Below are 72089 nucleotides of genomic sequence, written 5' to 3'. Positions count from 1 at the left end.
TGGGATGACCATCGACTCCCAGCGGCAACAACAGCAGCGCCAGCAGCAGTAGGCGTTACACGCAAGGATGCATCGGAGGAATCCCAGGCAGGAGAGGACTCGTCAGAATTGCCAGTGACATGGCCTGCAGGACTATTGGCATTCCTGGGGAAGGAGGAAATTGACACTGAGGGAGTTGGTGGGGTGGTTTGCGTGAGCTTGGTTACAAGAGGAAGGGATTTACTGGTCAGTGGACTGCTTCCGCTGTCACCCAAAGTTTTTGAACTTGTCACTGACTTATTATGAATGCGCTGCAGGTGACGTATAAGGGAGGATGTTCCGAGGTGGTTAACGTCCTTACCCCTACTTATTACAGCTTGACAAAGGGAACACACGGCTTGACACCTGTTGTCCGCATTTCTGGTGAAATACCTCCACACCGAAGAGCTGATTTTTTTGGTATTTTCACCTGGCATGTCAACGGCCATATTCCTCCCACGGACAACAGGTGTCTCCCCGGGTGCCTGACTTAAACAAACCACCTCACCATCAGAATCCTCCTGGTCAATTTCCTCCCCAGCGCCAGCAACACCCATATCCTCCTCATCCTGGTGTACTTCAACACTGACATCTTCAATCTGACTATCAGGAACTGGACTGCGGGTGCTCCTTCCAGCACTTGCAGGGGGCGTGCAAATGGTGGAAGGCGCATGCTCTTCACGTCCAGTGTTGGGAAGGTCAGGCATCGCAACCGACACAATTGGACTCTCCTTGTGGATTTGGGATTTCGAAGAATGCACAGTTCTTTGCTGTGCTGCTTTTGCCAGCTTGAGTCTTTTCATTTTTCTAGCGAGAGGCTGAGTGCTTCCATCCTCATGTGAAGCTGAACCACTAGCCATGAACATAGGCCAGGGCCTCAGCCGTTCCTTGCCACTCCGTGTGGTAAATGGCATATTGGCAAGTTTACGCTTCTCCTCCGACAATTTTATTTTAGGTTTTGGAGTCCTTTTTTTTCTGATATTTGGTGTTTTGGATTTGACATGCTCTGTACTATGACATTGGGCATCGGCCTTGGCAGACGACGTTGCTGGCATTTCATCGTCTCGGCCATGACTAGTGGCAGCAGCTTCAGCACGAGGTGGAAGTGGATCTTGATCTTTCCCTAATTTTGGAACCTCAACATTTTTGTTCTCCATATTTTAATAGGCACAACTAAAAGGCACCTCAGGTAAACAATGGAGATGGATACTAGTATACAATTATGGACTGCCTGCCGACTGCAGACACAGAGGTAGCCACAGCCGTGAACTACCGTACTGTACTGTGTCTGCAGCTAATATAGACTGGTTGATAAAGAGAAGATGTCTATGTAACTATGTATGTATAAAGAAGACTGAAAAAAATCCACGGTTAGGTGGTATACAATTATGGACGGACTGCCTGCCGAGTGCAGACACAGAGGTAGCCACAGCCGTGAACTACCGTACTGTACTGTGTCTGCAGCTAATATAGACTGGTTGATAAAGAGAAGATGTCTATGTAACTATGTATGTATAAAGAAGAATGAAAAAAAACCACGGTTAGGTGGTATACAATTATGGACGGACTGCCTGCCGAGTGCAGACACAGAGGTAGCCACAGCCGTGAACTACCGTACTGTACTGTGTCTGCAGCTAATATAGACTGGTTGATAAAGAGAAGATGTCTATGTAACTATGTATGTATAAAGAAGAATGGAAAAAATCCACGGTTAGGTGGTATTACAATTATGGACGGACTGCCTGCCGAGTGCAGAGACACAGAGGTAGCCACAGCCGTGAACTACCGTACTGTGTCTGCTGCGACTGGATGATAAATGATATAAAAAATATATATATATCACTACTGCAGCCGGACAGGTATATATTATATATTATATAATGACGGACCTGCTGGACACTGTCTGTCAGCAGAATGAGTTTTATTTTTATAGAATAAAAAAAAAAAAACACACAAGTGAAGTCACACGACGAGTGTTTAACTTTTTCAGGCAATCACAATATAAGTATACTACTAACTATACTGGTGGTCAGTGTGGTCAGGTCACTGGTCAGTCACACTGGCAGTGGCACTCCTGCAGCAAAAGTGTGCACTGTTTAATTTTAATATAATATGTACTCCTGGCTCCTGCTATAACCTATAACTGGCACTGCAGTAGTGCTCCCCAGTCTCCCCCACAATTATAAGCTGTGTGAGCTGAGCAGTCAGACAGATATATAATATATATAGATGATGCAGCACACTGGCCTGAGCCTGAGCAGTGCACACAGATATGGTATGTGACTGACTGAGTCACTGTGTGTATCGCTTTTTTCAGGCAGAGAACGGATATATTAAATAAACTGCACTGTGTGTCTGGTGGTCACTCACTATATAATATATTATGTACTCCTGGCTCCTGCTATAACCTATAACTGGCACTGCAGTAGTGCTCCCCAGTCTCCCCCACAATTATAAGCTGTGTGAGCTGAGCAGTCAGACAGATATATATAATATTATATATAGATAATAGATGATGCAGCACACTGGCCTGAGCCTGAGCAGTGCACACAGATATGGTATGTGACTGACTGAGTCACTGTGTGTATCGCTTTTTTCAGGCAGAGAACGGATATATTAAATAAACTGCACTGTGTGTCTGGTGGTCACTCACTATATAATATATTATGTACTCCTGGCTCCTGCTATAACCTATAACTGCAAATTCTGCTAAGTAACAGAATTTGCAATCCTTTGGTTCGCATGCTGGGGCCACCCATCACAGGGCATGGCCACCCAGCATGCCGCCTCCCTTCTTGACCACGCTGAAATTGCAGTCCCAGTGCAGTTCAGCGTGATCATAAAAAATGGGTTAGCCTCCTGTTGGTGCAGACTGTACGTGTGCGCAGGAAGCCGCCACCATTTTTGTGATCGCAACGGCTGCATGTGATGTCATGCAGCCGCTCTGACCACGCCTCCTGTTTCTCCGTTGAAGCCCTGCCCCCGCACCGCTCCATCTCCGACTTTGAAATGGAGTGTTGCTGACCCCCCCCCGCACCGATTGACAGTCACAGAAAATGCAGGCGCATGCGTATGCTCTTAGCAATTTTTGCAGTTGAATTGCTTATTGTGATTGCAATCCAACCTGAATCAGGCTCTATTACCTATCACAATGCACTGCAGGTAGTACAAAATGGGGTTAATATAGGAGAAAACCCCCCAGAGCTGTGCTCCTTAACTGTCCCTGGTGGCTAGTGGAGCGGCTGCCCAGTAATCAGTGTCCACGCCAGTGCGCACACGGCCCGCCCCCTACAGCCATGCTGGATCACGGTATAGTGTGGGCACAGAAGCCCCTTACCTCCCTTTCATCAGCGGCCTCGTGATCCCGGAGGGCGGTGTGTGTGTGACTGACCTTAGGAAGAAACCGGAGCCTCCGCTGCAGTGACCCAGCAACCAGGGCACGGGAGTATACTGCGCCGCTGGGAGTGACGGAGCTGCAGTAAAGATGTCTATTAGACCTAGCCTGCTGCAGCCCTTGTACATTCTTATAAAAAAAGTTCTTCTTTTCTTGTCAAAATTAATAGCTAAGTATAGGCTGCCTGAGGCAGCCCCCTGTTAAGTGTCCTGCTACTGAAGGCACCAACTACAAACTGAGCTCCCTGTTCATGGAAGCGAGGTTATAGAGCAGGGGGCGCTGAGCATCTTGGGAACAGTCAAAAGCTTTGAGCCTGTTGGTGCCTCAGATCAAGATCCTACTCTACACCACAATGTGAATCCTTGCGGAGTCCAGTGTACCCCACAGAAGAAATGAATGTGTCACACCCATTGGCAGCAACATTAGAATAGCTGCTGATGGGCACAATTGAGAAAGGAAGGGGGGAAAACATTTGAATCCAGCACATATATGTAATTTGAATATGTAATTTGTACCTTCCTACTTTAAAATGTAATGGATGAACCTCACCCTGTGAGAACTATCTTCATGATCAAGAGATCTCATATGCAAGATAAGTATGTGTTGGCAGAGGCGCTCACTGGGCAGAGATGCTGATCGCATCTCTGGCATGTGCAGGTGCACTGCGGCACCAGCACACACACACACACTTCAGACCTGATCTCCTGTTGTGTGAATATGCACAGCAGAGATCAGGTCTGAATACAGCTGTCAGTAAGGCAGGGATCTGCTGCTGCCAGTGAGGCAGGGATGTGCTGATGTCAGTGAAGCAGTGATCTGCTGCTGCCAGTGAGGCAGGGATCTGCTGCTGCCAGTGAGGCAGGGATGTGCTGCTATAAGTGAGGCAGGTATGTGCTGCTGTCAATGAGGCAGGGATGTGCTGCTGTCAGTGAAGCAGGGATGTGCTGCTGTCAGCGAGGCAGTGATCTGCTGCCCACTATCTCCCTATCACCCCTGCCTGAGTCACACACTTTCCCTGTCACCCCTGCCCCAGTTACCCACTATCTCCCAGTCACCGCTGCCTCAGTTAACCACTATACCTGCGACCCCTGCCTCAGTCACCCACTATACCAGTCACCCCTGCTTTAGTCACCCACTATCTCTGTCACCCCTGCCTCAGTCAACCACTATCTCCATATCACCCCTACCTCAGTCACCCACTATCCCTGTCACCTCTGCCTCAGTCACCCACTGTCACTCTATCACCCCTGCCTCAGTCACCCACTATCCCTGTCACCCCTGCCTCAGTCTCCTACTGTCCCTGTCACCCCTGCCACAGTCATCCACTATATCCCTATCACCCCTGCCTTAGTCACTGACTATCTCCCAGTCACCCCGGCCTCAGTCACCCACTATCTCCCAGTCATACATGCTTCAGTCACCCACTATCTCCCAGTCATCCCTGCCTCAGTCACCTACTGACACCAGTGCAGACATTTCTGCTGCGGCCTCTCCACTCTCCAGCGTGAACGTACTGACGACTGAGGAAATCCGCTTCCCAGTTGAGGACTCCGGGAATGAACACTGCCGATATTGCTGGCAGATGACGTTCTACCCAACTGAGGATTTTTGATACTTCCAGCTTTGCCATGCAATTTCGAGTGCCGCCTTGATGATTTGTGTACACTACCGTGGTGTCGTTGTCCGATTGTACTTGAACAGGCCTGTTCTGTACTAGAGGCAGGGCCAGTGTCAATGAATTGAACACTGCCCGCAATTCCAGAATGTTTATCGGGAGGAGAGATTCCTCCCTGGTCCACCGATGGTGAAGGGTCGTCATCACGGCCATGACCTTGGTGAATTTCCGAGGTGCCATGGCCAAACCAGAAGGCAGGACCTGAAATCCAAAAACTAACCAGGCACAACACTGCTTAGCTTCCAACATCAGATGAGATTGGACATATCCAGTGTGATGCGGCTGTAGATGATTTTTGCTGTTTCTAACTTCTACTTCTAACTACTGGTACATCAATGAATAAGTTTCAAAATATAATGCATCAAGAGAACGGTGTTGGTAGTATAAAACTACCTACAGCACCTGGTATTCCCAGGTGGTCTCACATCCAAGAACAAACCAGGCCTAAAATCAGGTGATATTGGGCATATACAGTGTGGTGTGGCTGTAGATGAGCTTAGTGGTTTCTGTTAGAGTTCTTCTACTTCTAACTACTCGTACATAAATGAGTAAGCAGCCGATTTATTAAACCTGGTGAAATGATAATTTGCATGGTGATAAAGTACCAGCCAATCAGCTCCTAATTGCCATGTCACAGGCTGGGTTTGAAAAATGACAGTTAGGAGCTGACTGGCTGGTACTTTATCACCTTGCACTTTATCAGTTCACCAGGCTTAATAGATCTGCCCCAATGTTTCAAAATGGAATGCATCAAGAGAACGGTGTTAGTATTAGAGATGAGCGGGTTCGGTTTCTCTGAATCCGAACCCGCCAGAACTTCATGGTTTTTTTCACGGGTCCGAGCAGACTCGGATCTTCCCGCCTTGCTCGGTTAACCCGAGCGCGCCCGAACGTCATCATGACGCTGTCGGATTCTCGCGAGGCTCGGATTCTATCGCGAGACTCGGATTCTATATAAGGAGCCGCGCGTCGCCGCCATTTTCACACGTGCATTGAGATTGATAGGGAGAGGACGTGGCTGGCGTCCTCTCCATTTAGATTATAAGAGACTGAGAGAGATTTACTGGAGCTGACTAGGAGGAGTACTGTTACTGTAGAAGTGTAGAGACTGAGTGGAGAGAGTTTACTAGTGAGGACAGTGCAGTTTACTTTATAATCCGTTCTCTGCCTGAAAAAAGCGATACACAGCACACAGTGACTCAGTCACATACCATATCTGTGTGCACTGCTCAGGCTCAGGCCAGTGTGCTGCATCATCTATTATCTATATATAATATTATATATATCTGTCTGACTGCTCAGCTCACACAGCTTATAATTGTGGGGGAGACTGGGGAGCACTACTGCAGTGCCAGTTATAGGTTATAGCAGGAGCCAGGAGTACATAATATATTATATAGTGAGTGACCACCAGACACACAGTGCAGTTTATTTAATATATCCGTTCTCTGCCTGAAAAAAGCGATACACACAGTGACTCAGTCAGTCACATACCATATCTGTGTGCACTGCTCAGGCTCAGGCCAGTGTGCTGCATCATCTATTATCTATATATAATATTATATATATCTGTCTGACTGCTCAGCTCACACAGCTTATAATTGTGGGGGAGACTGGGGAGCACTACTGCAGTGCCAGTTATAGGTTATAGCAGGAGCCAGGAGTACATAATATATTATATAGTGAGTGACCACCAGACACACAGTGCAGTTTATTTAATATATCCGTTCTCTGCCTGAAAAAAGAGATACACACAGTGACTCAGTCAGTCACATACCATATCTGTGTGCACTGCTCAGGCTCAGGCCAGTGTGCTGCATCATCTATTATCTATATATAATATTATATATATCTGTCTGACTGCTCAGCTCACACAGCTTATAATTGTGGGGGAGACTGGGGAGCACTACTGCAGTGCCAGCTTTGGGTAAAATCACTGGCCACAGTTTATTAATATACCACCTTACTAGGTTGCAGGGCATGGACAGAAAGTGGTGGGCAAGGTGGAATGTGTTACCCACTCATTCCATTTTTCCTGGGGCGTGCCCTGCCTACCCAGTAGGCACCGCGGCAACGCCCCCCTTGGGAACCAGCCCCTGTGGTGCATATCACGCTCGCCTGGCGTGCAGCCCACGGGCCCAACCGTCCACGGCTGGAGCCGGGCGTGCGTCCATTCACCGAGGGTGAATCTGCATACCTCAGCTGGCTCCCCCCTTCACCATGCCTTGCGCACCGCTTTTTCCCGCCACACAAGGTTCTCAGACATGCCTGAGCACCGAAGCCCCCACCCTGCAACCCGCCCTACCCCTCTGCCTTCTTGCACTTCCTGCCTCGGGTTATTTTACTTGTCAGTGCCAGTATCTGACAAATGCCCCCTGACCCCCCTGTACCTGCCCTATGTTTTATTTCTGATGTCTTTGTGCGGTACGCCCCTTTGCATTCCTGGCAGCGCTGCACCTCATTTTACGGCTGCACCCCCTATTTTTTTCTGGGCTCCCTCTCAGCCCGCTCCTCTCCAGGCTCCCTGCCAAGGCAACCTGGAGTCATGGTGCACCGTAAACCATTTTGCAGCATGCCCTTACTCTTTTCCCACGATCCTGGTCCCCCCTTATAACCGATTAGGTCCAGGGACTCTCCTAAGGTCGCCTCCCGTAGGTATAGCAATAACCTCCTTTTTCTGCCTGTACCGCTACCGCTAAAGCCCCTTGCAATCATGCCACAGGACCTTTGGTGCGGACCTGTCGCCTGCTATGTAAATATTGCACTCCGCCCGAATGCTGTAATCCTCTACCTAGCATCCCTTTCTAGCTGCTGATATTGCAGCCTCAGTCCCAAGCGATCGAGCACCATATTATGACCTGACAATTGTCCCTGGGCAGCTGGATGTGTCCAGCTACCAACATGGCTGCTGCAGTCACGTGTTGCTCGACTGTACTCTGCTGTTTTTTGGGAGGGGAGGGGTCAGGGCTTACCCTCCCCGTAGATTGGAACTGGTGCCTTTTCCAGAGTCGCATACTTTTTCCGTATCCTACTGTCCTCTTGAATGGACTTTGTCCTGATCGTGATACTGTGGCACCAACGCTAGCCTTCTAAGCAGTTTGCCTACCGGCGGGGTGATGCACGCTGCTTGTTTACCATCTGCACTCCCCTCACACTCCTGTAGCATAATTGGATATTCCTGTTGGCCATCCTGTGGGCCCATATTCCCATGGCCTCTGCTACTGAGAACACATCTACTATCGCCACATCCTTGGTTAGCTCATTGATTGGCATAATGTAGAAATTATACATTCAAAAAAGGGGTGGGTGGGATTCCCATTACTTGGCACCGCCGCGCTCTCTCCTGCGGGAGTCCAGTTTCCTTACCCGGGATGGGGGGGGGGGGGGGGAAGGGGACACACTCCGACTGCCCTGGTTCCCAACCTGCCAGTTCAAGTATTTGATTCACACTGAACTTGATGCTGCTGCGCAGGCGCCCTGCCGCCAGCCCCCTCCTCGCTTGCTGGCACTTGGCTCCCTTGTTCCTCTGTCTGGCTTCGCCATACAAGCTGGCCAGCCTGTGGCCCCTTATGCCGCCAGCCCGCCTGTTGACGGCCACCATCATGCCGCCTTCTCCCGGCCAGCTTCTTGGCCAGATAAACTGCTTTGGCCCCTGCTGGACACTCCCTGATTCCTGCATCTCTGCCAGCTGCCTGTGCTTCAAATGTCACCAAACTGCCAAACCTGACCAGGTGCCCTGGCTGTTTCTGAATGTGCCTTGCACTGTTCCTGACTAAGAAACCGCAGTGATAAATTTCATGCTGTCGCAGCTTATCTCCCTGCCCCCGCCCGGGCCTAACTCACGAGAAATAGCTAGAAGAGGCAAACGGTTCTATCCTCCTAACATCTGATGCTAACATCAATGGTTGCCCCCCATTGGATCCTGCTGCATTTCCATTGACTTCTGCTAACAAAACCAGTAGCACGCTAAATGCGAACCTCAATGGTTACGAACCCTCGGGAACCAGCTGCCTCTATGCATCTCCGCTGCCGGCAGACCGTGGCCCAACGCTTCAAAGCAGTTAGTTAGGAAAAACCTTCCTAGCCTCCTATTGTATGCCAACATCGATGCTTTGAACCCTTGGATGCTAAAACTGTCTTGGGCCCTCAGTTTTTCTGGTGCGATAGGCACGCTGAATACCTCCAGCATGACCTGTAGTTCGCGCAGCAATTGGCTGAGCTGACACAGAGGTAGCCACAGCCGTGAACTACCGCACTGTACTGTGTCTGCTGCTAATATATAGACTGGTTGATAAAGAGATAGTATACTCGTAACTAGTATGTATGTATAAAGAAAGAAAAAAAAACCACGGTTAGGTGGTATATACAATTATGGACGGGCTGCCGAGTGCCGACACAGAGGTAGCCACAGCCGTGAACTACCGCACTGTACTGTGTCTGCTGCTAATATAGACTGGTTGATAAAGAGATAGTATACTCGTAACTAGTATGTATGTATAAAGAAAGAAAAAAAAACCACGGTTAGGTGGTATATACAATTATGGACGGGCTGCCGAGTGCCGACACAGTGGTAGCCACAGCCGTGAACTACCGCACTGTACTGTGTCTGCTGCTAATATAGACTGGTTGATAAAGAGATAGTATACTCGTAACTAGTATGACTATAAAGAAAGAAAAAAAAACCACGGTTAGGTGGTATATACAATTATGGACGGGCTGCCGAGTGCCGACACAGAGGTAGCCACAGCCGTGAACTACCGCACTGTACTGTGTCTGCTGCTAATATAGACTGGTTGATAAAGAGATAGTATACTACTAATATTATATATACTGGTGGTCAGGTCACTGGTCACTAGTCACACTGGCAGTGGCACTCCTGCAGCAAAAGTGTGCACTGTTTAATTTTAATATAATATTATGTACTCCTGGCTCCTGCTATAACCTATAACTGGCACTGCAGTGCTCCCCAGTCTCCCCCACAATTATAAGCTGTGTGAGCTGAGCACAGTCAGATATATATATACATTGATGCAGCACACTGGGCTGAGCAGTGCACACAGATATGGTATGTGACTGAGTCACTGTGTGTATCGTTTTTTTCAGGCAGAGAACGGATATATTAAATAAAACAAACAACTGCACTGTCTGGTGGTCACTGTGGTCGTCAGTCACTAAACTCTGCACTCTCTTCTACAGTATCACAGCCTCAGGTCAATCTCTCTCTCTCTCTCTCAACCCTAATCTAAATGGAGAGGACGCCAGCCACGTCCTCTCCCTATCAATCTCAATGCACGTGTGAAAATGGCGGCGACGCGCGGCTCCTTATATAGAATCCGAGTCTCGCGATAGAATCCGAGCCTCGCGAGAATCTGACAGCGTCATGATGACGTTCGGGCGCGCTCGGGTTAACCGAGCAAGGCGGGAAGATCCGAGTCGCTCGGATCCGTGTAAAAAAAGCTGAAGTTCGGGCGGGTTCGGATTCCGAGGAACCGAACCCGCTCATCTCTAATTCAAGGTATGTGCAAAACATTGGACGTGCTGGAATTTGCCCATATTTAATGCACACACAATATTGCTGGCGTTGTCCGATGCCACAAATCCACAGGAGAGTCCAATTGGGGTAAGCCATTCCGCGATGATCTTCCTCAGTTGCCGTAAGAGGTTTTCAGCTGTGTGCGTATTCTGGAAACCGGTGATACAAAGCGTAGCCTGCCTAGGAAAGAGTTGGCGTTTGCGAGATGCTGCTACTGGTGCCGCCGCTGCTGTTCTTGCGGCGGGAGTCCATACATCTACCCAGTGGGCTGTCACAGTCATATAGTCCTGACCCTGCCCTGCTCCACTTGTCCACATGTCCGTGGTTAAATGGACATTGGGTACAACTGCATTTTTTAGGACACTGGTGAGTCTTTTTCTGACGTCCGTGTACATTCTCGGTATCGCCTGCCTAGAGAAGTGGAACCTAGATGGTATTTGGTAACGGGGGCACACTACCTCAAGAAATTGTCTAGTTCCCTGTGAACTAACGGCGGATACCGGACGCACGTCTAACACCAACATAGTTGTCAAGGCCTCAGTTATCCGCTTTGCAACAGGATGACTGCTGTGATATTTCATCTTCCTCGCAAAGGACTGTTGGACAGTCAATTGCTTGGTGGAAGTAGTAAAAGTGGGCTTACGACTTCCCCTCTGGGATGACCATCGACTCCCAGCAGCAACAACAGCAGCGCCAGCAGCAGTAGGCGTTACACGCAAGGATGCATCGGAGGAATCCCAGGCAGGAGAGGACTCGTCAGAATTGCCAGTGACATGGCCTGCAGGACTATTGGCATTCCTGGGGAAGGAGGAAATTGACACTGAGGGAGTTGGTGGGGTGGTTTGCGTGAGCTTGGTTACAAGAGGAAGGGATTTACTGGTCAGTGGACTGCTTCCGCTGTCGCCCAAAGTTTTTGAACTTGTCACTGACTTATTATGAATGCGCTGCAGGTGACGTATAAGGGAGGATGTTCCGAGGTGGTTAACGTCCTTACCCCTACTTATTACAGCTTGACAAAGGCAACACACGGCTTGACACCTGTTGTCCGCATTTCTGTTGAAATACTTCCACACCGAAGAGCTGATTTTTGGGGTATTTTCACCAGGCATGTCAATGGCCATATTCCTCCCACGGACAACAGGTGTCTCCCCGGGTGCCTGACTTAAACAAACCACCTCACCATCAGAATCCTCCTGGTCAATTTCCTCCCCAGCGCCAGCAACACCCATATCCTCCTCATCCTGGTGTACTTCAACACTGACATCTTCAATCTGACTATCAGGAACTGGACTGCGGGTGCTCCTTCCAGCACTTGCAGGGGGCGTGCAAATGGTGGAAGGCGCATGCTCTTCACGTCCAGTGTTGGGAAGGTCAGGCATCGCAACCGACACAATTGGACTCTCCTTGTGGATTTGGGATTTCAAAGAACGCACAGTTCTTTGCTGTGCTTTTGCCAGCTTGAGTCTTTTCATTTTTCTAGCGAGAGGCTGAGTGCTTCCATCCTCATGTGAAGCTGAACCACTAGCCATGAACATAGGCCAGGGCCTCAGCCGTTCCTTGCCACTCCGTGTGGTAAATGGCATATTGGCAAGTTTACGCTTCTCCTCCGACAATTTTATTTTAGATTTTTGAGTCCTTTTTTTACTGATATTTGGTGTTTTGGATTTTACATGCTCTGTACTATGACATTGGGCATCGGCCTTGGCAGACAACGTTGCTGGCATTTCATCGTCTCGGCCATGACTAGTGGCAGCAGCTTCAGCACGAGGTGGAAGTCGATCTTGATCTTTCCCTATTTTTGGAACCTCAACATTTTTGTTCTCCATATTTTAATAGGCACAACTAAAAGGCACCTCAGGTAAACAATGGAGATGGATGGATACTAGTATACTTATGGATGACGAGCGACTGCCGACACAGAGGTAGCTACAGCCGTGGACTACCGTACTGTGTCTGCTGCTAATATAGACTGGATGATAATGAGATAAAATTAAAATATATATATATATATCACACTAGTACTGCAGCCGGACAGGTATATATTATGTAATGACGGACCTTCTGGACACTGTCTGTCAGCACTGCAGACTCCTAAAGTAAGCTACTAGTATCAAGAAGATAGAAAAAAAAAAACCACGGGTAGGTGGTATACAATTATGGATGGACGAGCGACTGCCGACACAGAGGTAACTACAGCCGTGGACTACCGTACTGTGTCTGCTGCTAATATAGACTGGATGATAATGAGATAAAATTAAAATATATATATATATCACACTAGTACTGCAGCCGGACAGGTATATATTATGTAATGACGGGCCTGCTGGACACTGTCTGTCAGCACTGCAGACTCCTAAAGTAAGCTACTAGTATCAAGAAGATAGAAAAAAAAAAAACACGGGTAGGTGGTATACAATTATGGATGGACGAGCGACTGCCGACACAGAGGTAGCTACAGCCGTGGACTACCGTACTGTGTCTGCTGCTAATATAGACTGGATGATAATGAGATAAAATTAAAATATATATATATATCACACTAGTACTGCAGCCGGACAGGTATATATTATGTAATGACGGACCTGCTGGACACTGTCTGTCAGCACTGCAGACTCCTAAAGTAAGCTACTAGTATCAAGAAGATAGAAAAAAAAAAAAACACGGGTAGGTGGTATACAATTATGGATGGACGAGCGACTGCCGACACAGAGGTAGCTACTACAGCCGTGGACTACCGTACTGTGTCTGCTGCTAATATAGACTGGATGATAATGAGATAAAATTAAAATATATATATATATATATATATCACACTAGTACTGGCGCCGGACAGGTATATATTATGTAATGACGGACCTGCTGGACACTGTCTGTCAGCACTGCAGACTCCTAAAGTAAGCTACTAGTATCAAGAAGATAGAAGAAAAGAAAAAACACGGGTAGGTGGTATACAATTATGGATGGACGAGCGACTGCCGACACAGAGGTAGCTACAGCCGTGGACTACCGTACTGTGTCTGCTGCTAATATAGACTGGATGATAATGAGATAAAATTAAAATATATATATATTATATATCACACTAGTACTGCAGCCGGACAGGTATATATTATGTAATGACGGACCTGCTGGACACTGTCTGTCAGACTCAGCACTGCAGACTCCTAAAGTAAGCTACTAGTATCAAGAAGATAGAAAAAAAAAACCACGGGTAGGTGGTATACAATTATGGATGGACGAGCGACTGCCGACACAGAGGTAGCTACAGCCGTGGACTACCGTACTGTGTCTGCTGCTAATATAGACTGGATGATAGTGAGATAAAATTAAAATATATATATATATCACACTAGTACTGCAGCCGGACAGGTATATATTATGTAATGACGGACCTGCTGGACACTGTCTGCAGAATGCGTTTATAAAAACACCACACGACGAGTGTTTAACTTTTTCAGGCAGACAATCACAATATACTGGTGGTCAGCAGACAATCACAATACTGGTGGTCAGTGGTCACTGGTCAGTCACACTGGCAGTGGCACTCTGGCAGCAAAAGTGTGCACTGTACTTAAAATATGTACTCCTGCTATAACTGCTCCCCAGTCTCCCCCACAATTAAGCTGTGTGAGCAGTGAGCACTCAGCACAGTCAGATAATGATATACAGTATTACATATAATGCAGCACACTGGGCTGAGCACAGATATGGTATGTGACTGTGTCACACTGTGTATCGTTTTTTTTCAGGCAGAGAACGGATTAATTAAACTGGTGGTCACTGGTCACACTATCAGCAGCAAGTAGTACTCCTCCTAATAATATGCTCCCCAAAATTTGTGTCTCTCTCTAGTACTCTAGTCTAAACGGAGAGGACGCCAGCCACGTCCTCTCCCTATCAATCTCAATGCACGTGTGAAAATGGCGGCGACGCGCGGCTCCTTATATAGAATCCGAGTCTCGCGATAGAATACGAGCCTCGCGAGAATCCGACAGCGGGATGATGACGTTCGGGCGCGCTCGGGTTAACCGAGCAAGGCGGGAAGATCCGAGTCGCTCGGCCCCGTGTAAAAAAACCTGAAGTTCGGGCGGGTTCGGATTCCGAGGAACCGAACCCGCTCATCTCTACCCTCTATACAGTACACTGACCTCTATATACCTGCTAGTACATCCCTGATGCCTATATTTCCTAAGCTAAATCCCTGACGCCTCTATTCCCTACGCTACATCCCTGACGCCTCTATTCCCTATGCTACATCCCTGACGCCTCTATACCCTACGCTACATCCCTGATGCCTCTATTCCCTACGCTACATTCCTGATGCCTCTATAACCTACGCTACATCCCTGACGCCTCTATACCCTACGCTACATCCCTGACGCCTCTATACAGTACAATGCATTACTGATCCCTCTAGACCATACATCCTCATTACATCAGAGAGATAGTGAAACACTGGAAAAAATAAGGATAAAGTGGACTACAGAAACTGATGCTCTAAACAAAGGAGAGAGAGAGAGAGAGAAAAGCACAAGGGAAAGTGGGCAATCGGAACACCATAGAGAGAGGAGAGATAGAAATGCCTGAAAAAGTAAAGGGGGTTGGGTATGGCATCCGGCGCTCGGGATTCCAGCAGTCATATGATACCTAATCCTAACCCTCTGGGGGGGTGGCGGATAGGGCTAACCCTCAGGGGGTGGCAGCTAGGACTAACCCCCCCCCCCTAGTGCCTTCCCTAACACCCCCTCCCCCGGTCCTAACCCTCCCTCCAATACTCGCCTTCGGGATGTTGGCTGTCAGCAAGATGCATCCTCATTTCAATGTCTACTGAAATAATTCAGGTTGACACCAGGAAACATTAACGCCACTGCATCCTTGCTGCTTTCTCATGTGGAAGTCTGTTTAATGTGAAAACAAGGTGATATCTAATTATCTAATTAGCACACAGGTAAGGAATTAAGAAAATCTTTATTTAAGGGTGAAGATGTTTCTCACAAAATCGTTGCCCCAATGCATCATTGAAATTCAAGCTGGAAAGATGATTTTAATATATCACTTGTACATTTTGTATTGCTCTTCTGGTGACAATGTAGTTTGTTTTTGTCAATTACCATTTTAATAATAGGGTAAATAAAATTAAGTGGATTTTTGAAAGAAAACAATACTGTCAATATACTATTAAAACAAATTAAAATGGTAAAAGTTATTGTACTTTAAGTAAAAATAAAAGAGCCAAAATATCAATCCCAGTTTTGGATTACTTTAATTAACAAAAAAAAAAGCATACAGCAGAGAATAGTTTCAATCTGCCTACCTCTGGGTTATGGGTCCAGCATGCTTCCATTGCAGTACTCTGCTGCACATGTAAGTGCAAGAGATCCTGAAGCACTCACTCATCATGGGAAAGTACCAATGTGTTTCTTCGTTGGTTGATGGAAGAAACATCTTACAAAAACTCTCCAGATTATTGACTTTTTAAAGTTTTGCTAGGAAACGTTTTAGATGAATGCTTATTAGCCTTTGTCAGTATGGACTTTTGCAAAGTGTCTCTGTGGCGCAATCAGTTAGTATGTACGGCTATTAACCAAAAGGTTGGTGGTTCAATCCCACCCAGGGACCTAATTGACCTTGTTATCAGATTTTGGTGATCTTTAAGTAGACTAGTCAAAATTTCAAACCCCCTGTTATGGTGTAGGGTACTTGGCCTTCTCTGATGTAATCAGAGTTAGATTTGATTCAGTGATTTTATAAAAACAGCTAGGAAGCACAATTTAGCAGTGGGTTGCAGAGAAAAAAAATATGCTGGCAGAAAAATCCAATTGAGTGATTAAACAGTTTTTTATTTTCTGGCTTTATTTTTATGCTAACAAATTTGTTCTCTGAAAAGTGTCCACAAAGCCAAGTCTCTGATTAACACCTTTGTAAGGATGGTTTTTCACCTATTACTAAATTAAACTTGCTTCATTGGAAAGGCAGCAAGATGCATCCTCATTTCAATGTCTACTGAAATAATACAGGTTGACACCAGGAAACATTAACGCCACTGCATCCTTGCTGCTTTCTCATGTGGAAGTCTGTTTAATGTGAAAACAAGGTGATATCTAATTAGCACACAGGTAAGGAATTAAGAAAATCTTTATTTAAGGGTGAAGATGTTTCTCACAAAATCGTTGCCCCAATGCATCATTGAAATTATAGCTGGAAAGATGATTTTAATATATCACTTGTACATTTTGTATTGCTCTTCTGGTGACAATGTAGTTTGTTTTTGTCAATTACCATTTTAATAATAGGGTAAAGAAAATGAAGTGGATTTTTGAAAGAAAACAATACTGTCAATATACTATTAAAACAAATTAAAATGGTAAAAGTTATTGTACTTTAAGTAAAAATAAAAGAGACAAAATATCAATCCCAGTTTTGGATTACTTTAATTAACAAACAAAAAAATGCATATAGCAGAGGATAGTTTCAATCTGCCTACCTCTGGGTTATGGGCCCAGCATGCTTCCATTGCAGTACTCTGCTGCACATGTAAGTGCAAGAGATCCTGAAGCACTCACTCATCATGGGAAAGTACCAATGTGTTTCTTCGTTGGTTGATGGAAGAAACATCTTACAAAAACTCTCCTGATTATTGACTTTTTAAAGTTTTTCTAGGAAACGTTTTAGATGAATGCTTATTAGCCTTTGTCAGTATGAACTTTTGCAAAGTGTCTCTGTGGCGCAATCAGTTAGTATGTACGGCTATTAACCAAAAGGTTGGTGGTTCAATCCCACCCAGGGACCTAATTGACCTTGTTATCAGATTTTGGTGATCTTTAAGTAGACAAGTCAAATTTCATACCCCCTGTTATGGTGTAGGGTACCTGGCCTTCTCTGATGTAATCAGAGTTAGATTTGATTCAGTGATTTTATAAAAACATCTAGGAAGCACAATTTAGCAGTGGGTTGCAGAGAAAAAGAAATATGCTGGCAAAAAAATCAAATTGCGTGATTAAACAGCTCTTCATTTTCTGGCTTTATTTTTATGCTAACAAATTTGTTCTCTGAAAAGTGTCCACAAAGCCAAGTCTCTGATTAACACCTTTGTAAGGATGGTTTTTCACCTATTACTAAATTAAACTTGCTTCATTGGAAAGGCAGCAAGATGCATCCTCATTTCAATGTCTACTGAAATAATACAGGTTGACACCAGGAAACATTAACGCCACTGCATCCTTGCTGCTTTCTCATGTGGAAGTCTGTTTAATGTGAAAACAAGGTGATATCTAATTAGCACACAGGTAAGAAATTACGAAAATCTTTATTTAAGGGTGAAGATGTTTCTCACAAAATTGTTGCCCCAATGCATCATTGAAATTCAAGCTGGAAAGATGATTTTAATATATCACTTGTACATTTTGTATTGCTCTTCTGGTGACAATGTAGTTTTTTTTGTCAATTACCATTTTAATAATAGGGTAAAGAAAATGAAGTGGATTTTTGAAAGAAAACAATACTGTCAATATACTATTAAAACAAATTAAAATGGTAAAAGTTATTGTACTTTAAGTAAAAATAAAAGAGACAAAATATCAATCCCAGTTTTGGATTACTTTAATTAACAAAAAAAAAAAGCATACAGCAGAGGATAGTTTCAATCTGCCTACCTCTGGGTTATGGGTCCAGCATGCTTCCATTGCAGTACTCTGCTGCACATGTAAGTGCAAGAGATCCTGAAGCACTCACTCATCATGGGAAAGTACCAATGTGTTTCTTCGTTGGTTGATGGAAGAAACATCTTACAAAAACTCTCCAGATTATTGACTTTTTAAAGTTTTGCTAGGAAACGTTTTAGATGAATGCTTATTAGCCTTTGTCAGTATGGACTTTTGCAAAGTGTCTCTGTGGCGCAATCAGTTAGTATGTACGGCTATTAACCAAAAGGTTGGTGGTTCAATCCCACCCAGGGACCTAATTGACCTTGTTATCAGATTTTGGTGATCTTTAAGTAGACAAGTCAAAATTTCAAACCCCCTGTTATGGTGTAGGGTACTTGGCCTTCTCTGATGTAATCAGAGTTAGATTTGATTCAGTGATTTTATAAAAACAGCTTGGAAGCACAATTTAGCAGTGGGTTGCAGAGAAAAAAAATATGCTGGCAGAAAAATCCAATTGAGTGATTAAACAGTTTTTTATTTTCTGGCTTTATTTTTATGCTAACAAATTTGTTCTCTGAAAAGTGTCCACAAAGCCAAGTCTCTGATTAACACCTTTGTAAGGATGGTTTTTCACCTATTACTAAATTAAACTTGCTTCATTGGAAAGGCAGCAAGATGCATCCTCATTTCAATGTCTACTGAAATAATACAGGTTGACACCAGGAAACATTAACGCCACTGCATCCTTGCTGCTTTCTCATGTGGAAGTCTGTTTAATGTGAAAACAAGGTGATATCTAATTAGCACACAGGTAAGGAATTAAGAAAATCTTTATTTAAGGGTGAAGATGTTTCTCACAAAATCGTTGCCCCAATGCATCATTGAAATTATAGCTGGAAAGATGATTTTAATATATCACTTGTACATTTTGTATTGCTCTTCTGGTGACAATGTAGTTTGTTTTTGTCAATTACCATTTTAATAATAGGGTAAAGAAAATGAAGTGGATTTTTGAAAGAAAACAATACTGTCAATATACTATTAAAACAAATTAAAATGGTAAAAGTTATTGTACTTTAAGTAAAAATAAAAGAGACAAAATATCAATCCCAGTTTTGGATTACTTTAATTAACAAACAAAAAAATGCATATAGCAGAGGATAGTTTCAATCTGCCTACCTCTGGGTTATGGGCCCAGCATGCTTCCATTGCAGTACTCTGCTGCACATGTAAGTGCAAGAGATCCTGAAGCACTCACTCATCATGGGAAAGTACCAATGTGTTTCTTCGTTGGTTGATGGAAGAAACATCTTACAAAAACTCTCCAGATTATTGACTTTTTAAAGTTTTTCTAGGAAACGTTTTAGATGAATGCTTATTAGCCTTTGTCAGTATGAACTTTTGCAAAGTGTCTCTGTGGCGCAATCAGTTAGTATGTACGGCTATTAACCAAAAGGTTGTTGGTTCAATCCCACCCAGGGACCTAATTGACCTTGTTATCAGATTTTGGTGATCTTTAAGTAGACAAGTCAAATTTCATACCCCCTGTTATGGTGTAGGGTACCTGGCCTTCTCTGATGTAATCAGAGTTAGATTTGATTCAGTGATTTTATAAAAACATCTAGGAAGCACAATTTAGCAGTGGGTTGCAGAGAAAAAGAAATATGCTGGCAAAAAAATCAAATTGCGTGATTAAACAGCTCTTCATTTTCTGGCTTTATTTTTATGCTAACAAATTTGTTCTCTGAAAAGTGTCCACAAAGCCAAGTCTCTGATTAACACCTTTGTAGGGATGGTTTTTCACCTATTACTAAATTAAACTTGCTTCATTGGAAAGGCAGCAAGATGCATCCTCATTTCAATGTCTACTGAAATAATACAGGTTGACACCAGGAAACATTAACGCCACTGCATCCTTGCTGCTTTCTCATGTGGAAGTCTGTTTAATGTGAAAACAAGGTGATATCTAATTAGCACACAGGTAAGAAATTACGAAAATCTTTATTTAAGGGTGAAGATGTTTCTCACAAAATTGTTGCCCCAATGCATCATTGAAATTCAAGCTGGAAAGATGATTTTAATATATCACTTGTACATTTTGTATTGCTCTTCTGGTGACAATGTAGTTTTTTTTGTCAATTACCATTTTAATAATAGGGTAAAGAAAATTAAGTGGATTTTTGAAAGAAAACTATACTGTCAATATACTATTAAAACAAATTAAAATGGTAAAAGTTATTGTACTTTAAGTAAAAATAAAAGAGCAAAAATATCAATCCCAGTTTTGATTACTTAAATTAACCAAAAAAAATGCATATAGCAAAGGATAGTTTCAATCTGCCTACCTCTGGGTTATGGGTCCAGCATGCTTCCATTGCAGTACTCTGCTGCACATGTAAGTGCAAGAGATCCTGAAGCACTCCCTCATCATGGGAAAGTACCAATGTGTTTATTCATTGGTTGATGGAAGAAACATCTTACAAAAACTCTCCAGATTATTGATTTTTTAATATTTTTCTAGGAAACGTTCTAGATGTATGCTTATTAGCCTTTGTCAGTATGTACTGTTTGCAAAGTGTCTCGGTGGCGCAATCGGTTAGTGTGTTCGGCTATTAACCAAAAGGTTGGTGGTTCAATCCCACCCAGGGACGTAATTGACCTTGTGATCAGATTTTGGTGATATTTAAGTAGACAAGTCAAAATTTCAAACCCCCTCTTATTGTGTAGGGTACCTGGCCTTCTCTGATGTAATCAGAGTTAGATTTGATTCAGTGATTTTATAAAAAACAGCTAGGAAGCACAATTTAGCAGTGGGTTGCAGAGAAAAAAAATATGCTGGCAGAAAAATCCAATTGAGTGATTAAACAGCTCTTCATTTTCTGGAATTTATTTTTATGCTAACAAATTTGTTCTCTGAAAAGTGTCCACAAAGCCAAGTCTCTGATTAACACCTTTGTAAGGATGGTTTTTCACCTATTACTAAATTAAACTTGCTTCATTGGAAAGGCAGCAAGATGCATCCTCATTTCAATGTCTACTGAAATAATACAGGTTGACACCAGGAAACATTAACGCCACTGCATCTTTGCTGCTTTCTCACATGGAAGTCTGTTTAATGTGAAAACAAGGTGATATCTAATTAGCACACAGGTAAGGAATTACGAAAATCTTTATTTAAGGGTGAAGATGTTTCTCACAAAATTGTTGCCCCAATGCGTCATTGAAATTCAAGCTGGAAAGATGATTTTAATATATCACTTGTACATTTTGTATTGCTCTTCTGGTGACAATGTAGTTTTTTTGTCAATTACCATTTTAATAACAGGGTAAAGAAAATTAAGTGGATTTTTGAAAGAAAACTATACTGTCAATATACTATTAAAACAAATTAAAATGGTAAAAGTTATTGTACTTTAAGTAAAAATAAAAGAGCAAAAATATCAATCCCAGTTTTGATTACTTAAATTAACAAAAAAAATGCATATAGCAAAGGATAGTTTCAATCTGCCTACCTCTGGGTTATGGGTCCAGCATGCTTCCATTGCAGTACTCTGCTGCCCATGTAAGTGCAAGAGATCCTGAAGCACTCACTCATCATGGGAAAGTACCAATGTGTTTATTCGTTGGTTGATGGAAGAAACATCTTACAAAAACTCTCCAGATTATTGATTTTTTAATGTTTTTCTAGGAAACGTTCTAGATGTATGCTTATTAGCCTTTGTCAGTATGTACTTTTTGCAAAGTGTCTCTGTGGCGCAATCGGTTAGTGTGTTTGGCTGTTAACCAAAAGGTTGGTGGTTCAATCCCACCCAGGGATGTAATTAACCTTGTGATCAGATTTTGGTGATATTTAAGTAGACAAGTCAAAATTTCAAACCTCCTCTTATGGTGTAGGGTACATGGCCTTCTCTGATGTAATCAGAGTTAGATTTGATTCAGTGATTTTATAAAAAACAGCTAGGAAGCACAATTTAGCAGTGGGTTGCAGAGAAAAAAAATTTGCTGGCAGAAAAATCCAATCGAGTGATTAAACAGCTCTTCATTTTCTGGCTTTATTTTTATGCTAACAAATTTGTTCTCTGAAAAGTGTCCACAAAGCCAAGTCTCTGATTAACACCTTTGTAAGGATGGTTTTTCACCTATTACTAAATTAAACTTGCTTCATTGGAAAGGCAGCAAGATGCATCCTCATTTCAATGTCTACTGAAATAATACAAGTTGACACCAGGAAACATTAACGCCACTGCATCCTTGCTGCTTTCTCATGTGGAAGTCTGTTTAATGTGAAAACAAGGTGATATCTAATTAGCACACAGGTAAGGAATTAAGAAAATCTTTATTTAAGGGTGAAGATGTTTCTCACAAAATTGTTGACCCAATGCATCATTGAAATTCAAGCTGGAAAGATGATTTTAATATATCACTTGTACATTTTGTATTGCTCTTCTGGTGACAATGTAGTTTGTTTTTGTCAATTACCATTTTAATAATAGGGTAAAGAAAATGAAGTGGATTTTTGAAAGAAAACAATACTGTCAATATACTATTAAAACAAATTAAAATGGTAAAAGTTATTGTACTTTAAGTAAAAATAAAAGAGACAAAATATCAATCCGAGTTTTGGATTACTTTAATTAACAAAAAAAAATGCATATAGCAGAGGATAGTTTCAATCTGCCTACCTCTGGGTTATGGGCCCAGCATGCTTCCATTGCAGTACTCTGCTGCACATGTAAGTGCAAGAGATCCTGAAGCACTCACTCATCATGGGAAAGTACCAATGTGTTTCTTCGTTGGTTGATGGAAGAAACATCTTACAAAAACTCTCCAGATAATTGACATTTTAAAGTTTTTCTAGGAAACGTTTTAGATGAATGCTTATTAGCCTTTGTCAGTATGAACTTTTGCAAAGTGTCTCTGTGGCGCAATCAGTTAGTATGTACGGCTATTAACCAAAAGGTTGGTGGTTCAATCCCACCAATTGACCTTGTTATCAGATTTTGGTGATATTTAAGTAGACAAGTCAAATTTCATACCCCCTGTTATGGTGTAGGGTACCTGGCCTTCTCTGATGTAATCAGAGTTAGATTTGATTCAGTGATTTTATAAAAACATCTAGGAAGCACAATTTAGCAGTGGGTTGCAGAGAAAAAGAAATATGCTGGCAAAAAAATCAAATTGCGTGATTAAACAGCTCTTCATTTTCTGGCTTTATTTTTATGCTAACAAATTTGTTCTCTGAAAAGTGTCCACAAAGCCAAGTCTCTGATTAACACCTTTGTAGGGATGGTTTTTCACCTATTACTAAATTAAACTTGCTTCATTGGAAAGGCAGCAAGATGCATCCTCATTTCAATGTCTACTGAAATAATACAAGTTGACACCAGGAAACATTAACGCCACTGCATCCTTGCTGCTTTCTCATGTGGAAGTCTGTTTAATGTGAAAACAAGGTGATATCTAATTAGCACACAGGTAAGAAATTCCGAAAATCTTTATTTAAGGGTGAAGATGTTTCTCACAAAATTGTTGCCCCAATGCATCTTTGAAATTCAAGCTGGAAAGATGATTTTAATATATCACTTGTACATTTTGTATTGCTCTTCTGGTGACAATGTAGTTTTTTTTGTCAATTACCATTTTAATAATAGGGTAAAGAAAATTAAGCGGATTTTTGAAAGAAAACTATACTGTCAATATACTATTAAAACAAATTAAAATGGTAAAAGTTATTGTACTTTAAGTAAAAATAAAAGAGCAAAAATATCAATCCCAGTTTTGATTACTTAAATTAACAAAAAAAAATGCATATAACAAAGGATAGTTTCAATCTGCCTACCTCTGGGTTATGGGTCCAGCATGCTTCCATTGCAGTACTCTGCTGCACATGTAAGTGCAAGAGATCCTGAAGCACTCACTCATCATGGGAAAGTACCAATGTGTTTATTCATTGGTTGATGGAAGAAACATCTTACAAAAACTCTCCAGATTATTGATTTTTTAATGTTTTTCTAGGAAACGTTCTAGATGTATGCTTATTAGCCTTTGTCAGTATGTACTGTTTGCAAAGTGTCTCTGTGGCGCAATCGGTTAGTGTGTTCGGCTATTAACCAAAAGGTTGGTGGTTCAATCCCACCCAGGGACGTAATTAACCTTGTGATCAGATTTTGGTGATATTTAAGTAGACAAGTCAAAATTTCAAACCTCCTCTTATGGTGTAGGGTACATGGCCTTCTCTGATGTAATCAGAGTTAGATTTGATTCAGTGATTTTATAAAAAACAGCTAGGAAGCACAATTTAGCAGTGGGTTGCAGAGAAAAAAAATATGCTGGCAGAAAAATCCAATCGAGTGATTAAACAGCTCTTCATTTTCTGGCTTTATTTTTATGCTAACAAATTTGTTCTCTGAAAAGTGTCCACAAAGCCAAGTCTCTGATTAACACCTTTGTAAGGATGGTTTTTCACCTATTACTAAATTAAACTTGCTTCATTGGAAAGGCAGCAAGATGCATCCTCATTTCAATGTCTACTGAAATAATACAAGTTGACACCAGGAAACATTAACGCCACTGCATCCTTGCTGCTTTCTCATGTGGAAGTCTGTTTAATGTGAAAACAAGGTGATATCTAATTAGCACACAGGTAAGGAATTAAGAAAATCTTTATTTAAGGGTGAAGATGTTTCTCACAAAATTGTTGACCCAATGCATCATTGAAATTCAAGCTGGAAAGATGATTTTAATATATCACTTGTACATTTTGTATTGCTCTTCTGGTGACAATGTAGTTTGTTTTTGTCAATTACCATTTTAATAATAGGGTAAAGAAAATTAAGTGGATTTTTGAAAGAAAACAATACTGTCAATATACTATTAAAACAAATTAAAATGGTAAAAGTTATTGTACTTTAAGTAAAAATAAAAGAGACAAAATATCAATCCCAGTTTTGGATTACTTTAATTAACAAAAAAAAATGCATATAGCAGAGGATAGTTTCAATCTGCCTACCTCTGGGTTATGGGCCCAGCATGCTTCCATTGCAGTACTCTGCTGCACATGTAAGTTCAAGAGATCCTGAAGCACTCACTCATCATGGGAAAGTACCAATGTGTTTCTTCGTTGGTTGATGGAAGAAACATCTTACAAAAACTCTCCAGATTATTGACTTTTTAAAGTTTTGCTAGGAAACGTTTTAGATGAATGCTTATTAGCCTTTGTCAGTATGGAAATTTGCAAAGTGTCTCTGTGGCGCAATCAGTTAGTATGTACGGCTTTTAACCAAAAGGTTGGTGGTTTAATCCCACCTAGGGACCTAATTGACCTTGTTATCAGATTTTGGTGATCTTTAAGTAGACAAGTCAAAATTTCAAACCCCCTGTTAAGGTGTAGGGTACTTGGCCTTCTCTGATGTAATCAGAGTTAGATTTGATTCAGTGATTTTATAAAAACAGCTAGGAAGCACAATTTAGCAGTGGGTTGCAGAGAAAAAAAATATGCTGGCAGAAAAATCCAATTGAGTGATTAAACAGCTCTTTATTTTCTGGCTTTATTTTTATGCTAACAAATTTGTTCTCTGAAAAGTGTCCACAAAGCCAAGTCTCTGATTAACACCTTTGTAAGGATGGTTTTTCACCTATTACTAAATTAAACTTGCTTCATTGGAAAGGCAGCAAGATGCATCCTCATTTCAATGTCTACTGAAATAATACAGGTTGACACCAGGAAACATTAACGCCACTGCATCCTTGCTGCTTTCTCATGTAAAAGTCTGTTTAATATGAAAACAAGGTGATATCTAATTAGCACACAGGTAAGGAATTAAGAAAATCTTTATTTAAGGGTGAAGATGTTTCTCACAAAATCGTTGCCCCAATGCATCATTGAAATTCAAGCTGGAAAGATGATTTTAATATATCACTTGTACATTTTGTATTGCTCTTCTGGTGACAATGTAGTTTGTTTTTGTCAATTACCATTTTAATAATAGGGTAAAGAAAATGAAGTGGATTTTTGAAAGAAAACAATACTGTCAATATACTATTAAAACAAATTAAAATGGTAAAAGTTATTGTACTTTAAGTAAAAATAAAAGAGCCAAAATATCAATCCCAGTTTTGGATTACTTTAATTAACAAAAAAAAATGCATATAGCAGAGGATAGTTTCAATCTGCCTACCTCTGGGTTATGGGCCCAGCATGCTTCCATTGCAGTACTCTGCTGCACATGTAAGTGCAAGAGATCCTGAAGCACTCACTCATCATGGGAAAGTACCAATGTGTTTCTTCGTTGGTTGATGGAAGAAACATCTTACAAAAACTCTCCAGATTATTGACTTTTTAAAGTTTTTCTAGGAAACGTTTTAGATGAATGCTTATTAGCCTTTGTCAGTATGAACTTTTGCAAAGTGTCTCTGTGGCGCAATCAGTTAGTATGTACGGCTATTAACCAAAAGGTTGGTGGTTCAATCCCACCCAGGGACCTAATTGACCTTGTTATCAGATTTTGGTGATCTTTAAGTAGACAAGTCAAATTTCATACCCCCTGTTATGGTGTAGGGTACCTGGCCTTCTCTGATGTAATCAGAGTTAGATTTGATTCAGTGATTTTATAAAAACATCTAGGAAGCACAATTTAGCAGTGGGTTGCAGAGAAAAAGAAATATGCTGGCAAAAAAATCAAATTGCGTGATTAAACAGCTCTTCATTTTCTGGCTTTATTTTTATGCTAACAAATTTGTTCTCTGAAAAGTGTCCACAAAGCCAAGTCTCTGATTAACACCTTTGTAGGGATGGTTTTTCACCTATTACTAAATTAAACTTGCTTCATTGGAAAGGCAGCAAGATGCATCCTCATTTCAATGTCTACTGAAATAATACAGGTTGACACCAGGAAACATTAACGCCACTGCATCCTTGCTGCTTTCTCATGTGGAAGTCTGTTTAATGTGAAAACAAGGTGATATCTAATTAGCACACAGGTAAGAAATTACGAAAATCTTTATTTAAGGGTGAATATGTTTCTCACAAAATTGTTGCCCCAATGCATCATTGAAATTCAAGCTGGAAAGATGATTTTAATATATCACTTGTACATTTTGTATTGCTCTTCTGGTGACAATGTAGTTTTTTTTGTCAATTACCATTTTAATAATAGGGTAAAGAAAATTAAGTGGATTTTTGAAAGAAAACTATACTGTCAATATACTATTAAAACAAATTAAAATGGTAAAAGTTATTGTACTTTAAGTAAAAATAAAAGAGCAAAAATATCAATCCCAGTTTTGATTACTTAAATTAACAAAAAAAAATGCATATAGCAAAGGATAGTTTCAATCTGCCTACCTCTGGGTTATGGGTCCAGCATGCTTCCATTGCAGTACTCTGCTGCACATGTAAGTGCAAGAGATCCTGAAGCACTCCCTCATCATGGGAAAGTACCAATGTGTTTATTCATTGGTTGATGGAAGAAACATCTTACAAAAACTCTCCAGATTATTGATTTTTTAATATTTTTCTAGGAAACGTTCTAGATGTATGCTTATTAGCCTTTGTTAGTATGTACTGTTTGCAAAGTGTCTTGGTGGCGCAATCGGTTAGTGTGTTCGGCTATTAACCAAAAGGTCGGTGGTTCAATCCCACCCAGGGACGTAATTGACCTTGTGATCAGATTTTGGTGATATTTAAGTAGACAAGTCAAAATTTCAAACCCCCTCTTATTGTGTAGGGTACCTGGCCTTCTCTGATGTAATCAGAGTTAGATTTGATTCAGTGATTTTATAAAAAACAGCTAGGAAGCACAATTTAGCAGTGGGTTGCAGAGAAAAAAAATATGCTGGCAGAAAAATCCAATTGAGTGATTAAACAGCTCTTCATTTTCTGGAATTTATTTTTATGCTAACAAATTTGTTCTCTGAAAAGTGTCCACAAAGCCAAGTCTCTGATTAACACCTTTGTAAGGATGGTTTTTCACCTATTACTAAATTAAACTTGCTTCATTGGAAAGGCAGCAAGATGCATCCTCATTTCAATGTCTACTGAAATAATACAGGTTGACACCAGGAAACATTAACGCCACTGCATCTTTGCTGCTTTCTCACATGGAAGTCTGTTTAATGTGAAAACAAGGTGATATCTAATTAGCACACAGGTAAGGAATTACGAAAATCTTTATTTAAGGGTGAAGATGTTTCTCACAAAATTGTTGCCCCAATGCATCATTGAAATTCAAGCTGGAAAGATGATTTTAATATATCACTTGTACATTTTGTATTGCTCTTCTGGTGACAATGTAGTTTTTTTGTCAATTACCATTTTAATAACAGGGTAAAGAAAATTAAGTGGATTTTTGAAAGAAAACTATACTGTCAATATACTATTAAAACAAATTAAAATGGTAAAAGTTATTGTACTTTAAGTAAAAATAAAAGAGCAAAAATATCAATCCCAGTTTTGATTACTTAAATTAACAAAAAAAATGCATATAGCAAAGGATAGTTTCAATCTGCCTACCTCTGGGTTATGGGTCCAGCATGCTTCCATTGCAGTACTCTGCTGCCCATGTAAGTGCAAGAGATCCTGAAGCACTCACTCATCATGGGAAAGTACCAATGTGTTTATTCGTTGGTTGATGGAAGAAACATCTTACAAAAACTCTCCAGATTATTGATTTTTTAATGTTTTTCTAGGAAACGTTCTAGATGTATGCTTATTAGCCTTTGTCAGTATGTACTTTTTGCAAAGTGTCTCTGTGGCGCAATCGGTTAGTGTGTTTGGCTGTTAACCAAAAGGTTGGTGGTTCAATCCCACCCAGGGACGTAATTAACCTTGTGATCAGATTTTGGTGATATTTAAGTAGACAAGTCAAAATTTCAAACCTCCTCTTATGGTGTAGGGTACATGGCCTTCTCTGATGTAATCAGAGTTAGATTTGATTCAGTGATTTTATAAAAAACAGCTAGGAAGCACAATTTAGCAGTGGGTTGCAGAGAAAAAAAATATGCTGGCAGAAAAATCCAATCGAGTGATTAAACAGCTCTTCATTTTCTGGCTTTATTTTTATGCTAACAAATTTGTTCTCTGAAAAGTGTCCACAAAGCCAAGTCTCTGATTAACACCTTTGTAAGGATGGTTTTTCACCTATTACTAAATTAAACTTGCTTCATTGGAAAGGCAGCAAGATGCATCCTCATTTCAATGTCTACTGAAATAATACAAGTTGACACCAGGAAACATTAACGCCACTGCATCCTTGCTGCTTTCTCATGTGGAAGTCTGTTTAATGTGAAAACAAGGTGATATCTAATTAGCACACAGGTAAGGAATTAAGAAAATCTTTATTTAAGGGTGAAGATGTTTCTCACAAAATTGTTGACCCAATGCATCATTGAAATTCAAGCTGGAAAGATGATTTTAATATATCACTTGTACATTTTGTATTGCTCTTCTGGTGACAATGTAGTTTGTTTTTGTCAATTACCATTTTAATAATAGGGTAAAGAAAATGAAGTGGATTTTTGAAAGAAAACAATACTGTCAATATACTATTAAAACAAATTAAAATGGTAAAAGTTATTGTACTTTAAGTAAAAATAAAAGAGACAAAATATCAATCCCAGTTTTGGATTACTTTAATTAACAAAAAAAAATGCATATAGCAGAGGATAGTTTCAATCTGCCTACCTCTGGGTTATGGGCCCAGCATGCTTCCATTGCAGTACTCTGCTGCACATGTAAGTGCAAGAGATCCTGAAGCACTCACTCATCATGGGAAAGTACCAATGTGTTTCTTCGTTGGTTGATGGAAGAAACATCTTACAAAAACTCTCCAGATTATTGACATTTTAAAGTTTTTCTAGGAAACGTTTTAGATGAATGCTTATTAGCCTTTGTCAGTATGGAAATTTGCAAAGTGTCTCTGTGGCGCAATCAGTTAGTATGTATGGCTTTTAACCAAAAGGTTGGTGGTTCAATCCCACCAATTGACCTTGTTATCAGATTTTGGTGATATTTAAGTAGACAAGTCAAATTTCATACCCCCTGTTATGGTGTAGGGTACCTGGCCTTCTCTGATGTAATCAGAGTTAGATTTGATTCAGTGATTTTATAAAAACATCTAGGAAGCACAATTTAGCAGTGGGTTGCAGAGAAAAAGAAATATGCTGGCAAAAAAATCAAATTGCGTGATTAAACAGCTCTTCATTTTCTGGCTTTATTTTTATGCTAACAAATTTGTTCTCTGAAAAGTGTCCACAAAGCCAAGTCTCTGATTAACACCTTTGTAGGGATGGTTTTTCACCTATTACTAAATTAAACTTGCTTCATTGGAAAGGCAGCAAGATGCATCCTCATTTCAATGTCTACTGAAATAATACAAGTTGACACCAGGAAACATTAACGCCACTGCATCCTTGCTGCTTTCTCATGTGGAAGTCTGTTTAATGTGAAAACAAGGTGATATCTAATTAGCACACAGGTAAGAAATTCCGAAAATCTTTATTTAAGGGTGAAGATGTTTCTCACAAAATTGTTGCCCCAATGCATCTTTGAAATTCAAGCTGGAAAGATGATTTTAATATATCACTTGTACATTTTGTATTGCTCTTCTGGTGACAATGTAGTTTTTTTTGTCAATTACCATTTTAATAATAGGGTAAAGAAAATTAAGCGGATTTTTGAAAGAAAACTATACTGTCAATATACTATTAAAACAAATTAAAATGGTAAAAGTTATTGTACTTTAAGTAAAAATAAAAGAGCAAAAATATCAATCCCAGTTTTGATTACTTAAATTAACAAAAAAAAATGCATATAACAAAGGATAGTTTCAATCTGCCTACCTCTGGGTTATGGGTCCAGCATGCTTCCATTGCAGTACTCTGCTGCACATGTAAGTGCAAGAGATCCTGAAGCACTCACTCATCATGGGAAAGTACCAATGTGTTTATTCATTGGTTGATGGAAGAAACATCTTACAAAAACTCTCCAGATTATTGATTTTTTAATGTTTTTCTAGGAAACGTTCTAGATGTATGCTTATTAGCCTTTGTCAGTATGTACTGTTTGCAAAGTGTCTCTGTGGCGCAATCGGTTAGTGTGTTCGGCTATTAACCAAAAGGTTGGTGGTTCAATCCCACCCAGGGACGTAATTAACCTTGTGATCAGATTTTGGTGATATTTAAGTAGACAAGTCAAATTTCAAACCTCCTCTTATGGTGTAGGGTACATGGCCTTCTCTGATGTAATCAGAGTTAGATTTGATTCAGTGATTTTATAAAAAACAGCTAGGAAGCACAATTTAGCAGTGGGTTGCAGAGAAAAAAAATATGCTGGCAGAAAAATCCAATCGAGTGATTAAACAGCTCTTCATTTTCTGGCTTTATTTTTATGCTAACAAATTTGTTCTCTGAAAAGTGTCCACAAAGCCAAGTCTCTGATTAACACCTTTGTAAGGATGGTTTTTCACCTATTACTAAATTAAACTTGCTTCATTGGAAAGGCAGCAAGATGCATCCTCATTTCAATGTCTACTGAAATAATACAAGTTGACACCAGGAAACATTAACGCCACTGCATCCTTGCTGCTTTCTCATGTGGAAGTCTGTTTAATGTGAAAACAAGGTGATATCTAATTAGCACACAGGTAAGGAATTAAGAAAATCTTTATTTAAGGGTGAAGATGTTTCTCACAAAATTGTTGACCCAATGCATCATTGAAATTCAAGCTGGAAAGATGATTTTAATATATCACTTGTACATTTTGTATTGCTCTTCTGGTGACAATGTAGTTTGTTTTTGTCAATTACCATTTTAATAATAGGGTAAAGAAAATTAAGTGGATTTTTGAAAGAAAACAATACTGTCAATATACTATTAAAACAAATTAAAATGGTAAAAGTTATTGTACTTTAAGTAAAAATAAAAGAGACAAAATATCAATCCCAGTTTTGGATTACTTTAATTAACAAAAAAAAAATGCATATAGCAGAGGATAGTTTCAATCTGCCTACCTCTGGGTTATGGGCCCAGCATGCTTCCATTGCAGTACTCTGCTGCACATGTAAGTTCAAGAGATCCTGAAGCACTCACTCATCATGGGAAAGTACCAATGTGTTTCTTCGTTGGTTGATGGAAGAAACATCTTACAAAAACTCTCCAGATTATTGACTTTTTAAAGTTTTGCTAGGAAACGTTTTAGATGAATGCTTATTAGCCTTTGTCAGTATGGAAATTTGCAAAGTGTCTCTGTGGCGCAATCAGTTAGTATGTACGGCTTTTAACCAAAAGGTTGGTGGTTTAATCCCACCTAGGGACCTAATTGACCTTGTTATCAGATTTTGGTGATCTTTAAGTAGACAAGTCAAAATTTCAAACCCCCTGTTAAGGTGTAGGGTACTTGGCCTTCTCTGATGTAATCAGAGTTAGATTTGATTCAGTGATTTTATAAAAACAGCTAGGAAGCACAATTTAGCAGTGGGTTGCAGAGAAAAAAAATATGCTGGCAGAAAAATCCAATTGAGTGATTAAACAGCTCTTTATTTTCTGGCTTTATTTTTATGCTAACAAATTTGTTCTCTGAAAAGTGTCCACAAAGCCAAGTCTCTGATTAACACCTTTGTAAGGATGGTTTTTCACCTATTACTAAATTAAACTTGCTTCATTGGAAAGGCAGCAAGATGCATCCTCATTTCAATGTCTACTGAAATAATACAGGTTGACACCAGGAAACATTAACGCCACTGCATCCTTGCTGCTTTCTCATGTAAAAGTCTGTTTAATATGAAAACAAGGTGATATCTAATTAGCACACAGGTAAGGAATTAAGAAAATCTTTATTTAAGGGTGAAGATGTTTCTCACAAAATCGTTGCCCCAATGCATCATTGAAATTCAAGCTGGAAAGATGATTTTAATATATCACTTGTACATTTTGTATTGCTCTTCTGGTGACAATGTAGTTTGTTTTTGTCAATTACCATTTTAATAATAGGGTAAAGAAAATGAAGTGGATTTTTGAAAGAAAACAATACTGTCAATATACTATTAAAACAAATTAAAATGGTAAAAGTTATTGTACTTTAAGTAAAAATAAAAGAGCCAAAATATCAATCCCAGTTTTGGATTACTTTAATTAACAAAAAAAAATGCATATAGCAGAGGATAGTTTCAATCTGCCTACCTCTGGGTTATGGGCCCAGCATGCTTCCATTGCAGTACTCTGCTGCACATGTAAGTGCAAGAGATCCTGAAGCACTCACTCATCATGGGAAAGTACCAATGTGTTTCTTCGTTGGTTGATGGAAGAAACATCTTACAAAAACTCTCCAGATTATTGACTTTTTAAAGTTTTTCTAGGAAACGTTTTAGATGAATGCTTATTAGCCTTTGTCAGTATGGACTTTTGCAAAGTGTCTCTGTGGCGCAATCAGTTAGTATGTACGGCTATTAACCAAAAGGTTGGTGGTTCAATCCCACCCAGGGACCTAATTGACCTTGTTATCAGATTTTGGTGATCTTTAAGTAGACAAGTCAAATTTCATACCCCCTGTTATGGTGTAGGGTACCTGGCCTTCTCTGATGTAATCAGAGTTAGATTTGATTCAGTGATTTTATAAAAACATCTAGGAAGCACAATTTAGCAGTGGGTTGCAGAGAAAAAGAAATATGCTGGCAAAAAAATCAAATTGCGTGATTAAACAGCTCTTCATTTTCTGGCTTTATTTTTATGCTAACAAATTTGTTCTCTGAAAAGTGTCCACAAAGCCAAGTCTCTGATTAACACCTTTGTAGGGATGGTTTTTCACCTATTACTAAATTAAACTTGCTTCATTGGAAAGGCAGCAAGATGCATCCTCATTTCAATGTCTACTGAAATAATACAGGTTGACACCAGGAAACATTAACGCCACTGCATCCTTGCTGCTTTCTCATGTGGAAGTCTGTTTAATGTGAAAACAAGGTGATATCTAATTAGCACACAGGTAAGAAATTACGAAAATCTTTATTTAAGGGTGAATATGTTTCTCACAAAATTGTTGCCCCAATGCATCATTGAAATTCAAGCTGGAAAGATGATTTTAATATATCACTTGTACATTTTGTATTGCTCTTCTGGTGACAATGTAGTTTTTTTTGTCAATTACCATTTTAATAATAGGGTAAAGAAAATTAAGTGGATTTTTGAAAGAAAACTATACTGTCAATATACTATTAAAACAAATTAAAATGGTAAAAGTTATTGTACTTTAAGTAAAAATAAAAGAGCAAAAATATCAATCCCAGTTTTGATTACTTAAATTAACAAAAAAAAATGCATATAGCAAAGGATAGTTTCAATCTGCCTACCTCTGGGTTATGGGTCCAGCATGCTTCCATTGCAGTACTCTGCTGCACATGTAAGTGCAAGAGATCCTGAAGCACTCCCTCATCATGGGAAAGTACCAATGTGTTTATTCATTGGTTGATGGAAGAAACATCTTACAAAAACTCTCCAGATTATTGATTTTTTAATATTTTTCTAGGAAACGTTCTAGATGTATGCTTATTAGCCTTTGTTAGTATGTACTGTTTGCAAAGTGTCTTGGTGGCGCAATCGGTTAGTGTGTTCGGCTATTAACCAAAAGGTCGGTGGTTCAATCCCACCCAGGGACGTAATTGACCTTGTGATCAGATTTTGGTGATATTTAAGTAGACAAGTCAAAATTTCAAACCCCCTCTTATTGTGTAGGGTACCTGGCCTTCTCTGATGTAATCAGAGTTAGATTTGATTCAGTGATTTTATAAAAAACAGCTAGGAAGCACAATTTAGCAGTGGGTTGCAGAGAAAAAAAATATGCTGGCAGAAAAATCCAATTGAGTGATTAAACAGCTCTTCATTTTCTGGAATTTATTTTTATGCTAACAAATTTGTTCTCTGAAAAGTGTCCACAAAGCCAAGTCTCTGATTAACACCTTTGTAAGGATGGTTTTTCACCTATTACTAAATTAAACTTGCTTCATTGGAAAGGCAGCAAGATGCATCCTCATTTCAATGTCTACTGAAATAATACAGGTTGACACCAGGAAACATTAACCCCACTGCATCTTTGCTGCTTTCTCACATGGAAGTCTGTTTAATGTGAAAACAAGGTGATATCTAATTAGCACACAGGTAAGGAATTACGAAAATCTTTATTTAAGGGTGAAGATGTTTCTCACAAAATTGTTGCCCCAATGCATCATTGAAATTCAAGCTGGAAAGATGATTTTAATATATCACTTGTACATTTTGTATTGCTCTTCTGGTGACAATGTAGTTTTTTTGTCAATTACCATTTTAATAACAGGGTAAAGAAAATTAAGTGGATTTTTGAAAGAAAACTATACTGTCAATATACTATTAAAACAAATTAAAATGGTAAAAGTTATTGTACTTTAAGTAAAAATAAAAGAGCAAAAATATCAATCCCAGTTTTGATTACTTAAATTAACAAAAAAAATGCATATAGCAAAGGATAGTTTCAATCTGCCTACCTCTGGGTTATGGGTCCAGCATGCTTCCATTGCAGTACTCTGCTGCCCATGTAAGTGCAAGAGATCCTGAAGCACTCACTCATCATGGGAAAGTACCAATGTGTTTATTCGTTGGTTGATGGAAGAAACATCTTACAAAAACTCTCCAGATTATTGATTTTTTAATGTTTTTCTAGGAAACGTTCTAGATGTATGCTTATTAGCCTTTGTCAGTATGTACTTTTTGCAAAGTGTCTCTGTGGCGCAATCGGTTAGTGTGTTTGGCTGTTAACCAAAAGGTTGGTGGTTCAATCCCACCCAGGGACGTAATTAACCTTGTGATCAGATTTTGGTGATATTTAAGTAGACAAGTCAAAATTTCAAACCTCCTCTTATGGTGTAGGGTACATGGCCTTCTCTGATGTAATCAGAGTTAGATTTGATTCAGTGATTTTATAAAAAACAGCTAGGAAGCACAATTTAGCAGTGGGTTGCAGAGAAAAAAAATATGCTGGCAGAAAAATCCAATCGAGTGATTAAACAGCTCTTCATTTTCTGGCTTTATTTTTATGCTAACAAATTTGTTCTCTGAAAAGTGTCCACAAAGCCAAGTCTCTGATTAACACCTTTGTAAGGATGGTTTTTCACCTATTACTAAATTAAACTTGCTTCATTGGAAAGGCAGCAAGATGCATCCTCATTTCAATGTCTACTGAAATAATACAAGTTGACACCAGGAAACATTAACGCCACTGCATCCTTGCTGCTTTCTCATGTGGAAGTCTGTTTAATGTGAAAACAAGGTGATATCTAATTAGCACACAGGTAAGGAATTAAGAAAATCTTTATTTAAGGGTGAAGATGTTTCTCACAAAATTGTTGACCCAATGCATCATTGAAATTCAAGCTGGAAAGATGATTTTAATATATCACTTGTACATTTTGTATTGCTCTTCTGGTGACAATGTAGTTTGTTTTTGTCAATTACCATTTTAATAATAGGGTAAAGAAAATGAAGTGGATTTTTGAAAGAAAACAATACTGTCAATATACTATTAAAACAAATTAAAATGGTAAAAGTTATTGTACTTTAAGTAAAAATAAAAGAGACAAAATATCAATCCCAGTTTTGGATTACTTTAATTAACAAAAAAAAATGCATATAGCAGAGGATAGTTTCAATCTGCCTACCTCTGGGTTATGGGCCCAGCATGCTTCCATTGCAGTACTCTGCTGCACATGTAAGTGCAAGAGATCCTGAAGCACTCACTCATCATGGGAAAGTACCAATGTGTTTCTTCGTTGGTTGATGGAAGAAACATCTTACAAAAACTCTCCAGATTATTGACATTTTAAAGTTTTTCTAGGAAACGTTTTAGATGAATGCTTATTAGCCTTTGTCAGTATGGAAATTTGCAAAGTGTCTCTGTGGCGCAATCAGTTAGTATGTATGGCTTTTAACCAAAAGGTTGGTGGTTTAATCCCACCCAGGGACCTAATTGACCTTGTTATCAGATTTTGGTGATCTTTAAGTAGACAAGTCAAAATTTCAAACCCCCTGTTATGGTGTAGGGTACTTGGCCTTCTCTGATGTAATCAGAGTTAGATTTGATTCAGTGATTTTATAAAAACAGCTAGGAAGCACAATTTAGCAGTGGGTTGCAGAGAAAAAAAATATGCTGGCAGAAAAATCCAATTGAGTGATTAAACAGCTCTTTATTTTCTTGCTTTATTTTTATGCTAACAAATTTGTTCTCTGAAAAGTGTCCACAAAGCCAAGTCTCTGATTAACACCTTTGTAAGGATGGTTTTTCACCTATTACTAAATTAAACTTGCTTCATTGGAAAGGCAGCAAGATGCATCCTCATTTCAATGTCTACTGAAATAATACAGGTTGACACCAGGAAACATTAACGCCACTGCATCCTTGCTGCTTTCTCATGTAAAAGTCTGTTTAATATGAAAACAAGGTGATATCTAATTAGCACACAGGTAAGGAATTAAGAAAATCTTTATTTAAGGGTGAAGATGTTTCTCACAAAATCGTTGCCCCAATGCATCATTGAAATTCAAGCTGGAAAGATGATTTTAATATATCACTTGTACATTTTGTATTGCTCTTCTGGTGACAATGTAGTTTTTTTTGTCAATTACCATTTTAATAATAGGGTAAAGAAAATTAAGTGGATTTTTGAAAGAAAACTATACTGTCAATATACTATTAAAACAAATTAAAATGGTAAAAGTTATTGTACTTTAAGTAAAAATAAAAGAGCAAAAATATCAATCCCAGTTTTGATTACTTAAATTAACAAAAAAAATGCATATAGCAAAGGATAGTTTCAATCTGCCTACCTCTGGGTTATGGGTCCAGCATGCTTCCATTGCAGTACTCTGCTGCACATGTAAGTGCAAGAGATCCTGAAGCACTCACTCATCATGGGAAAGTACCAATGTGTTTATTCATTGGTTGATGGAAGAAACATCTTACAAAAACTCTCCAGATTATTGATTTTTTAATATTTTTCTAGGAAACGTTCTAGATGTATGCTTATTAGCCTTTGTCAGTATGTACTGTTTACAAAGTGTCTCGGTGGCGCAATCGGTTAGTGTGTTCGGCTATAAACCAAAAGGTTGGTGGTTCAATCCCACCCAGGGACGTAATTGACCTTGTGATCAGATTTTGGTGATATTTAAGTAGACAAGTCAAAATTTCAAACCCCCTCTTATTGTGTAGGGTACCTGGCCTTCTCTGATGTAATCAGAGTTAGATTTGATTCAGTGATTTTATAAAAAACAGCTAGGAAGCACAATTTAGCAGTGGGTTGCAGAGAAAAAAAATATGCTGGCAGAAAAATCCAATCGAGTGATTAAACAGCTCTTCATTTTCTGGCTTTATTTTTATGCTAACAAATTTGTTCTCTGAAAAGTGTCCACAAAGCCAAGTCTCTGATTAACACCTTTGTAAGGATGGTTTTTCACCTATTACTAAATTAAACTTGCTTCATTGGAAAGGCAGCAAGATGCATCCTCATTTCAATGTCTACTGAAATAATTCAAGTTGACACCAGGAAACATTAACGCCACTGCATCCTTGCTGCTTTCTCATGTGGAAGTCTGTTTAATGTGAAAACAAGGTGATATCTAATTAGCACACAGGTAAGGAATTAAGAAAATCTTTATTTAAGGGTGAAGATGTTTCTCACAAAATTGTTGACCCAATGCAACATTGAAATTCAAGCTGGAAAGATGATTTTAATATATCACTTGTACATTTTGTATTGCTCTTCTGGTGACAATGTAGTTTGTTTTTGTCAATTACCATTTTAATAATAGGGTAAAGAAAATGAAGTGGATTTTTGAAAGAAAACAATACTGTCAATATACTATTAAAACAAATTAAAATGGTAAAAGTTATTGTACTTTAAGTAAAAATAAAAGAGACAAAATATCAATCCCAGTTTTGGATTACTTTAATTAACAAAAAAAAATGCATATAGCAGAGGATAGTTTCAATCTGCCTACCTCTGGGTTATAGGCCCAGCATGCTTCCATTGCAGTACTCTGCTGCACATGTAAGTTCAAGAGATCCTGAAGCACTCACTCATCATGGGAAAGTACCAATGTGTTTCTTCGTTGGTTGATGGAAGAAACATCTTACAAAAACTCTCCAGATTATTGACTTTTTAAAGTTTTTCTAGGAAACGTTTTAGATGAATGCTTATTAGCCTTTGTCAGTATGGACTTTTGCAAAGTGTCTCTGTGGCGCAATCAGTTAGTATGTACGGCTATTAACCAAAAGGTTGGTGGTTCAATCCCACCCAGGGACCTAATTGACCTTGTTATCAGATTTTGGTGATCTTTAAGTAGACAAGTCAAAATTTCAAACCCCCTGTTATGGTGTAGGGTACCTGGCCTTCTCTGATGTAATCAGAGTTAGATTTGATTCAGTGATTTTATAAAAACAGCTAGGAAGCACAATTTAGCAGTGGGTTGCAGAGAAAAAAAATATGCTGGCAGAAAAATCCAATTGAGTGATTAAACAGCTCTTTATTTTCTGGCTTTATTTTTATGCTAACAAATTTGTTCTCTGAAAAGTGTCCACAAAGCCAAGTCTCTGATTAACACCTTTGTAGGGATGGTTTTTCACCTATTACTAAATTAAACTTGCTTCATTGGAAAGGCAGCAAGATGTATCCTCATTTCAATGTCTACTGAAATAATACAGGTTGACACCAGGAAACATTAACGCCACTGCATCCTTGCTGCTTTCTCATGTGGAAGTCTGTTTAATGTGAAAACAAGGTGGTATCTAATTAGCACACAGGTAAGGAATTACGAAAATCTTTATTTAAGGGTGAAGATGTTTCTCACAAAATTGTTGCCCCAATGCATCATTGAAATTCAAGCTGGAAAGATGATTTTAATATATCACTTGTACATTTTGTATTGCTCTTCTGGTGACAATGTAGTTTTTTTGTCAATTACCATTTTAATAACAGGGTAAAGAAAATTAAGTGGATTTTTGATAGAAAACTATACTGTCAATATACTATTAAAACAAATTAAAATGGTAAAAGTTATTGTACTTTAAGTAAAAATAAAAGAGCCAAAATATCAATCCCAGTTTTGGATTACTTTAATTAACAAACAAAAAAATGCATATAGCAGAGGATAGTTTCAATCTGCCTACCTCTGGGTTATGGGCCCAGCATACTTCCATTGCAGTACTCTGCTGCACATGTAAGTGCAAGAGATCCTGAAGCACTCACTCATCATGGGAAAGTACCAATGTGTTTCTTCGTTGGTTGATGGAAGAAACATCTTACAAAAACTCTCCAGATTATTGACTTTTTAAAGTTTTTCTAGGAAACGTTTTAGATGAATGCTTATTAGCCTTTGTCAGTATGGACTTTTGCAAAGTGTCTCTGTGGTGCAATCGGTTAGTGTGTTTGGCTATTAACCAAAAGGTTGGTGGTTCAATCCCACCCAGGGACATAATTAACCTTGTGATCAGATTTTGGTGATATTTAAGTAGACAAGTCAAAATTTCAAACCTCATCTTATGGTGTAGGGTACATGGCCTTCTCTGATGTAATCAGAGTTAGATTTGATTCAGTGATTTTATAAAAAACAGCTAGGAAGCACAATTTAGCAGTGGGTTGCAGAGAAAAAAAATATGCTGGCAGAAAAATCCAATCGAGTGATTAAACAGCTCTTCATTTTCTGGCTTTATTTTTATGCTAACAAATTTGTTCTCTGAAAAGTGTCCACAAAGCCAAGTCTCTGATTAACACCTTTGTAAGGATGGTTTTTCACCTATTACTAAATTAAACTTGCTTCATTGGAAAGGCAGCAAGATGCATCCTCATTTCAATGTCTACTGAAATAATACAAGTTGACACCAGGAAACATTAACGCCACTGCATCCTTGCTGCTTTCTCATGTGGAAGTCTGTTTAATGTGAAAACAAGGTGATATCTAATTAGCACACAGGTAAGGAATTAAGAAAATCTTTATTTAAGGGTGAAGATGTTTCTCACAAAATTGTTGACCCAATGCAACATTGAAATTCAAGCTGGAAAGATGATTTTAATATATCACTTGTACATTTTGTATTGCTCTTCTGGTGACAATGTAGTTTGTTTTTGTCAATTACCATTTTAATAATAGGGTAAAGAAAATGAAGTGGATTTTTGAAAGAAAACAATACTGTCAATATACTATTAAAACAAATTAAAATGGTAAAAGTTATTGTACTTTAAGTAAAAATAAAAGAGACAAAATATCAATCCCAGTTTTGGATTACTTTAATTAACAAAAAAAAAAATGCATATAGCAGAGGATAGTTTCAATCTGCCTACCTCTGGGTTATGGGCCCAGCATGCTTCCATTGCAGTACTCTGCTGCACATGTAAGTTCAAGAGATCCTGAAGCACTCACTCATCATGGGAAAGTACCAATGTGTTTCTTCGTTGGTTGATGGAAGAAACATCTTACAAAAACTCTCCAGATTATTGACTTTTTAAAGTTTTTCTAGGAAACGTTTTAGATGAATGCTTATTAGCCTTTGTCAGTATGGACTTTTGCAAAGTGTCTCTGTGGCGCAATCAGTTAGTATGTACAGCTATTAACCAAAAGGTTGGTGGTTCAATCCCACCCAGGGACCTAATTGACCTTGTTATCAGATTTTGGTGATCTTTAAGTAGACAAGTCAAATTTCATATCCCCCTGTTATGGTGTAGGGTACCTGGCCTTCTCTGATGTAATAAGAGTTAGATTTGATTCAGTGATTTTATAAAAACATCTAGGAAGCACAATTTAGCAGTGGGTTGCAGAGAAAAAGAAATATGCTGGCAAAAAAATCAAATTGCGTGATTAAACAGCTCTTCATTTTCTGGCTTTATTTTTATGCTAACAAATTTGTTCTCTGAAAAGTGTCCACAAAGCCAAGTCTCTGATTAACACCTTTGTAGGGATGGTTTTTCACCTATTACTAAATTAAACTTGCTTCATTGGAAAGGCAGCAAGATGCATCCTCATTTCAATGTCTACTGAAATAATACAGGTTGACACCAGGAAACATTAACGCCACTGCATCCTTGCTGCTTTCTCATGTGGAAGTCTGTTTAATGTGAAAACAAGGTGATATCTAATTAGCACACAGGTAAGAAATTACGAAAATCTTTATTTAAGGGTGAAGATGTTTCTCACAAAATTGTTGCCCCAATGCATCATTGAAATTCAAGCTGGAAAGATGATTTTAATATATCACTTGTACATTTTGTATTGCTCTTCTGGTGACAATGTAGTTTTTTTTGTCAATTACCATTTTAATAATAGGGTAAAGAAAATTAAGTGGATTTTTGAAAGAAAACTATACTGTCAATATACTATTAAAACAAATTAAAATGGTAAAAGTTATTGTACTTTAAGTAAAAATAAAAGAGCAAAAATATCAATCCCAGTTTTGATTACTTAAATTTACAAAAAAAAATGCATATAGCAAAGGATAGTTTCAATCTGCCTACCTCTGGGTTATGGGTCCAGCATGCTTCCATTGCAGTACTCTGCTGCACATGTAAGTGCAAGAGATCCTGAAGCACTCACTCATCATGGGAAAGTACCAATGTGTTTATTCATTGGTTGATGGAAGAAACATCTTACAAAAACTCTCCAGATTATTGATTTTTTAATATTTTTCTAGGAAACGTTCTAGATGTATGCTTATTAGCCTTTGTCAGTATGTACTGTTTGCAAAGTGTCTCGGTGGCGCAATCGGTTAGTGTGTTTGGCTATTAACCAAAAGGTTGGTGGTTCAATCCCACCCAGGGACGTAATTGACCTTGTGATCAGATTTTGGTGATATTTAAGTAGACAAGTCAAAATTTCAAACCCCCTCTTATTGTGTAGGGTACCTGGCCTTCTCTGATGTAATCAGAGTTAGATTTGATTCAGTGATTTTATAAAAAACAGCTAGGAAGCACAATTTAGCAGTGGGTTGCAGAGAAAAAAAATATGCTGGCAGAAAAATCCAATTGAGTGATTAAACAGCTCTTCATTTTCTGGAATTTATTTTTATGCTAACAAATTTGTTCTCTGAAAAGTGTCCACAAAGCCAAGTCTCTGATTAACACCTTTGTAAGGATGGTTTTTCACCTATTACTAAATTAAACTTGCTTCATTGGAAAGGCAGCAAGATGCATCCTCATTTCAATGTCTACTGAAATAATACAGGTTGACACCAGGAAACATTAACGCCACTGCATCTTTGCTGCTTTCTCACATGGAAGTCTGTTTAATGTGAAAACAAGGTGATATCTAATTAGCACACAGGTAAGGAATTACGAAAATCTTTATTTAAGGGTGAAGATGTTTCTCACAAAATTGTTGCCCCAATGCATCATTGAAATTCAAGCTGGAAAGATGATTTTAATATATCACTTGTACATTTTGTATTGCTCTTCTGGTGACAATGTAGTTTTTTTGTCAATTACCATTTTAATAACAGGGTAAAGAAAATTAAGTGGATTTTTGAAAGAAAACTATACTGTCAATATACTATTAAAACAAATTAAAATGGTAAAAGTTATTGTACTTTAAGTAAAAATAAAAGAGCAAAAATATCAATCCCAGTTTTGATTACTTAAATTAACAAAAAAAATGCATATAGCAAAGGATAGTTTCAATCTGCCTACCTCTGGGTTATGGGTCCAGCATGCTTCCATTGCAGTACTCTGCTGCCCATGTAAGTGCAAGAGATCCTGAAGCACTCACTCATCATGGGAAAGTACCAATGTGTTTATTCGTTGGTTGATGGAAGAAACATCTTACAAAAACTCTCCAGATTATTGATTTTTTAATGTTTTTCTAGGAAACGTTCTAGATGTATGCTTATTAGCCTTTGTCAGTATGTACTTTTTGCAAAGTGTCTCTGTGGCGCAATCGGTTAGTGTGTTTGGCTGTTAACCAAAAGGTTGGTGGTTCAATCCCACCCAGGGACGTAATTAACCTTGTGATCAGATTTTGGTGATATTTAAGTAGACAAGTCAAAATTTCAAACCTCCTCTTATGGTGTAGGGTACATGGCCTTCTCTGATGTAATCAGAGTTAGATTTGATTCAGTGATTTTATAAAAAACAGCTAGGAAGCACAATTTAGCAGTGGGTTGCAGAGAAAAAAAATATGCTGGCAGAAAAATCCAATCGAGTGATTAAACAGCTCTTCATTTTCTGGCTTTATTTTTATGCTAACAAATTTGTTCTCTGAAAAGTGTCCACAAAGCCAAGTCTCTGATTAACACCTTTGTAAGGATGGTTTTTCACCTATTACTAAATTAAACTTGCTTCATTGGAAAGGCAGCAAGATGCATCCTCATTTCAATGTCTACTGAAATAATACAAGTTGACACCAGGAAACATTAACGCCACTGCATCCTTGCTGCTTTCTCATGTGGAAGTCTGTTTAATGTGAAAACAAGGTGATATCTAATTAGCACACAGGTAAGGAATTAAGAAAATCTTTATTTAAGGGTGAAGATGTTTCTCACAAAATTGTTGACCCAATGCATCATTGAAATTCAAGCTGGAAAGATGATTTTAATATATCACTTGTACATTTTGTATTGCTCTTCTGGTGACAATGTAGTTTGTTTTTGTCAATTACCATTTTAATAATAGGGTAAAGAAAATGAAGTGGATTTTTGAAAGAAAACAATACTGTCAATATACTATTAAAACAAATTAAAATGGTAAAAGTTATTGTACTTTAAGTAAAAATAAAAGAGACAAAATATCAATCCCAGTTTTGGATTACTTTAATTAACAAAAAAAAATGCATATAGCAGAGGATAGTTTCAATCTGCCTACCTCTGGGTTATGGGCCCAGCATGCTTCCATTGCAGTACTCTGCTGCACATGTAAGTGCAAGAGATCCTGAAGCACTCACTCATCATGGGAAAGTACCAATGTGTTTCTTCGTTGGTTGATGGAAGAAACATCTTACAAAAACTCTCCAGATTATTGACATTTTAAAGTTTTTCTAGGAAACGTTTTAGATGAATGCTTATTAGCCTTTGTCAGTATGGAAATTTGCAAAGTGTCTCTGTGGCGCAATCAGTTAGTATGTATGGCTTTTAACCAAAAGGTTGGTGGTTCAATCCCACCAATTGACCTTGTTATCAGATTTTGGTGATATTTAAGTAGACAAGTCAAATTTCATACCCCCTGTTATGGTGTAGGGTACCTGGCCTTCTCTGATGTAATCAGAGTTAGATTTGATTCAGTGATTTTATAAAAACATCTAGGAAGCACAATTTAGCAGTGGGTTGCAGAGAAAAAGAAATATGCTGGCAAAAAAATCAAATTGCGTGATTAAACAGCTCTTCATTTTCTGGCTTTATTTTTATGCTAACAAATTTGTTCTCTGAAAAGTGTCCACAAAGCCAAGTCTCTGATTAACACCTTTGTAGGGATGGTTTTTCACCTATTACTAAATTAAACTTGCTTCATTGGAAAGGCAGCAAGATGCATCCTCATTTCAATGTCTACTGAAATAATACAAGTTGACACCAGGAAACATTAACGCCACTGCATCCTTGCTGCTTTCTCATGTGGAAGTCTGTTTAATGTGAAAACAAGGTGATATCTAATTAGCACACAGGTAAGAAATTCCGAAAATCTTTATTTAAGGGTGAAGATGTTTCTCACAAAATTGTTGCCCCAATGCATCTTTGAAATTCAAGCTGGAAAGATGATTTTAATATATCACTTGTACATTTTGTATTGCTCTTCTGGTGACAATGTAGTTTTTTTTGTCAATTACCATTTTAATAATAGGGTAAAGAAAATTAAGCGGATTTTTGAAAGAAAACTATACTGTCAATATACTATTAAAACAAATTAAAATGGTAAAAGTTATTGTACTTTAAGTAAAAATAAAAGAGCAAAAATATCAATCCCAGTTTTGATTACTTAAATTAACAAAAAAAAATGCATATAACAAAGGATAGTTTCAATCTGCCTACCTCTGGGTTATGGGTCCAGCATGCTTCCATTGCAGTACTCTGCTGCACATGTAAGTGCAAGAGATCCTGAAGCACTCACTCATCATGGGAAAGTACCAATGTGTTTATTCATTGGTTGATGGAAGAAACATCTTACAAAAACTCTCCAGATTATTGATTTTTTAATGTTTTTCTAGGAAACGTTCTAGATGTATGCTTATTAGCCTTTGTCAGTATGTACTGTTTGCAAAGTGTCTCTGTGGCGCAATCGGTTAGTGTGTTCGGCTATTAACCAAAAGGTTGGTGGTTCAATCCCACCCAGGGACGTAATTAACCTTGTGATCAGATTTTGGTGATATTTAAGTAGACAAGTCAAAATTTCAAACCTCCTCTTATGGTGTAGGGTACATGGCCTTCTCTGATGTAATCAGAGTTAGATTTGATTCAGTGATTTTATAAAAAACAGCTAGGAAGCACAATTTAGCAGTGGGTTGCAGAGAAAAAAAATATGCTGGCAGAAAAATCCAATCGAGTGATTAAACAGCTCTTCATTTTCTGGCTTTATTTTTATGCTAACAAATTTGTTCTCTGAAAAGTGTCCACAAAGCCAAGTCTCTGATTAACACCTTTGTAAGGATGGTTTTTCACCTATTACTAAATTAAACTTGCTTCATTGGAAAGGCAGCAAGATGCATCCTCATTTCAATGTCTACTGAAATAATACAAGTTGACACCAGGAAACATTAACGCCACTGCATCCTTGCTGCTTTCTCATGTGGAAGTCTGTTTAATGTGAAAACAAGGTGATATCTAATTAGCACACAGGTAAGGAATTAAGAAAATCTTTATTTAAGGGTGAAGATGTTTCTCACAAAATTGTTGACCCAATGCATCATTGAAATTCAAGCTGGAAAGATGATTTTAATATATCACTTGTACATTTTGTATTGCTCTTCTGGTGACAATGTAGTTTGTTTTTGTCAATTACCATTTTAATAATAGGGTAAAGAAAATTAAGTGGATTTTTGAAAGAAAACAATACTGTCAATATACTATTAAAACAAATTAAAATGGTAAAAGTTATTGTACTTTAAGTAAAAATAAAAGAGACAAAATATCAATCCCAGTTTTGGATTACTTTAATTAACAAAAAAAAAATGCATATAGCAGAGGATAGTTTCAATCTGCCTACCTCTGGGTTATGGGCCCAGCATGCTTCCATTGCAGTACTCTGCTGCACATGTAAGTTCAAGAGATCCTGAAGCACTCACTCATCATGGGAAAGTACCAATGTGTTTCTTCGTTGGTTGATGGAAGAAATATCTTACAAAAACTCTCCAGATTATTGACTTTTTAAAGTTTTGCTAGGAAACGTTTTAGATGAATGCTTATTAGCCTTTGTCAGTATGGAAATTTGCAAAGTGTCTCTGTGGCGCAATCAGTTAGTATGTACGGCTTTTAACCAAAAGGTTGGTGGTTTAATCCCACCTAGGGACCTAATTGACCTTGTTATCAGATTTTGGTGATCTTTAAGTAGACAAGTCAAAATTTCAAACCCCCTGTTAAGGTGTAGGGTACTTGGCCTTCTCTGATGTAATCAGAGTTAGATTTGATTCAGTGATTTTATAAAAACAGCTAGGAAGCACAATTTAGCAGTGGGTTGCAGAGAAAAAAAATATGCTGGCAGAAAAATCCAATTGAGTGATTAAACAGCTCTTTATTTTCTGGCTTTATTTTTATGCTAACAAATTTGTTCTCTGAAAAGTGTCCACAAAGCCAAGTCTCTGATTAACACCTTTGTAAGGATGGTTTTTCACCTATTACTAAATTAAACTTGCTTCATTGGAAAGGCAGCAAGATGCATCCTCATTTCAATGTCTACTGAAATAATACAGGTTGACACCAGGAAACATTAACGCCACTGCATCCTTGCTGCTTTCTCATGTAAAAGTCTGTTTAATATGAAAACAAGGTGATATCTAATTAGCACACAGGTAAGGAATTAAGAAAATCTTTATTTAAGGGTGAAGATGTTTCTCACAAAATCGTTGCCCCAATGCATCATTGAAATTCAAGCTGGAAAGATGATTTTAATATATCACTTGTACATTTTGTATTGCTCTTCTGGTGACAATGTAGTTTGTTTTTGTCAATTACCATTTTAATAATAGGGTAAAGAAAATGAAGTGGATTTTTGAAAGAAAACAATACTGTCAATATACTATTAAAACAAATTAAAATGGTAAAAGTTATTGTACTTTAAGTAAAAATAAAAGAGCCAAAATATCAATCCCAGTTTTGGATTACTTTAATTAACAAAAAAAAATGCATATAGCAGAGGATAGTTTCAATCTGCCTACCTCTGGGTTATGGGCCCAGCATGCTTCCATTGCAGTACTCTGCTGCACATGTAAGTGCAAGAGATCCTGAAGCACTCACTCATCATGGGAAAGTACCAATGTGTTTCTTCGTTGGTTGATGGAAGAAACATCTTACAAAAACTCTCCAGATTATTGACTTTTTAAAGTTTTTCTAGGAAACGTTTTAGATGAATGCTTATTAGCCTTTGTCAGTATGGACTTTTGCAAAGTGTCTCTGTGGCGCAATCAGTTAGTATGTACGGCTATTAACCAAAAGGTTGGTGGTTCAATCCCACCCAGGGACCTAATTGACCTTGTTATCAGATTTTGGTGATCTTTAAGTAGACAAGTCAAATTTCATACCCCCTGTTATGGTGTAGGGTACCTGGCCTTCTCTGATGTAATCAGAGTTAGATTTGATTCAGTGATTTTATAAAAACATCTAGGAAGCACAATTTAGCAGTGGGTTGCAGAGAAAAAGAAATATGCTGGCAAAAAAATCAAATTGCGTGATTAAACAGCTCTTCATTTTCTGGCTTTATTTTTATGCTAACAAATTTGTTCTCTGAAAAGTGTCCACAAAGCCAAGTCTCTGATTAACACCTTTGTAGGGATGGTTTTTCACCTATTACTAAATTAAACTTGCTTCATTGGAAAGGCAGCAAGATGCATCCTCATTTCAATGTCTACTGAAATAATACAGGTTGACACCAGGAAACATTAACGCCACTGCATCCTTGCTGCTTTCTCATGTGGAAGTCTGTTTAATGTGAAAACAAGGTGATATCTAATTAGCACACAGGTAAGAAATTACGAAAATCTTTATTTAAGGGTGAATATGTTTCTCACAAAATTGTTGCCCCAATGCATCATTGAAATTCAAGCTGGAAAGATGATTTTAATATATCACTTGTACATTTTGTATTGCTCTTCTGGTGACAATGTAGTTTTTTTTGTCAATTACCATTTTAATAATAGGGTAAAGAAAATTAAGTGGATTTTTGAAAGAAAACTATACTGTCAATATACTATTAAAACAAATTAAAATGGTAAAAGTTATTGTACTTTAAGTAAAAATAAAAGAGCAAAAATATCAATCCCAGTTTTGATTACTTAAATTAACAAAAAAAAATGCATATAGCAAAGGATAGTTTCAATCTGCCTACCTCTGGGTTATGGGTCCAGCATGCTTCCATTGCAGTACTCTGCTGCACATGTAAGTGCAAGAGATCCTGAAGCACTCCCTCATCATGGGAAAGTACCAATGTGTTTATTCATTGGTTGATGGAAGAAACATCTTACAAAAACTCTCCAGATTATTGATTTTTTAATATTTTTCTAGGAAACGTTCTAGATGTATGCTTATTAGCCTTTGTTAGTATGTACTGTTTGCAAAGTGTCTTGGTGGCGCAATCGGTTAGTGTGTTCGGCTATTAACCAAAAGGTCGGTGGTTCAATCCCACCCAGGGACGTAATTGACCTTGTGATCAGATTTTGGTGATATTTAAGTAGACAAGTCAAAATTTCAAACCCCCTCTTATTGTGTAGGGTACCTGGCCTTCTCTGATGTAATCAGAGTTAGATTTGATTCAGTGATTTTATAAAAAACAGCTAGGAAGCACAATTTAGCAGTGGGTTGCAGAGAAAAAAAATATGCTGGCAGAAAAATCCAATTGAGTGATTAAACAGCTCTTCATTTTCTGGAATTTATTTTTATGCTAACAAATTTGTTCTCTGAAAAGTGTCCACAAAGCCAAGTCTCTGATTAACACCTTTGTAAGGATGGTTTTTCACCTATTACTAAATTAAACTTGCTTCATTGGAAAGGCAGCAAGATGCATCCTCATTTCAATGTCTACTGAAATAATACAGGTTGACACCAGGAAACATTAACGCCACTGCATCTTTGCTGCTTTCTCACATGGAAGTCTGTTTAATGTGAAAACAAGGTGATATCTAATTAGCACACAGGTAAGGAATTACGAAAATCTTTATTTAAGGGTGAAGATGTTTCTCACAAAATTGTTGCCCCAATGCATCATTGAAATTCAAGCTGGAAAGATGATTTTAATATATCACTTGTACATTTTGTATTGCTCTTCTGGTGACAATGTAGTTTTTTTGTCAATTACCATTTTAATAACAGGGTAAAGAAAATTAAGTGGATTTTTGAAAGAAAACTATACTGTCAATATACTATTAAAACAAATTAAAATGGTAAAAGTTATTGTACTTTAAGTAAAAATAAAAGAGCAAAAATATCAATCCCAGTTTTGATTACTTAAATTAACAAAAAAAATGCATATAGCAAAGGATAGTTTCAATCTGCCTACCTCTGGGTTATGGGTCCAGCATGCTTCCATTGCAGTACTCTGCTGCCCATGTAAGTGCAAGAGATCCTGAAGCACTCACTCATCATGGGAAAGTACCAATGTGTTTATTCGTTGGTTGATGGAAGAAACATCTTACAAAAACTCTCCAGATTATTGATTTTTTAATGTTTTTCTAGGAAACGTTCTAGATGTATGCTTATTAGCCTTTGTCAGTATGTACTTTTTGCAAAGTGTCTCTGTGGCGCAATCGGTTAGTGTGTTTGGCTGTTAACCAAAAGGTTGGTGGTTCAATCCCACCCAGGGACGTAATTAACCTTGTGATCAGGTTTTGGTGATATTTAAGTAGACAAGTCAAAATTTCAAACCTCCTCTTATGGTGTAGGGTACATGGCCTTCTCTGATGTAATCAGAGTTAGATTTGATTCAGTGATTTTATAAAAAACAGCTAGGAAGCACAATTTAGCAGTGGGTTGCAGAGAAAAAAAATATGCTGGCAGAAAAATCCAATCGAGTGATTAAACAGCTCTTCATTTTCTGGCTTTATTTTTATGCTAACAAATTTGTTCTCTGAAAAGTGTCCACAAAGCCAAGTCTCTGATTAACACCTTTGTAAGGATGGTTTTTCACCTATTACTAAATTAAACTTGCTTCATTGGAAAGGCAGCAAGATGCATCCTCATTTCAATGTCTACTGAAATAATACAAGTTGACACCAGGAAACATTAACGCCACTGCATCCTTGCTGCTTTCTCATGTGGAAGTCTGTTTAATGTGAAAACAAGGTGATATCTAATTAGCACACAGGTAAGGAATTAAGAAAATCTTTATTTAAGGGTGAAGATGTTTCTCACAAAATTGTTGACCCAATGCATCATTGAAATTCAAGCTGGAAAGATGATTTTAATATATCACTTGTACATTTTGTATTGCTCTTCTGGTGACAATGTAGTTTGTTTTTGTCAATTACCATTTTAATAATAGGGTAAAGAAAATGAAGTGGATTTTTGAAAGAAAACAATACTGTCAATATACTATTAAAACAAATTAAAATGGTAAAAGTTATTGTACTTTAAGTAAAAATAAAAGAGACAAAATATCAATCCCAGTTTTGGATTACTTTAATTAACAAAAAAAAATGCATATAGCAGAGGATAGTTTCAATCTGCCTACCTCTGGGTTATGGGCCCAGCATGCTTCCATTGCAGTACTCTGCTGCACATGTAAGTGCAAGAGATCCTGAAGCACTCACTCATCATGGGAAAGTACCAATGTGTTTCTTCGTTGGTTGATGGAAGAAACATCTTACAAAAACTCTCCAGATTATTGACATTTTAAAGTTTTTCTAGGAAACGTTTTAGATGAATGCTTATTAGCCTTTGTCAGTATGGAAATTTGCAAAGTGTCTCTGTGGCGCAATCAGTTAGTATGTATGGCTTTTAACCAAAAGGTTGGTGGTTTAATCCCACCCAGGGACCTAATTGACCTTGTTATCAGATTTTGGTGATCTTTAAGTAGACAAGTCAAAATTTCAAACCCCCTGTTATGGTGTAGGGTACTTGGCCTTCTCTGATGTAATCAGAGTTAGATTTGATTCAGTGATTTTATAAAAACAGCTAGGAAGCACAATTTAGCAGTGGGTTGCAGAGAAAAAAAATATGCTGGCAGAAAAATCCAATTGAGTGATTAAACAGCTCTTTATTTTCTTGCTTTATTTTTATGCTAACAAATTTGTTCTCTGAAAAGTGTCCACAAAGCCAAGTCTCTGATTAACACCTTTGTAAGGATGGTTTTTCACCTATTACTAAATTAAACTTGCTTCATTGGAAAGGCAGCAAGATGCATCCTCATTTCAATGTCTACTGAAATAATACAGGTTGACACCAGGAAACATTAACGCCACTGCATCCTTGCTGCTTTCTCATGTAAAAGTCTGTTTAATATGAAAACAAGGTGATATCTAATTAGCACACAGGTAAGGAATTAAGAAAATCTTTATTTAAGGGTGAAGATGTTTCTCACAAAATCGTTGCCCCAATGCATCATTGAAATTCAAGCTGGAAAGATGATTTTAATATATCACTTGTACATTTTGTATTGCTCTTCTGGTGACAATGTAGTTTTTTTTGTCAATTACCATTTTAATAATAGGGTAAAGAAAATTAAGTGGATTTTTGAAAGAAAACTATACTGTCAATATACTATTAAAACAAATTAAAATGGTAAAAGTTATTGTACTTTAAGTAAAAATAAAAGAGCAAAAATATCAATCCCAGTTTTGATTACTTAAATTAACAAAAAAAATGCATATAGCAAAGGATAGTTTCAATCTGCCTACCTCTGGGTTATGGGTCCAGCATGCTTCCATTGCAGTACTCTGCTGCACATGTAAGTGCAAGAGATCCTGAAGCACTCACTCATCATGGGAAAGTACCAATGTGTTTATTCATTGGTTGATGGAAGAAACATCTTACAAAAACTCTCCAGATTATTGATTTTTTAATATTTTTCTAGGAAACGTTCTAGATGTATGCTTATTAGCCTTTGTCAGTATGTACTGTTTACAAAGTGTCTCGGTGGCGCAATCGGTTAGTGTGTTCGGCTATAAACCAAAAGGTTGGTGGTTCAATCCCACCCAGGGACGTAATTGACCTTGTGATCAGATTTTGGTGATATTTAAGTAGACAAGTCAAAATTTCAAACCCCCTCTTATTGTGTAGGGTACCTGGCCTTCTCTGATGTAATCAGAGTTAGATTTGATTCAGTGATTTTATAAAAAACAGCTAGGAAGCACAATTTAGCAGTGGGTTGCAGAGAAAAAAAATATGCTGGCAGAAAAATCCAATCGAGTGATTAAACAGCTCTTCATTTTCTGGCTTTATTTTTATGCTAACAAATTTGTTCTCTGAAAAGTGTCCACAAAGCCAAGTCTCTGATTAACACCTTTGTAAGGATGGTTTTTCACCTATTACTAAATTAAACTTGCTTCATTGGAAAGGCAGCAAGATGCATCCTCATTTCAATGTCTACTGAAATAATTCAAGTTGACACCAGGAAACATTAACGCCACTGCATCCTTGCTGCTTTCTCATGTGGAAGTCTGTTTAATGTGAAAACAAGGTGATATCTAATTAGCACACAGGTAAGGAATTAAGAAAATCTTTATTTAAGGGTGAAGATGTTTCTCACAAAATTGTTGACCCAATGCAACATTGAAATTCAAGCTGGAAAGATGATTTTAATATATCACTTGTACATTTTGTATTGCTCTTCTGGTGACAATGTAGTTTGTTTTTGTCAATTACCATTTTAATAATAGGGTAAAGAAAATGAAGTGGATTTTTGAAAGAAAACAATACTGTCAATATACTATTAAAACAAATTAAAATGGTAAAAGTTATTGTACTTTAAGTAAAAATAAAAGAGACAAAATATCAATCCCAGTTTTGGATTACTTTAATTAACAAAAAAAAAATGCATATAGCAGAGGATAGTTTCAATCTGCCTACCTCTGGGTTATAGGCCCAGCATGCTTCCATTGCAGTACTCTGCTGCACATGTAAGTTCAAGAGATCCTGAAGCACTCACTCATCATGGGAAAGTACCAATGTGTTTCTTCGTTGGTTGATGGAAGAAACATCTTACAAAAACTCTCCAGATTATTGACTTTTTAAAGTTTTTCTAGGAAACGTTTTAGATGAATGCTTATTAGCCTTTGTCAGTATGGACTTTTGCAAAGTGTCTCTGTGGCGCAATCAGTTAGTATGTACGGCTATTAACCAAAAGGTTGGTGGTTCAATCCCACCCAGGGACCTAATTGACCTTGTTATCAGATTTTGGTGATCTTTAAGTAGACAAGTCAAAATTTCAAACCCCCTGTTATGGTGTAGGGTACCTGGCCTTCTCTGATGTAATCAGAGTTAGATTTGATTCAGTGATTTTATAAAAACAGCTAGGAAGCACAATTTAGCAGTGGGTTGCAGAGAAAAAAAATATGCTGGCAGAAAAATCCAATTGAGTGATTAAACAGCTCTTTATTTTCTGGCTTTATTTTTATGCTAACAAATTTGTTCTCTGAAAAGTGTCCACAAAGCCAAGTCTCTGATTAACACCTTTGTAGGGATGGTTTTTCACCTATTACTAAATTAAACTTGCTTCATTGGAAAGGCAGCAAGATGTATCCTCATTTCAATGTCTACTGAAATAATACAGGTTGACACCAGGAAACATTAACGCCACTGCATCCTTGCTGCTTTCTCATGTGGAAGTCTGTTTAATGTGAAAACAAGGTGGTATCTAATTAGCACACAGGTAAGGAATTACGAAAATCTTTATTTAAGGGTGAAGATGTTTCTCACAAAATTGTTGCCCCAATGCATCATTGAAATTCAAGCTGGAAAGATGATTTTAATATATCACTTGTACATTTTGTATTGCTCTTCTGGTGACAATGTAGTTTTTTTGTCAATTACCATTTTAATAACAGGGTAAAGAAAATTAAGTGGATTTTTGATAGAAAACTATACTGTCAATATACTATTAAAACAAATTAAAATGGTAAAAGTTATTGTACTTTAAGTAAAAATAAAAGAGCCAAAATATCAATCCCAGTTTTGGATTACTTTAATTAACAAACAAAAAAATGCATATAGCAGAGGATAGTTTCAATCTGCCTACCTCTGGGTTATGGGCCCAGCATACTTCCATTGCAGTACTCTGCTGCACATGTAAGTGCAAGAGATCCTGAAGCACTCACTCATCATGGGAAAGTACCAATGTGTTTCTTCGTTGGTTGATGGAAGAAACATCTTACAAAAACTCTCCAGATTATTGACTTTTTAAAGTTTTTCTAGGAAACGTTTTAGATGAATGCTTATTAGCCTTTGTCAGTATGGACTTTTGCAAAGTGTCTCTGTGGTGCAATCGGTTAGTGTGTTTGGCTATTAACCAAAAGGTTGGTGGTTCAATCCCACCCAGGGACATAATTAACCTTGTGATCAGATTTTGGTGATATTTAAGTAGACAAGTCAAAATTTCAAACCTCATCTTATGGTGTAGGGTACATGGCCTTCTCTGATGTAATCAGAGTTAGATTTGATTCAGTGATTTTATAAAAAACAGCTAGGAAGCACAATTTAGCAGTGGGTTGCAGAGAAAAAAAATATGCTGGCAGAAAAATCCAATCGAGTGATTAAACAGCTCTTCATTTTCTGGCTTTATTTTTATGCTAACAAATTTGTTCTCTGAAAAGTGTCCACAAAGCCAAGTCTCTGATTAACACCTTTGTAAGGATGGTTTTTCACCTATTACTAAATTAAACTTGCTTCATTGGAAAGGCAGCAAGATGCATCCTCATTTCAATGTCTACTGAAATAATACAAGTTGACACCAGGAAACATTAACGCCACTGCATCCTTGCTGCTTTCTCATGTGGAAGTCTGTTTAATGTGAAAACAAGGTGATATCTAATTAGCACACAGGTAAGGAATTAAGAAAATCTTTATTTAAGGGTGAAGATGTTTCTCACAAAATTGTTGACCCAATGCAACATTGAAATTCAAGCTGGAAAGATGATTTTAATATATCACTTGTACATTTTGTATTGCTCTTCTGGTGACAATGTAGTTTGTTTTTGTCAATTACCATTTTAATAATAGGGTAAAGAAAATGAAGTGGATTTTTGAAAGAAAACAATACTGTCAATATACTATTAAAACAAATTAAAATGGTAAAAGTTATTGTACTTTAAGTAAAAATAAAAGAGACAAAATATCAATCCCAGTTTTGGATTACTTTAATTAACAAAAAAAAAAAATGCATATAGCAGAGGATAGTTTCAATCTGCCTACCTCTGGGTTATGGGCCCAGCATGCTTCCATTGCAGTACTCTGCTGCACATGTAAGTTCAAGAGATCCTGAAGCACTCACTCATCATGGGAAAGTACCAATGTGTTTCTTCGTTGGTTGATGGAAGAAACATCTTACAAAAACTCTCCAGATTATTGACTTTTTAAAGTTTTTCTAGGAAACGTTTTAGATGAATGCTTATTAGCCTTTGTCAGTATGGACTTTTGCAAAGTGTCTCTGTGGCGCAATCAGTTAGTATGTACAGCTATTAACCAAAAGGTTGGTGGTTCAATCCCACCCAGGGACCTAATTGACCTTGTTATCAGATTTTGGTGATCTTTAAGTAGACAAGTCAAATTTCATATCCCCCTGTTATGGTGTAGGGTACCTGGCCTTCTCTGATGTAATAAGAGTTAGATTTGATTCAGTGATTTTATAAAAACATCTAGGAAGCACAATTTAGCAGTGGGTTGCAGAGAAAAAGAAATATGCTGGCAAAAAAATCAAATTGCGTGATTAAACAGCTCTTCATTTTCTGGCTTTATTTTTATGCTAACAAATTTGTTCTCTGAAAAGTGTCCACAAAGCCAAGTCTCTGATTAACACCTTTGTAGGGATGGTTTTTCACCTATTACTAAATTAAACTTGCTTCATTGGAAAGGCAGCAAGATGCATCCTCATTTCAATGTCTACTGAAATAATACAGGTTGACACCAGGAAACATTAACGCCACTGCATCCTTGCTGCTTTCTCATGTGGAAGTCTGTTTAATGTGAAAACAAGGTGATATCTAATTAGCACACAGGTAAGAAATTACGAAAATCTTTATTTAAGGGTGAAGATGTTTCTCACAAAATTGTTGCCCCAATGCATCATTGAAATTCAAGCTGGAAAGATGATTTTAATATATCACTTGTACATTTTGTATTGCTCTTCTGGTGACAATGTAGTTTTTTTTGTCAATTACCATTTTAATAATAGGGTAAAGAAAATTAAGTGGATTTTTGAAAGAAAACTATACTGTCAATATACTATTAAAACAAATTAAAATGGTAAAAGTTATTGTACTTTAAGTAAAAATAAAAGAGCAAAAATATCAATCCCAGTTTTGATTACTTAAATTTACAAAAAAAAATGCATTAATATTTTTCTAGGAAACGTTCTAGATGTATGCTTATTAGCCTTTGTCAGTATGTACTGTTTACAAAGTGTCTCGGTGGCGCAATCGGTTAGTGTGTTCGGCTATTAACCAAAAGGTTGGTGGTTCAATCCCACCCAGGGACGTAATTGACCTTGTGATCAGATTTTGGTGATATTTAAGTAGACAAGTCAAAATTTCAAACCCCCTCTTATTGTGTAGGGTACCTGGCCTTCTCTGATGTAATCAGAGTTAGATTTGATTCAGTGATTTTATAAAAAACAGCTAGGAAGCACAATTTAGCAGTGGGTTGCATATAGCAAAGGATAGTTTCAATCTGCCTACCTCTGGGTTATGGGTCCAGCATGCTTCCATTGCAGTACTCTGCTGCACATGTAAGTGCAAGAGATCCTGAAGCACTCACTCATCATGGGAAAGTACCAATGTGTTTATTCATTGGTTGATGGAAGAAACATCTTACAAAAACTCTCCAGATTATTGATTTTTTAATATTTTTCTAGGAAACGTTCTAGATGTATGCTTATTAGCCTTTGTCAGTATGTACTGTTTGCAAAGTGTCTCGGTGGCGCAATCGGTTAGTGTGTTTGGCTATTAACATCCGTACAACCCCGCTCTCATACATCCGTACAACCCCGCTCTCATACATCCGTACAACCCCGCACTCTTACAGCCGCACTCTTACAGCCGCACTCTTACAGCCGCACTCTTACAGCCGTACTCTTACAGCCGCACACTGCCGCACTCTTACAGCCGCACACCGCCGCACGCATACAGCCGCACACCATCGCACTCATACAGCCGCACACCGACGCATTTATACAGCCGTACATTGCCGCTCTCATACATCCGCACACTGCCGCTCTCATACATCCGCACACTTCCGCTCACATCTATACATACATAGCCTCCATACATCTACACATCCAATCCCCGCGCAAGGGAACACTGAAATCACTATCACTTTTCCCCGGGGTGTGACCACAGCCAGCCACTACTCCGGCCACCTTCTTGTGACACCAAAATGCATCTTACCTATCATCAGGGTGGTGCTGCTGCTGGGGGCAGGTTGCTGCCTCAGTCTCCTAGTTGGTGCTGCGATTGGAGGGGGTACTGCTTCCCTGTGCTGCCACTGTCTCCCGGATCATCGTGCCGCTGGCTGAATTGCAGCTTGACGCTACTGCTGCCGGGAGTAACAGCTTCCTGACTGTTGTTGCTGGTGGCTGCCTACTGCTCATTGCCGCCGGAACACTGACCGGCTCGGCAGTGATGCTGGCGGAGGAGTAGTGGCGGTGGGGTGGTGCCTGCTCCCTTCCCTCGAGCATGCCGCAGTGTAAAAAAATAAATAATAGAGAGCATACCAGGGTGAGAGTCTGTATGGATCACAGTGATTACACGGGGCACAGCATAAGGACACCTTGCTGTGAGGGGCTCTGCCCACACAGATTGCTGCACCCTCTCTGATGTCAGCCGCTGCCCTCTCGTTCTCTGGGCGGCCAGTTCCAGAGTGAGGTAGGAGAGGAAGAGAACACACAGGTGTTAGGCGCCGTGGTCCGCGATGTCCTCGCGGCCCGGCGCCTAGCAACTAGGGACGCCGAGTGTGCTAGCCGCCGGCTCCCTAGCAACGCTAGGACGCCGGGCGCGCTGAGCCGCCTGGACCCTAGCAACGGGGACGCCACGGACGGACTGCGCTCCCCTTGCAGGGTCAATCAAGTAAACTACACACACACACTTGCCTTCTGGTCGTGCAGCAAGGCAGCTGCACGGCATTGTGCTAATCAGGCTCTGAACTTCTGATTGAAGGACTCCCTGCTAAATACCTTCTCAGTGCTTCACACAGACGCCGGTAATAGCTTGTCAACCTTCTTGCCCTATGTTCCCTGTCAACGGATGAAGACGCATCATTATCTACCGCAGTCATTTTGGCCCAATAGATATGCAAGAAGTTTAGATTCCCCTTTCTTTGCAGGTAAAGGAAGGAAAAGGAAGAGGTCTGTAGCCTCTTCAAGATCGCAGGACCAGAGATTGTCCTCTGCTTCTGCCAAATCCACTGCATGACACTGGGGCTTTCTTGCAGGAGCCCACACCAGTGGGGGCACGTCTAAAACTCTTCAGTCAGTTCTGGATTCATTCGGACCTGGACTCGTGGGTTTTACAAATAGTGTCCCAAGGGTACAAACTGGGGTTTCAAGACGTTCCCCCTCACCGATTGTTCAAATTGGCCTTAGTCAGCAGGGAGAAGGTTTTTATTCAAGCCTCTTCGTGGTCCCGAAGCCGGACGGCTCAGTCAGACCAATCTTAAATCTGAAATCCCTCAATTTCTTCCTAAAGAAATTCAATTTCAAGATGGAATTTCTCAGGGCAGTGATCTCCAGTCCGGAGGACGGAGATTTCATGGTTTTGGTAGACATAAAGGATGCCTACTTACATGTTCCCATTTAGCCACTGCCTCAAGCTACCTAAGGTTTGCAATTCAGGATTGTCATTACCAATTTCAGACATTGCCGTTTGGTCTGTCCACGGCTCTGAGGATTTTCACCAGGGTGATGGCGGAAATTATGGTTCTCCTTCGCAAGCAAGAAGTCACAATTATCCCGTACTTGGATGATCTCCTGATAAAGGCGAGATCCAGGGACCAGTTGGTGCAAAACATTGCACTCTCCCTGACAGTTCTTCAACAACATGGTTGGCTCCTAAACTTGCCAAAATCGCAGTTGGTCCCAATGACGCGGTTGTTGTTTTTGGGAGTCATACTGTTAGGCGCCGGGGTCCACTTGATGGTCTGCGCGGCCCGGCGCCTAGCAACTAGAGACGCCGTGCACGTACAGCCGCCGGCTCCCTAGCAACGCTAGACGCCGGGCGCGCTGAGCCGCACGGACCCTAGCAACGGGGACGCCACTGGCGGACCGCGTTCCCCGTTGCTAGGCTTTAGGAAATTAAGATATTCACCTGCTCTCTGGCATTTATTCTAATCAGCCTTTAGCAGCTGATTGGAGGACTCCTTGTTAAATACACTCCCAGGGCTTCTCACAGACGCCGGTAATAGCTTCCTGCATGCTGCCTTTGTTTGCTGAGAGTCTGTTTCCAGTCCTGCTGTATCCGGTCATTCCAGTCCGCAGAAGTCCGGTATTCGGGAGTTATCATCTCATCCCAAGAGGTCGTTTGGTTCCCTGGAGTCCTGACTGATCACCGTTTTATATCCAGTGGTGTTCGTGAGTTGCGGCTCTGCCGTGTGCTGCGGCTCAGCCGCTTTACCTTTTATATTTTGTGTTTGGAGCACTTGCGGAGGGTTCCGCTTCCACAAGTCCTCTCTGGTACTTGGCGGTGCCGGGTAGGAGAATTGGACAAGTGGATATTTTGGTTGTCCTTTTTCCTGGCGGTTTCTCCGCACATATTATAGTTTTGAGTTTGCTTAGCCCCTGGCCTGGTTGTTTAGTTAGAGGGCCTCTTGTTATCACCCTGTCTCAGGTTTCCCTTTGTCTCTCATTAAGACCGGGGGGCATCGAAGTTGGGCAGACATAATCCGCCCTTCAAACGCGGCTGCCAAGGGCTCAAGAAACCATAGTCTCGCAGGGGATTTCTGACAACACGGGTGAGACAACAGAGTTAGGGCGCCAGGGGCTATTTTCCTGTCCTGCTCCCTTCCCCAGCATTCCGTTCCAGTGCTCCAGTCCTTGCCATAAGATCTTCTCTGACCAGAGTGCTGGAATCATAACATTATTACCGGCCATACCAAAACTTAAAATTAAACAGGGTTTAATTTTTTCTCATTCAGTTTTGTGAGAGTTTATCGGCCTCATGAATCCAACAGGTTTAGGGCCAAATCCTGGTCAGCTCTTAGTCAGCCAGATTCTAGAACTTACTCAGATGGTTCAGGATCTTTCTCTTCGGGTGAAGTCGCAGGAAGATCTTTTGCGAGCTTCCCCAAGGGTAGTCCCTGAACCAAAGATGCATTTGCCTGACCGTTTTTCTGGTGATAGAAAAGAGTTTTTTTAATTTTAAAGAATCCTGTAAACTTTATTTTCGTTTAAGACCGACTTCCTCGGGTACTGAATCTCAGCGGGTCGGGTTTATTATTTCTTTGCTCCAGGGGGATCCTCAGACCTGGGCATTTGGTTTAAGAGCAGAGGATCCGGCATTGTTGTCAATTGACGCTTTTTTTGAGTCTTTAGGGCTCTTGTATGATGACCCTGATAGAGAGGCGTCCGCTGAAAGTCAGTTGCGCGCTCTCAGACAGGGTAGAAATCCTGCAGAGGTTTATTGTACGGAGTTTCGCCGTTGGTCGAACGACTGTGGCTGGAATGACCCAGCCCTGCGCAGTCAGTTTCGCCTCGGCTTATCAGAGTCTATAAAAGACAGTCTCCTTCAGTACCCCGCTCCTGAGACTCTCGATAAACTCATGGAGCTTTCTATTAAGATTGATCGTCGTCTCAGAGAGCGGAGGGCTGAAAAAGGAGCACCTGTAAGGTCAAGTCCGTGTGTATATTCCATTCCTGAAGACGTAGAGGAGACCATGCAGATGGGTCTCTTCCGGCTGTCTCCTGAAGAAAGAGCCAGAAGGCAAAATTCTGGTCTTTGTCTGTACTGTGGGGGTAAGGGACATTTTGCTCGTAATTGTCCGAACAAGTCGGGAAACGCTTTGACCAGGTGAATTGTGAGGGGGTTCACCTAGGTCTGCAGCTTATCTCCTCGAATAACTCCCTTTTAGTCCCAGTTAAAGTTTCCTTTGGCAGCCTCAGTTCTTTGGTGTCGGCTTTTGTTGACAGTGGAGCTGCAGGAAACTTTATGGATTTAACTTTGGCTAAGGCCTTAGGCATTCCTCAGTTACCTTTGGGTAGGTGTGTCACCATGCATGGCTTAGATGGGAGTCCGCTGTCTAATGGGATTATTTCTCTCTGTACACCCCCTGTACTACTTACAGTAGGAGCTCTACATTCCGAGAAAATCGAGTTCTTTCTTACACATTGCCCAGCAGTTCCAGTTGTTCTGGGTCACCCTTGGCTGGCCTTTCATAATCCCACCATTGATTGGCGGTCGGGGGAGATTTCACATTGGGGTACTTTTTGTGATAAGGAATGTATCACGTTTCCAGTCAGAGTAGCAGCTATCATTCCAGAACTCATTCCGGTGGAATACCAGGAGTTTGCTGATGTTTTCTCCAAAGGCAATGCGGACATTCTGCCTCCCCATCGGCCTTATGATTGTGCTATTGAGTTAATTCCTGGTGCCGCATTGCCAAAGGGAAGATTATATGCATTATCCGGGCCAGAAACTGCGGCTATGAATGATTATGTAAAGGAGAGCCTTGAGAAAGGATTTATTAGACCATCAAAATCTCCTTTAAGTGCAGGCTTCTTCTTTGTGGAGAAAAAGGATGGCTCGCTTAGACCTTGCATTGATTTTAGAGCCCTGAATAAGATCTCAGTTAAAAACACCTATCCTTTGCCGTTGATTTCTGTACTCTTTGATCAGTTACGTTCTGCTGTGATTTTTTCTAAAATTGACCTTAGAGGAGCGTACAACCTCATCCGAATTAAATCTGGAGATGAGTGGAAAACGGCCTTCAGTACTCAGTCGGGTCACTACGAATACCTGGTGATGCCGTTCGGCCTGTCCAATGCTCCGGCAGTTTTTCAAGACCTCATTAACGATGTGCTCCGTGACTTCCTAGGGAAATTCGTGGTCGTTTACTTAGACGACATCCTGATTTTTTCTAAATCAATGGAACAACATGTTACCCAGGTGCGTCTGGTTCTTCAAAAGTTATGTGAGAATCATTTATATGCCAAGCTGGAGAAGTGTGAGTTTCATGTCACGGAAGTATCTTTTTTAGGGTACATAATTTCCCCTCAGGGATTTTCCATGGAACCAAAGAAACTCCAGGCCATCCTTAGTTGGGCGCAACCCACCAATTTAAAAGCAATTAAGCGTTTTTTAGGGTTTGCGAATTATTATAGGAGGTTCATTCATTCTTTTTCTGACCTGGTTGCTCCCATTGTAGCTCTGACAAAGAAAGGAGCGGATCCTACCAACTGGTCGCGTGAAGCTGAGTTGTCCTTCCGGGCCTAGAAACAAGCCTTTGTCTCGGCTCCAGTCCTCAGACATCCTAATCCGGAATTGCCCTTTGTGGTGGAGGTTGATGCCTCGGAGGTTGGAGTGGGGGCTATCCTTTCTCAAAAGGATCCGGAGTCTCTGGAGTTATATCCTTGTGCCTTTATGTCCAGGAAATTCTCCTCCGCTGAATCCAACTATGACGTTGGTAATCGGGAGTTACTGGCGGTAAAATGGGCTTTCGAGGAGTGGAGGCATTGGCTGGAGGGAGCAAAACATACTATTTCGGTATTGACTGACCATAAGAACCTGCAATAGATTGAATCGGCTAAGCGGCTTAATGCCCGGCAGGCACGTTGGGCATTATTTTTTACGCGTTTCAAATTTATAATCACTTTCAGGCCTGGTTCCAAGAATACTAAGGCTGATGCCCTGTCACATAGCTTTCTTCCGGTTCACAATAACAATCCTGTTACCCCCATACTTCCATCTTCGGTCATCTGGGCGGGCCTCACACAAGATTTATTTACCCAGTTAAAACAGCTTCAACACCAAGCTCCTAGAATTACTCCTGCTGGTCGTCTTTACGTCCCTGAGTTTTTGAGAGTTACTGTTTTAACGGAATTCCATGATAACAAAGTTTCAGGGCATCCAGGAGTCTCTAAGACATTGGAGTTAGTCTCTCGCTCAGTATGGTGGCCTGGTCTTTCTAAAGACGTCAAGGAATTTGTTTATTCATGTCAGGTTTGTGCACAGCATAAGGTTCCCCGTTCCTTGCCCATCGGGCAACTTATGCCCTTAAATGTTCCTCTCAGGCCGTGGTCTCATATTTCCATGGATTTTGTGGTTGACCTTCCCCTTTCAGCCGGATTCCGAGTCATATGGGTGGTAGTGGACCGTTTTAGTAAAATGGCTCATTTTATTGCTCTTCCCCGATTGCCTTCTGCCCAAGGGTTGGCAGTTTTGTTTCTCCGCCATGTATTCAGGCTTCATGGGTTACCTACTGATATTGTTTCTGATCGGGGTCCACAATTCATCGCACAATTCTGGAAATGTTTTTGTGCCTCATTGAAGATGAAATTGTCGTTAACATCCGGTTACCACCCACAATCCAACGGGCAAACCGAACGAGTTAACCAATCATTGAAACAATATTTGCGCTTGTATTCAGCCAAACTCCAGAATGATTGGTCCGAGTTTCTTCCGTTGGCTGAATTTGCTTACAATAATTCTTGTCATTCCTCCACTAAAGAGTCTCCATTCTTTTCAGTTTTTGGTTTTCACCCCAGAGCTAATTCTTTTTTTCATCATTCCTCAGTCTCCTCGCTTACCTTAACCTCCCATCTCAGAGCCATTTGGAAAAAGGTGCACCTTGCTCTCAGAAAAGCGGCCTTTCGAGAGAAGAAATTTTCTGACAGGCTCCGACGTCCTTGCACTTTTAAGGTGGGAGATAGGGTGTGGTTGTCGACTCGCAACATCAGGCTTCGACAATCCTCAGCTAGACTGGGACCCAAATTTATTGGGCCATTTCTTATTATTAAAAGAGTCAACCCAGTTGCCTTTCGGTTACGTTTACCAAAGGTGGGCAGGGAGGGAGGTCAGTGTGATGTGGATGGGGGTGTGGGGAGGTGACAGGGAAGGGAGAGAGGGAGCAGGGCTGAGTTGTGGGGTAGCAGGACCATGGGGCAGAGGTGAATGAAAGTGGGGTAACAGGAAAGGTGGGGGAAGGAAACAGAGGGATGGAGGGGAGACAGAGGAGGGGAGAGAGGAGGAGGTGGAGGAGACTAGTGGGGAAGGATAAAGATACATTATTAGGTAGACACTGAGTGATGTGGGGAGTATAAGAAAACCTTGACATAGTGTTAAGTAGGTAAATAGGTTGAAGTAGTGGAAGTAGGAGAGGAGACTGTAAGGCAATCCGAGCAGAAGAATTGCAGAAATGCAGGTGAGAAAAGCAGTGTAGGCTCAAGGGGTGTAGATTTAGTATGAAATGAGTCAAAAGCGTAGATAAAGTGGGTGCAGAAATGTATTTGGAGTGTAAGAAATGAAAGGATTGTGAGAGGTTTAAGAAGCAATGGTAATTATGTTAGATGTTTTAAGTGTTTGCAGGCAAAATTGCATTGGTGCAGCTGTGCTTAAAAAACAAAATTACAATAATACAGATACAGGCATTTGTAGGTGAAATGGATGGTTTATGAAATGTCCAAGTAAGGTAGTTCTGTGCTATGTAATCAGATGCAACAATCAGGAGGTGAGTGATCTGAGGAGTAAGTGACTCACATTTGTTATTAGTTCTTCAGTTTTCTTTGTTTTGTTAGATTGGTGTGCTTCTGTTTTCCTTCTTTTTCACTTCGATTGAACGCTGATTGAACACTGCTGTTATGTGTCAATTTTATCACGCTTTGATAAAAATGCACGCTTAGATCAATAAATGCACAGCCAAATGGCTTTGCACAGCCTACACCATTGGACTTAAGTAGAAGACTATTACAAGTGAAACCAATAATTGAAATCTGTAACCACACCCCACCCCCTCAAATGCCAGGCAATAAATTACCTTAAAAACAACAACCAGGCATTCCACAAAGATTAAACTGGGTCTATATCATTCAAAACTTTAAAAAAGTACTTCAAAATCACATACTATGCAATAATGTTTCAATTTGCATTACCCAGCAGAATTAGCTTTGCATATATAGATATAGTGCAGCAGAATATATTGGTGGTTGTAGTCAATTGTAATTACCTGGAGGTGACAAGAAGAGAAGAAACGTCAATTCACAATCGATATCAGCTGAAGATAAATTAATGCTGATTGAACACTGCTGTTATGTGTCAATTTTATCACGCTTTGATAAAAATGCACGCTTGGATCAATAAATGCACAGCCAAACGGCTTTGCACAGCCTACACCATTGGACTTAAGTAGAAGACTATTACAAGTAAAACCAATAATTGAAATCTGTAACCAAACCCCCCCCCACCTCAAATGCCAGGCAATAAATTACCTTAAAAACAACAACCAGGCATTCCACAAAGATTAAACTGGGTCTTTATCATTCAAAACTTTAAAAAAGTACTTAAAAATCACATACTATGCAATAATGTTTCAATTTGCATTACCCAGCAGAATTAGCTTTGCATATATAGATATAGTGCAGCAGAATATATTGGTGGTTGTAGTCAATTGTAATTACTCAGCAGAATTAGCTTTGCATATATAGATAGAGTGCAGCAGAATATATTGGTGGTTGTAGTCAATTGTAATTACCCAGCAGAATTAGCTTTGCAAATATAGATATAGTGCAGCAGAATATATTGGTGGTTGTAGTCAATTGTAATTACCCAGCAGAATTAGATCTTCATATATATAGTGCAGCAGAATATATTGGTGGTTGAAGTAAATTGTAATTACCCAGCAGCAGCTCTACTGCACTCAACATCACCAGTGCTCACAATATATATAATGCTATATACTATGCCATAGTGGTGCTTACTATATAACACCTCCTACTGCGTTCCCCCTGGCAATGAGCATGACACCCAGAGAGTGAAACCCCTGGCAATGAGCATGACACCCAGCACGTGAAACTCTTGGCGTTGAGCAGTTTTTGTAAAAGTAATTAGAAGCTTTACTGTAGGGCATAGTGTATCACAGATATTGTGGTGTGTGACATAATATGTTCCAAAGGGCATTAATGTGTGGGGCTTAACATGGTGGAAATTACTGTACTTTTTTCCCTGTGGTGGCCGAGGTCTGTTGGTGCAGGGTCAAGAACTAGGGTGTAAGGTAGTCTTTGCCTGCAAGGCTACGCTCATTTTATGGAGACCATACCCATACATTTAAGTGTGGCATATACCTGCGCTTGCTCGCGGGGTGAGAACATCTCCCTAATTGAATTCAGCGATATGAATAGAGGTTGTGCAGCAGCCACAGAAAGGGTTAATCTCTGCAGCTTGTCACTAAATTACATTGTTGCAATTTTAGCTGGGAGCTGCAATAATTACTCTAATACATAACACAGCCAACACTTCTATATTCACACAATATACTGCATGGTGAATATAGAAGTGGTGCTTGCTAAACAGCACCTCCTACTGCATTCCACATCACCGCTGGTCAGACTCATATCAGGCCCATAATGCTGTATACTATGCCATAGTGGTGCTTACTATATAACACCAGGTGCTGTGCAGTGGTCAAAACTAGAGATGAGCGGGTTCGGTTTCTTTGAATCCGAACCCGCACGAACTTCACTTTTTTTTCCACGGGTCCGAGCGACTCGGATCTTCCCGCCTTGCTCGGTTAACCCGAGCGCGCCCGAACGTCATCATGACGCTGTCGGATTCTCGCGAGGCTCGGATTCTATCGCGAGACTCGGATTCTATATAAGGAGCCGCGCGTCGCCGCCATTTTCACTCGTGCATTGAGATTGATAGGGAGAGGACGTGTCTGGCGTCCTCTCCATTAGAATAGAGATAGATAGATTAGATAGAGAGAGATTGTGCAGAGTCGCAGACAGAGTTAGTTTACCACAGTCAGTGACCAGTGCAGTTGCTAGTTAACTTTTATTTAATATAATATATCCGTTCACTTCTCTCTGCTATATCCGTTCTCTGCCTGAAAAAAAAAACGATACACAGCACAGTCAGTCACACAGTGTGACTCAGTCTGTGTGCACTCAGCTCAGCCCAGTGTGCTGCACAGTCATCAATGTATAAATTAAAAGCTTATAATTAATTGTGGGGGAGACTGGGGAGCACTGCAGGTTGTTAGCAGGAGCCAGGAGTACAATTATATTAATTAACAGTGCACACTTTTGCTGCAGGAGTGGTGACCAGTGCCTGACCACCAGTATAGTATTGTTGTATACTACTAATATCTCTTTAAATATCAACCAGTCTATATTAGCAGCAGACACAGTACAGTGCGGTAGTTCACGGCTGTGGCTACCTCTGTGTCGGCACACGGCAGGCAGTCCGTCCGACCAGAATTGTATTATTTATTATTATATACCTACCACCTAACCGTGGTTTTTTTTTCATTCTTTATACCGTCATAGTGTCATCCTAATTGTTACGAGTATACTACTATCTCTTTATCAACCAGTGTACAGTGCGGTAGTTCACGGCTGTGGCTACCTCTGTGTCGGCACACGGCAGGCAGTCCGTCCGACCAGAATTGTATTATTTATTATTATATACCTACCACCTAACCGTGGTTTTTTTTTCATTCTTTATACCGTCATAGTGTCATCCTAATTGTTACGAGTATACTACTATCTCTTTATCAACCAGTGTACAGTGCGGTAGTTCACGGCTGTGGCTACCTCTGTGTCGGCACACGGCAGGCAGTCCGTCCGACCAGAATTGTATTATTTATTATTATATACCTACCACCTAACCGTGGTTTTTTTTTCATTCTTTATACCGTCATAGTGTCATCCTAATTGTTACGAGTATACTACTATCTCTTTATCAACCAGTGTACAGTGCGGTAGTTCACGGCTGTGGCTACCTCTGTGTCGGCACACGGCAGGCAGTCCGTCCGACCAGAATTGTATTATTTATTATTATATACCTACCACCTAACCGTGGTTTTTTTTTCATTCTTTATACCGTCATAGTGTCATCCTAATTGTTACGAGTATACTACTATCTCTTTATCAACCAGTGTACAGTGCGGTAGTTCACGGCTGTGGCTACCTCTGTGTCGGCAGTCGGCAGGCAGTCCGTCCATCCATAATTGTATTATTATTATAATATATACCACCTAACCGTGGTTTTTTTTTCATTCTTTATACCGTCATAGTGTCATACTAGTTGTTACGAGTATACTACTATCTCTTTATCAACCAGTGTACAGTGCGGTAGTTCACGGCTGTGGCTACCTCTGTGTCGGCAGTCGGCAGGCAGTCCGTCCATCCATAATTGTATTATAATATATACCACCTAACCGTGGTTTTTTTTTCATTCTTTATACCGTCATAGTCAGTCATACTAGTTGTTACGAGTATACTACTATCTCTTTATCAACCAGTGTACAGTGCGGTAGTTCACGGCTGTGGCTACCTCTGTGTCGGAACTCGGCAGGCAGTCCGTCCATCCATAATTGTATTATAATATATACCACCTAACCGTGGTTTTTTTTTCGTTCTTTATACCGTCGTCATACTAGTTGTTACGAGTATACTACTATCTCTTTATCAACCAGTGTACAGTGCGGTAGTTCACGGCTGTGGCTACCTCTGTGTCGGCACTCGGCAGGCAGTCCGTCCAACCATAATTGTATTATATACCACCTAACCGTGGTTTTTTTTTCATTCTTTATACCGTCGTCATACTAGTTGTTACGAGTATACTACTATCTCTTTATCAACCAGTGTACAGTGCGGTAGTTCACGGCTGTGGCTACCTCTGTGTCGGCACTCGGCAGGCAGTCCGTCCAACCATAATTGTATTATATACCACCTAACCGTGGTTTTTTTTTCATTCTTTATACCGTCGTCATACTAGTTGTTACGAGTATACTACTATCTCTTTATCAACCAGTGTACAGTGCGGTAGTTCACGGCTGTGGCTACCTCTGTGTCGGCACTCGGCAGCCCGTCCATAATTGTATATACCAGTGACCTAACCGTGGTTTTTTTTTCTTTCTTTATACATACATACTAGTTACGAGTATACTATCTCTTTATCAACCAGTCTATATATTAGCAGCAGACACAGTACAGTGCGGTAGTTCACGGCTGTGGCTACCTCTGTGTCGGCACTCGGCAGCCCGTCCATAATTGTATATACCACCTAACCGTGGTTTTTTTTTTCTTTCTTTATACATACATACTGCAGTGCCACTCCTAGATGGGCCCGGTGTTTGTGTCGGCCACTAGGGTCGCTAATCTTACTCACACAGTCAGCTACCTCATTGCGCCTCTTTTTTTCTTTGCGTCATGTGCTGTTTGGGGAGGGTTTTTTGGAAGGGCCATCCTGCGTGACACTGCAGTGCCACTCCTAGATGGGCCCGGTGTTTGTGTCGGCCACTAGGGTCGCTAATCTTACTCACACAGCTACCTCATTGCGCCTCTTTTTTTCTTTGCGTCATGTGCTGTTTGGGGAGGGTTTTTTGGAAGGGACATCCTGCGTGACACTGCAGTGCCACTCCTAGATGGGCCCGGTGTTTGTGTCGGCCACTAGGGTCGCTTATCTTACTCACACAGCGACCTCGGTGCAAATTTTAGGACTAAAAATAATATTGTGAGGTGTGAGGTATTCAGAATAGACTGAAAATGAGTGTAAATTATGGTTTTTGAGGTTAATAATACTTTGGGATCAAAATGACCCCCAAATTCTATGATTTAAGCTGTTTTTTAGTGTTTTTGGAAAAAAACACCCGAATCCAAAACACACCCGAATCCGACAAAAAAAATTCGGTGAGGTTTTGCCAAAACGCGTTCGAACCCAAAACACGGCCGCGGAACCGAACCCAAAACCAAAACACAAAACCCGAAAAATTTCAGGCGCTCATCTCTAGTCAAAACACACTAACTGGTCCCATGCTGTTGTTGAACTAAAGGCCTATACACATGATGAGATTCGGTCTATGCTAATAGGTTTAAAAAGGTTACATAAAAGCTACTTTATGTATTTATTCATTAAAGTTTTTAAGTTGTATTTTACAACCATACAATGATATGATATATAATGTATCGTATAATCATTACATAATGTTGATGGCATTGAATTGTCTCTGCCTTGACTAGTGGCAGCAGCTTCAGCACTAGGTGGAAGTGGATCTTGATCTTTCCCTATTTTACCCTCCACCTTTTTGTTCTCCATTTTTTAATGTGTGGAATTATATGCCAGTAATATATCTGGAATTAGACGGTGGTAATGTCTGGAATTAGATACCACTAGATAGATACCAGATATCACTGTGACTGGAATGATGACATATGCACAGTGACAGGACACTACCACAGCACCCTACAGCAGCCATATGCGGCACAAGACACTGGAGTATTAGTAATGTACTGTAGTATACTGAGCACCACAAGACAATGAGCAGTGATACGGAGCACTGATGAGATTAC

At 39.5% G+C, this 72089-nt stretch overlaps 8 non-coding genes across 8 annotated transcripts; all 8 read left to right on the top strand.

The window, feature by feature from the left end:
• Window positions 1–29005: 29005 nt before the first annotated feature.
• TRNAN-GUU (transfer RNA asparagine (anticodon GUU)) lies at window positions 29006–29079 on the top strand. Its single transcript has one exon. It is a non-coding gene; the product is annotated as a tRNA-Asn (tRNA).
• Window positions 29080–36003: 6924 nt separating this feature from the next.
• Window positions 36004–36077, top strand: TRNAN-GUU (transfer RNA asparagine (anticodon GUU)). The gene has a single exon. It is a non-coding gene; the product is annotated as a tRNA-Asn (tRNA).
• A 2261-nt stretch (window positions 36078–38338) lies between these two features.
• Window positions 38339–38412, top strand: TRNAY-AUA (transfer RNA tyrosine (anticodon AUA)). The gene has a single exon. It is a non-coding gene; the product is annotated as a tRNA-Tyr (tRNA).
• Window positions 38413–40675: 2263 nt separating this feature from the next.
• Window positions 40676–40749, top strand: TRNAN-AUU (transfer RNA asparagine (anticodon AUU)). Its single transcript has one exon. It is a non-coding gene; the product is annotated as a tRNA-Asn (tRNA).
• A 3432-nt stretch (window positions 40750–44181) lies between these two features.
• Window positions 44182–44255, top strand: TRNAN-GUU (transfer RNA asparagine (anticodon GUU)). The gene has a single exon. It is a non-coding gene; the product is annotated as a tRNA-Asn (tRNA).
• Window positions 44256–51180: 6925 nt separating this feature from the next.
• On the top strand, window positions 51181–51254 carry TRNAN-GUU (transfer RNA asparagine (anticodon GUU)). Its single transcript has one exon. It is a non-coding gene; the product is annotated as a tRNA-Asn (tRNA).
• A 2261-nt stretch (window positions 51255–53515) lies between these two features.
• Window positions 53516–53589, top strand: TRNAY-AUA (transfer RNA tyrosine (anticodon AUA)). The gene has a single exon. It is a non-coding gene; the product is annotated as a tRNA-Tyr (tRNA).
• Window positions 53590–55853: 2264 nt separating this feature from the next.
• On the top strand, window positions 55854–55927 carry TRNAN-AUU (transfer RNA asparagine (anticodon AUU)). The gene has a single exon. It is a non-coding gene; the product is annotated as a tRNA-Asn (tRNA).
• Window positions 55928–72089: the final 16162 nt, after the last annotated feature.

The sequence above is a fragment of the Pseudophryne corroboree genome, unplaced genomic scaffold (assembly GCF_028390025.1).
Source record: "Pseudophryne corroboree isolate aPseCor3 unplaced genomic scaffold, aPseCor3.hap2 scaffold_908, whole genome shotgun sequence".
Taxonomy (NCBI): domain Eukaryota; kingdom Metazoa; phylum Chordata; class Amphibia; order Anura; family Myobatrachidae; genus Pseudophryne; species Pseudophryne corroboree.
Note: the sequence above shows the minus strand (reverse complement) of the source record. Positions and strands in the feature narration are given on the sequence as shown.